This window comes from Peromyscus californicus, unplaced genomic scaffold, assembly GCF_007827085.1.
Source record: "Peromyscus californicus insignis strain IS unplaced genomic scaffold, ASM782708v3 Scaffold_8__1_contigs__length_139910024, whole genome shotgun sequence".
In the NCBI taxonomy this organism is placed as follows: domain Eukaryota; kingdom Metazoa; phylum Chordata; class Mammalia; order Rodentia; family Cricetidae; genus Peromyscus; species Peromyscus californicus.
In genome coordinates, this window is record NW_026294606.1 from 36921498 (window position 1) to 36993586 (window position 72089).

The window sequence follows — 72089 nt, forward strand, 5'->3', positions numbered from 1 at the left end:
AAATTTGATTCTCAGAAATAATGACACCTGGTATGGTAACATGAACTTGAATCCTAGCACTGGTGAGAAAGACACTCAAAGGTCCCTGGATGTCTGTCCATTCAGTTTATCCTAGTTAGTGATGTTTAGTTTAACAAGGCATTTTTTTTTAAATGAGGCTAACTATTTTTGAGAATGATTCCATGGATATTCACAGGCCAGTATAAGTGCATACATTACTAACAAACACACATACATAAAGATATATAAACACCTTATAGCACCACATAACCAAAGGGTGTGTGTGTGTGTGTGTGTGTGTGTGTGTGTGTGTGTGTGTGTATGTGTGTGTACCTAGTCAACAAAAGTTCATGGATGTTAACAGTTACAGCCTTAGTCTTACATTAGAACACCAGAAAAAAACTACTATCCCTAAAGAATTCCCTGAAAATGACCACAGTGATATTTGGTCATTAACTGTCCTCATGGTGAGCAAAGCTGTCTATGTGCAGGGGATCCTTAAACTAAAAATATCAGTTTCTCTAATTTCATCAGAAATTAAGTAAAAAAGAATTAGTAAATGAAAATGACCTTGATTTTCTTCTTTACCTTCTGCCTGAACTGGGAGAAAGTGCAAAAGGTAAATTTCTCCTTCCTCCCATGCCTGGGGAGGTCCTATAAATTCTGAAACTATTTAGGACACAGTTAAGATCATGTCAAAGTCTGACTGTGATGCTGAGAAATTGTGACTACCTTGAAGGTTATGTGACCCCCACATTGTCCCTGCTCTGATGCAGAAAACCATTTGTAGGATATAAGAAATTTAAATACCATTGATCTGCAGAGTTATACTCTGGGTAGACAGAGGATAGGAACTTCTAATCTTTTTGGATGTTGCTACTACTGAGTCAAACTGCTACATAACTAATGGATACATTATAATGTGTCAGTGGAAAAAAAGTGATAGTTTGATAGCCAAAGAGTAGAGCACATTCACAATGGTTAGAATATAATCAGATATCAGAAATTAACCAGAGGATGTTGATTACTATAGAGAGGTTATGGATGATCCAAGTATTTAAGCAATCAAGATGGGCTATAGGGAAAAAAAATCTGTCCTTGGAATCTAAATGGCACAAGAGTGACTTGAGGTCAAGCAGGACTAAGGTATCAAAGTATACTGTGATAATATCTTTCTTGTATAAAGAATATGAAAGGGGCTGGGCAGTGGTGGCACATGCAGAGGCAGGTATGATTTCAAGGCCAGCCTGGGCTACAGAGTGAGTAGCCAGTAGTAGTGAGTAGTGTGTCTACAGGAAAGACACAAAGCTACACAGAGAAACCCTGTTTTTAACGCCCCCCTCCAAAAAAAGAAAACTTGAAAAGTGTATGAAAGGAAATTTCTTGTGTTGATTTATGTTTATATAATATAGAGGTTTACTCCAGGGTGATTTTAGGCAAATGTATGTTATTGTAAGTAAAGGGAGATATTAAGATGGAAATTTTAAAGTCATTCTTGGGCCCTCTAAGTAAAAAGATTTTATCAATAAACAGGTAGTAGTCACCAGACTTCTGTAGTTTATGTCTCAGCCCTTAATGGAGGTTGAGGGTGAAGTGAATGTAGTAGAACCTAGAATGATGTGCTCCTACTTGACCCTGAAATGTACCTAAGTATCCCCTCAAATTCTTTCTTAAATTTTGAGGGACAGTAAAATTCAAAATTCCAAGATGAGGCAAAATGATGGTAGATTATACATAGCTGGAACACTTTCTCCTGTACATTCTCACATAATCAACTTTCTCCATTAATAGTTGATAAACATAGGTGTTTTATCATACTCCAGTAGAACTTGTTATAATTTTATTTGTATTCTTAGAGATTCTCAGTATCAATAACATTTTGCATTAACTCAAAACTGTGCACCATTTCTAACTTCTCCATGAAATAGACCTATGCTCTGAATGACTTTGTAAAACATCTTGAAAAACAATGAACACAGTAGTGAAAGTAAAATTATACAAGGGGCTCATCAGGCCCAGAAAAAGAAATGCCATATATATATATATATGTTTATATATATATATATATATATATATATATATATATATATATATATATATATATATATAAAAATTGAACTTTCAGTGTCAAAGTTGGTTTCTCCTGTAGATATTTTTCCATGAGGTACAAGATATCATAACTTTATCCACGCTGCTGCCTCTACTGTTATTTGCACATCAGAAATAAACAGTTAGTCCAATTGCTAAAGAAATTGAATATTTTGATCAGGAAAAATCAAAATTTTGAGATTCTATGATATAGGATCTATTACAACTTGGAATACCTTTCATGCTGAATCTGGTCACTATGTAGCAATTTCATAATAATTGCCTAAAATTGCTATAATTCCGTGACATGATACAGCCATCAGCAACATTGATAGAGTGTAGTAAGTAGGAAAACCATGGCACAGCACTTGCCATTGCAACCAACAATTATCGGCTATGTTCTATGTCTCAAGACACATAAAGGAAGCGATATATTATATTTCTGACAGAAAAAATAATGTGCCTAAAAATGTCATGATCTGCCTTTATAAGTAGTCTTTTCATCAATGGGTATGAAGTTCTTGTCAAAATGCCTTCTAAACCTTTGTGTTTAGACCTGTTGATTACTGGAACTGTTACTAGTTTATTGAGATAAATATTTTACAGCATTAATGGTAGACTTTTGTGGAGATAGGGTAGATTATGGAAACCATTTATCATCACCAGAAACACTAGGGAACATTGCAGAAGACATGACAGGCATATAAGACATTTAACTAGGGAAAAGAATTGGGGAATAAGTCTTTTCTCCTGCTTACCTGAAAATGAATAATGAGTGAACAGAGATGGCCTTTCCGATTTGGAGAATGACTTGCATTCTATAGATCTTATGGCGGAAAAGCAGTGTGACACATATTGACATATAACTGTGATAAATGTAAAAAGGATGTTAACAAATCCTGAGGGAAGAATGTCACTAATCTATAGATGTTGACTCAATCTGGCCCCCAGCTTGGTCTGGCTTTGGGTACAATCTGGTGGTATATATGGGAGGTGGAAAATTGACTGAAGGCAGCACTCAGGTGAAGCAGCTTTCCCGAGTTGAAGTTCATACTGTGGTGGATCATCTCAAAGATGCCGCTTGCTTTGACTTTACCAAGCTCTGGTAAGTAGCCATTCACTGGGTATTTCTTAGAGTCTAAGTAATCCTTAGTTTTTAGAGTAGTTTTTTGTTATGGTCTGCTCTGAATTTTGGAGGGAACTGATATTTGGTCATGCTTAATCTAGAGAGAAGTCAACACAGAGCTGAAAGAAATCTCTATATTCTAGTTGCTTGATTAAGTTTGAGCTCAGATTTTTCAATCGGAACTTCCTTGTGTTACAGACACAGGAAATTCTCAGAGTTATATTGTGTTGTCTTTATCATCAGGAGGGTAAAATGGAACATCGTTACTGATACTTAAGAGCCATTAGATGTATAACATCTCCATTTTAAAAGTCACAGTCTAGACCAAAAGATAATACAACAGAGCTGGGTGGCTTTGGTGCATGCTTTTAAACCCGGCACTTAGAGGCAGAGTCAGACAGATCTCTGCGAGTTCCAGGCTACACTTGTCTACAGAGCAAGGTCCAAGATAGGCACCAAAACAACTCTAAGAAACCATGTCTTAAAAATCCAATGATAACAATGATCATGATCATAATCTTAGAACTCAAAGTGTTCAATTTGCATTATAGAGAAATTAGGGTGTATTGAAAACGCAATATTAAAGATGTAGTCCAATTATTTCAAGCACAGAAATAGGAAGTTATAATTAATTTGTGTGCCCAGTTTGGATAACTGCTCACATAAATCAATCTGAATAAACTATCAAATCACCCCAGTCTTAAGTGATATGTACAAGGAAAATGAATTAGTTACAATAATAATGTATTTAATAAAATGAAAGACAACATAAATTCTCTAAAATTTCAAATATGTGCAGATAATGACTTGAAGACTGTGGCTCATGGTTAATCAAACTCCATGTGTTTGCAAACTTGAGAAACTCCTTTGGAGCAAATGCAAACTGTGAAAAGTCTCCCACATGTCAAACTTTTACTGGAAAAATGTAGCTATCTCTGTATTTTACCAGTTGAAAAGGTGAATGCTCTAGTAAGGTATATCAATCCAAATCACATAGCAAAGGGCCCTCAGAACATATTCCCAGCTTGTTTAACTGTTGTAACCTGTTTTGTATAGATCACCTCATTGCCATTTCTCTGACAGCAGGGGTATGTATGTTGCTGATGGTGTCAAATCTGCTCCTTTGGGAGCATGTGACCTCCAAACCAACCTACTCTGTGTCCACTGAAGACCTGTATTATCGAGTGGTTGATCAGTCTCATAACACATATTTCCTGGCTGCAGATTTATACCATGAATTTGTAAGTAATGTCCTTGCCTCTGGATTCTTTTCTAAAAGTACCTTCACATAGCTAAACACTGATTAAATTGGAGTGAGTCATGTATCCAATTCCAAATAATTCAATTTATAGGTAATAGAAAGAATCATATAGCAAAATGTATAAAGGGCAAAATATGAAGTTTCATAAAATCTCAAAAAGAATTCAATGATATTTCAAATTTTCCTTTAGTAAATTTAACAATAACTACTTTGAAATTCTTAGTTGGAATTTTGATTTCATGGTCACGTATCCAGGGGTTCTGTATTCCTGCACATTCCTTACTGACTGATTTGAAGATAACTAGTACAGAGGAACTGAAGTTAGTTGGGTGGAGAGTAATAAATTTAAGCAAATTGAAATCATGTCAACAATGAAAAACATAATAAAACAACATAGTTACAGATAAGCTCATAAATGCAAATAATCCAGGGTTATCATTTTTAGCAATGGATGTCTTAGTGAAATTGAAGGGCTACTTTAGACACAAACTATATGCCCTCTCCCCCAGGGATGTAACTCATCTATCAGGGCCTGTCAGTGAGGAAACAGCAAAGCAAATGTCCATTGAATATTGAGCATATGGATTATATATCGCTACATTTATAGGGAATATACATTACCATTGTTGTTTTCCCATACTAGTTTTCTCATACCTCTCATTCTTCCTCTAATCTTCTAGCTGCACAACATTTCTAAGAACACTTTAACTCTTTTAAATTCGTTGATAGTTAGAATTAAGTGATTTGTATTTTCTTTAGAAATATCTCATGCAAGTACATCCTTTGTATCATTAGCACAGAAACTTTGAATATTTATGTGAATTCTTACTTCACTCTGTGCTATTTCCTTAAAATGCAACTATAATTTAATGGTTACTTATTGATTGTAATAATATTTATGAATGCTACATTTATCATGAACATTTTTGTCATGTTGACACTTGTTGATATTTGAGAACCAAGTTATAAATGAACAGTTCTTATATTAAAATAAAGGTTTGTGCCATTGAAAAATAAGTATTTCTATGACACTCATTCTAGAAAAACTGATATTTAAAGGTGTAAGTAATTAGAAATTTGGGTACATCTTAGTGCTTCTTTCCAAACAATAACATTAGCAAGTACAATACGAGGGAGCAGAAAAGAGGGGAAGAGATTGAGAGGACAGTTGAGTAGATTGCATGCAGAAGGGAATGAAGGGTAGGCAGATGGTGTTTCCATCATTCTACTGTTTCAATTTTTGTTCTTAAATATCAAAAATGTAGGGTTTATCAAACATACAATGATAGTTTCTACTCAATTCTGAATCCCCAGTTAACTAAATCATGTAATTTCATCCAGGACATGAAATATTTCAAGAGCAGTTGGTACAAGACCAGAATGCCCAGCCTATGCCACACTGCTTCAATCCACACTCCAGAGTCTCGAGAGGAAGCCCATGAAACAAAAGTAGGTTTCCTCCCTGTTTTTATGAAACAAGTTATGCTATACAAAGGTAACTGTGCTGTGTGTGATTACTAAGCCAACAAGAGGTGTGGAAATTTCTGATCCAATAGATCAAAAAACGATGCGACTCTCAGAGAACAATCACGTCATAGAGCTGATAGCCTTAGCACTAACTAAAATGCCTGCCAAGTCATATTGTCCCAGAATTGTATTTCTCTTCATAGAAAACTGTTTTTACCAACACCTGCTTTTTCCAGGAAAGTTTTGATCTGAACTGGACACTCATTTTTAATATATAAATACACATATAGAGTAAATGCAAACACCTTTGTGTTTGTAATATAACGCTAAAGGATCCTCCTCTGGCATCAAGTTAAAAAAATAAACAGTGTGTCCTTTCTTTTTATTTTTCTAAACTCTCCTGGACCTATTTCTGTTCCATCCTAATTTATACAGTATTCCCTGACTGATCTGCCTTCTCCTACCTACATCTTAACTGTACAAAAGACTCTACTCTAAACTATATCATGTTCCTCTGGGTGACTTCTGTTTTGAAGACATCTACATAACTCTAAAGATCTAATGTATATGTGTTATGATCTCTTCACTCTGGCTACTTGTCATAAACATCAGTTTTATTTATATAAAACTAATACATATAGCAATTTCACAGACATAATCTATTCTCCAGTCATGCTGGTATTACCAACACAAATAACTCATATACAAGATATTCTCATGAATAAAGTGTGGTTATCATAAAGAAAAAAGAAACAGAACCAAGTATTTATGCAGATTACTTTTCTACACAATGGGAATAGCGCACTGTTGACACTGAAATATTTAATTTTGAAAAATAGTCTCTGATAATAGTACTTTTTAGAAGACAATGAACTGTGGTTCCAAACAGTACATAAAAGTCATTTCCCTTGCATATTAAGTAAGAATTTACACTAAACTTCTTTCATGTCATGCAATCATTCTTAATCCTTTTGTCTAAAGCTACTATGAATATGTTGGTTATCACCATTGGTGTCTCCATTTATTCATAAATATTTTATTTTGATTATAGTTGAATTACTCTCTATTCTTTATTTCCATAGACTGTAAGATTCCTCATAAACATCACAGTAAACAGCTAACTAAAGAATTTATTTTGTATGACTCTGGCATTTTACTAACAATTACAGGCCAAAATTCCACTCTGATTTATACCAATTTCTGGAATTAAAGTAATTCTTCATAATAATTTTTCTTGTGTATATGTCAATAATTATGCAACTCCTCTAGAATCAAGGGTAGCAGGAATTATGCAGATAAAAGAAAAAGTAGGATTTTGGAAAGCATTTTGTCTGAAGTCACCTGTTATAATATTCTACCATAATATAAACATCTTAAGTAAGTATATGAGAGACCAATTTGATTCAGTAGTATAGAAATGATTTGAAGCATTAACTCCTGAGATTATTGGCATCAATGTAATAAGAGTCATATTTTGGACAACTCCTGATCCCGATAAACCTAATTTTCTCACAGGCAGGGCAAGCAATCAAAGAGAACAGTTCAAACAAGTAGGACAAAAGGTAGAACGTAAATGAAAAATGAAATATGATCATTTTGAACAGTCAAAATTATTAAGACCCAATTTGTTTGATTTAGTAAAGTAGAATTCAGTAGCTGAAATTTTATTTTCAGGTAATACTTAAATATTTTGAAGTCATTAACATACATTACTACTAATAAAAATACACTGTAGTTTGCCTCCCTTGTGAAAAAAAAAACCACAAGTATCTATCAACACAGCTGTATGTCACTTAGTTTAAGCTGATATCTAATGATGTTTTCCTAGACTGAAGACCTTCTGAAAACATTGATCAATATTTCCCATGCCTGGGAAGAACCGCTGAAACACCTGATTTCTGCAGTGCCCACCCTCCATGGAACTTCTGATATAATGCTGAAAACAGCCAATGCTGTGAAGGACAAAACCCATATGCTTCAGGAAGGAATGAAGACCATACTCAGTAGGGTAAGCTGTTTCAACATGTGTCTTTTGTCAATCCTATGTATAAAGTTTGTGAACTATGTAACTCAACAAGAATTTTGAAATTCTCAAATACAAGGTCAATTAATAAGCCCTTAGAATAGTGATCTCTGTAGAAAATAGTTCTGTGCCTCATAGTCCTTTCAACAGTAGCTTTCCTGGATGGGGTGGACACTACAGCCTAATGTGCAGAAGATCATATAGCAGTCACTACCTGGATTGCCTGCACACAATATGTTAAGTGAAATATACTGCTCATGTTCAAGGATTCAATAGAGTGTATACAATGTAGAATGGATTTATCTGAAATGAAGGAAAGGATCAGGACACTCTACCAGAACTAATATGGTATGAAGGACACATCAGGGAAAGTACTGAGAACATGTAAAACTCCCCAATGTGAAAGTACCGATACTAGCCTTTCATTGTCTTTTAGTTAATTCCATATTTACATTCAAATAGTGCCTCCTTGTTCACTATCTGTCTGCTTGTGTATGGATCTGTCTTATCAGAGATCAGTGGCATGTCAGAAAATACATATGCCTGTCTTCAAATTATGTTTTGGTGTCTAATGCCTTTACTCCAATTTCCAGGACTTCTCATTATAAAATTATAGTCCTCTGTGTTTTACCAAAATTAATTAGCAATTTATACAGAACGTGCACTGGAAGATGTCTCATGTCTGTAAGTGCCTTCCTTCCATGTGTGAGGACCTACGTCCAGCTGCAGGATTTGTGTCAAATGGGTGATGTGGTGTCTTCCCTTTGTAGTCCTTAGACTAGTGGCTCAGACTTAAAGAGATTAGCCATGAGTTGCAGGTAAAAGTAATAGCAGATTTCTCAAAAATCAAAGTAGACTTCACTGCAAAAACTTTACCCAAAATTGACCACTGACATCCAAATCATGTCTATTACACATACACACACACACACACACACACACACACACACACACACACACACACACACACAAACACACACACACACACACACAGAAAGAGAGAGAGAGAGAGAGAGAGAGAGAGAGAGAGAGAGAGAGAGAGAGACCTATGAGGGGATAATGTGACTAACATCTGTCCATTTGATGTTTAGAGCCAGAATGAAGTTGAAAAAGATGCCTATCCTGTCTGGTCTGGACTGACAGACTTGCAATCATCTGATGAAGACACTCACCTTTTTGCCTTTTATACCCTGTTCCGCTGCCTGAGAAGGGATACCCATAAGATTGACGCTTTCCTCAAGCTCCTGAGGTGCCGAGAGGTCTTTAAAAATGAGTGTTTTTAAGAAAGAGTGCGGACTGCACAACCCTGCAATGTCCTGCTGACATGAGCCTTTTTGAACAAGAACTGTAGTGTTTTTATTTCCTCACAGTGCATGCGTGGCTATAATGGATCTCTTTTATACAATAAAATCTATTTCTTTAGAAACAACAGATTTAACATGAAATTCTAAGAGTCTTTTTTTTATTTAATATAATAAGGATCCAGGCTTTTGTGATTTGCATGTAAAAATCTGAACTTTGACAAGTGTGGTTGATATATTGTGCACCCCAATAAAACTTATCTGGGAATCAGAGAGCAGAACAGCAACTAGATTAGACATAGGAGCCACACAGTGGTGGCACAGATGCCTTTAATCCTATCACTTGGGAGGCAGTGATCTGTCTGGATCTCTGTGAGTTCAAGGTCACACTCTGGACAGAAAAAGGCATGGTGGCACACACCTTTAATCCCAACACTTGAGATCTAATGCCTTTGCTACCAAGTATTTGGGAAGCACAAATGCCTTTAATGTCAGCACTAGGAAGGAAGTGATGTCTGAGCAGAGAAAGGTATATTTGCCTTTAATCCCAGGAAGTGATGGCAGGAAGCAGAAAGATATATAAGGCATGAGGACCAGGAACTAGAGGCCTTTTAAGCAGTTCAACTGAGGCCCTCAGGGGTGAGAACTCAGAATCTTTCATTCTAAGGATTTGTGGAAACAAGATCAGCTGAAAAGTTGACGAGGTGAGGTTGGTTGTGGCTTGTTCTGTCTCTTTGATCTTTCAGAATTTACCCCAATTTCTGGCATTGGGATTTTTATTAATAAGACCATTTAGAAATTCATGTTACAAAATTAATTTAAACATTCAAAAATGTAGTAGGAAGGAAGAGTGAAACAGATCTATATTTCTCTAGTGCCCATCTGCCACCTTAGTCACTCTAAGGACGACCTTTAATAGAACCTGAATTTCCCATTTTTGTAGCTCAGAATTTGAGACTATTTTATTACTTTAAAAACGACAATATAAAACAACGAGCGGTGGTGGTGCACGCCTTTAATCCCAGCACTTGGGAGGCAGAGCCAGGTGGATCTCTGTGAGTTCGAGGCCAGCCTGGGCTACAGAGTGAGTTCCAGGATAGGCTCCAAAGCTACACCGAGAAACCCTGTCTCAAAAAACCAATATATAAAACAAACGAGTCTTTCCCACATTTATAGACACAGTGCAACAGGCCAGAATACATGGTGGCATGTTTCTCAGTGGTGATATTCAAATTGGAGTCAGAAGTTTTCAGGCAGGATTAAGAGAAAGCATAAGAAATATGTAGGGATACCAAAGGGAAAGCAGAAAAGATATTTGAGAAGAATTAGCAGTTACTCACTTTCACACCAGGATGGCTGTGTGAAATAAATTTCTAAATAAACAAATGTTACACTAAGATCAATATAAGGACTGATGCACTCAATCAAAATAAATCAGTAGAATTTCAGTGGTAAATGAAGATGAGAGTATGAAAGCAGAGTTTCAAGACGCTGATGGTTTAGAACTGGACACCTGAAAGCATGATGGAACACTGACAAATAGGAAGATTTCACAGTTAACAATTCTTCTTGAGTATTCAATGATATAAGTATTCTGATTATGTACAGAACTCTGAGATAGTCACATATACAGCACTTTAGAGAAGTAGTAATTAATTATAAATCATGTTTCCTATAAATGGGTACTAGCAATCTCCTATGATATTATGATATACACATTATCCCAGGTAATCCCAAGCCTGGTTTTTATAGAGAATTCATAATTTCAGCAGGAAAAATCATTGTTATGTGGTAAAGGACAATGGATGTCAATGAACGTATTGAAGGCAATTTAAAGACCGAAAGAAATACTTTAGATATGGAAAATAAAATAAAATTAATCCAGTTTTGGGGTTTGGGAACCTGTGAAGTTGGTAGACAAGGTATGAGTCCAGGCAAAATTTGAGATATCATGGAGCAGTTATACAAAAAAGTCAATGTAAGAAAGTCAGCTTGGCTAAAAGGAAAGAAACAGGATAGCAGGAACATCACTTGCCACAACTCTAGGATAAAAGAAGCAAAGATTAAAAGAGACCAAGAAACTGAAGATTAGAATAACTGAGTGATGGAAAACCCAGAAGAAGACAGTGAGATAAACAAAGCTTGGTGTAAATATTCATGAACTTTCTTTTCCTGTATTTTATTATTCTATTAGCCAGAATTACTATAAACATTCTTAGGTTAATAAATAATAAACCAACATACTCACAAGGCTTTATTATGGTTCAGTAATACAGCAGAGTCTTCAGTGATAGGTTTTAATTATGTTCTGGAGGGTAACCTAGAGCAATCGCAATGACCTGTATTGTTTGACAGTCTATGAGGCCTCTCATTGGCCAACAATTTTGATAGAAGTGACCCATTCCTAAAAGAGGTCTTTTACTTGTTAGCTTGTGGTGTCTATTATGGATATTGTTGTCCCACTGTAGGATAATTCCATTGAGCTTTTTAAAATGTAAGCATATGCTTATATTTTAGGAAACTACTATAGTAAAAATTTTCACATTACTTTTTCTGAAAGCCTTTAGTATTAAGTTATCTCTACCTATATTTCTTTTTCTGTCCTGCCCTACAATCCCTCACATCATGTAACATATCTTATTCCATTTTTCCTTAACCCTATCATATATATACCTGCATTCTAACTTCTCTCCCTTGAAAGAAACCACTCTCAGCTGTCCATGGACCATTACTAATTTTTGGACATCTCTGAGTATTTGAAATTGTCTTGTAGCAGTTGCTTCTAAGATTAAAAGCTTATATCTTGCCAGGAAGCCCATTGAAACACAGATATTTACAGGGAAGTAAAAGGAAGGCATGTTCAAGGGGAGGTGAACTTTCTGTCTCACAGGGAAGCATATTATTACGGAAGTATACAACTCAATTAGCTTCAGGATTTCCATGAAATTGACCAGATTCACTAAGTACCTCCATCCACAAGAGTATATAAGCTGGAAAGCAAAACTGTCTATGGAAGACAGATTAGTCAAGCTACTTGAAATAAGCAGAGAGGAGCCAGGCTACGTGTAATAGTCACAGACCAGCTGAACTTTGTGAAGAGCTCAGACAAAGTGAGAATTCTGAAGAGGATACACTCCAACCCATTGAGCTACATGAAGGTTGGATAGTATGCTTCATTTTTCCAGCTTTTGTGAAATGCTGTCCATGCCAGGATTGGTTATGGCAGTTCGCTCTTTGATTCATTTCTGCTCCTGTAAGCATCGCTTCATACAAATTCCTATAGTTAGCCACAGTGAAACTCATTCATTCAGCAAGTTGGACTTTGGTGCTATCCCTACTATTATTCATAAGTGGTGAGTAGATGTCTATTCATGTCTCCCTAGGAATAGTGCCACACAATACAAATGAAATACACAAATCTGAAGATTCAAAACTAGTATTCACAAATAAGAGCAATGAAATGTATGCATTTTGGGGTAAGGGTTAACTCATTAAAATTATTGTTTCTTGTTCCATTCATTTACCTGCAAATTTTATTTTTCTAAACTGCTAGATAAGATTACATTGTGCCCCAATTCAGGTCATCTCTCCCCATACTCTCTCTCCCTGTCCCTTCCACCCCAACCTAATTTTGAGGGGGTGATATGGAAACCTAGTGCAGTGCAAAGTTCCTGATATCTATGAGGGCAGTCTTAGCAAGGACTTCTAGCAATGAAGAATATGGAGCCTCAACCTGCCATCTTCTCTAACTAGGCAAGTTTTCCAATGGTGGGACTGAGTTACCAAGCCAGTCATCAAACCTTCAACCTACAACCTGTCCTGCTAGCAAGATGTGCTGGGGCAATGATGGCTCAGAACGTGTTGGAGTGTCAAAGCAATAACTGGTCTAAGTTGAGGCTGACATTGTGAGAGGAAGTGCATGCCCATCACTGTCTGGATGTCCAAGATCCTGAAGATAGATAGCTCAGAGACCTAGAGTAGAACCAAACAGGACTGGCAAAAGTAAATACAATTAAATTTAAAAGTCATGGAGATGTTCCGTAATGATATTGTGCTGTATTCATAGATCTAGGCCTCCCCTAATCATCATCAAAGAAGCTTCCTCAAACAGCTAATAGGAACAGATGCAAGACCCACAGTCAAACATTAGGCAGAGGTCAGGCAATCCATTGGAAGATGGGGAGGAAGGACAGTAGCAGCTAGAGGGGTCAAAGACACCAGGACATGGCCCACAAAGTCAATTAAGAAGGGCCCATAAGGGCACACTGAGCCTGAAGGGAAGATCAAGGTGCCTGCATAGGTCTGCACTCAGTCCTCTGCATTTATGCTTTGATTGCTTAGTTTTAGGTTTTTGTGGAACTCCTGAAAGTGGGTGTGGGGTTTACTCTGACTCATTTGCTTGCTCTTAGGACCCTTTTCCTCTTATTGAGTTGACTCTTCCAGCCTTGATTTGAGTATTTGTGGATAGTCTTACTAAATCTTGTTATGTTTCTTTTTGGCTGAGATCCCTGGGAGGCCTGCTCTTTCCTGAAGGCAACCAGAGGAGCAATGCATCTGGGGACAGTGGAGGTGGCAAGGAGACTGGGAGGAGTGGAGAGAGGGGAAACTGCTGTTGGAATATTATATGAGAAATGAATGAAGAAAAAATTATACTGTCTGAAAATGCCTAATTTTCAATATTCACACACATGTTGATTTACATCTAAGCTGTTTCCATGTCTTGGGTATGGAATAGAGCAGCATTGACATGGATGAGTAGATATCAGTATTATAAGACATACAGACCTTTTGCTATATGCTGTAAGAATTGTACAGTAGCTTCATGTGGGTTTTCATGGGTTTTAATGTTGTGTGTGTGTGTGTGTGTGTGTGTGTGTGTGTGTGTGTGTATGTGTGTGTGTGTGTGTGTGTGTGTGTGTGTGTGTGTGTGTGTGCAGAATGCATTTCAAAGTTTTCATCTGTGTTGTGACTTTTAAATCTACATGCCAGATCTGCATATTCATTTTGAACAGTTTGATGTCAGGTGTCTTGTGAAGTCACACTCAGGTCTCTTCTATGTTGGGGACTAGCTCTGAACTAGAACTATTTGCTTCTGGTGAATTTGAGTGTTACTGGGATCTATGTATTACCTATATCTGTGCTCCGCAAACTCCCTATTTCTTGAAGTCCACCAGTGTTCATGGTGTGAGTTAAGGCTAGATCTGTTGTATCTGACTATGGTATCCAACTAGGAATAATTGTGTCTAGCTCCATCCATCATCTGTAAATTTCATTTTCATTAATTGCTGAAAGTATTCCATTGATTAAATCAGTGATTCATGTGGTGATATATTGTGTATCCTAATATACTTATTTTGGCATAGGAAGACATAGCCAGTTTCTAGATTAGAAATAGAGGCCGACAGTGGTGGCACACACCCTTAATCCTATCACTTGCGAGGCAGAGATCCATCTGGATATCTGTGAGTTAAAGGCCACACTGGGAACCGAGTCAGGCAGTGTTGGCACATACCTTTAATCTCAGCTCTTGAGATCTCATGCCTTTGCATGGAAAGCACACATGCTTTAATCCCAGGATGTGACATGACTGGGTGGTGAATGGTATATAAGGTGTGATGAGACAGGAACTAAGAGAAGTTCAGATGATAGCCATTCGATGAGGACTCAGAAGGTTTCAGTCTGAGGAAACAAGATCAGCTGAGGAGTTGGTGAGGTGAGGTTGGCTGTGGCTTGTTCTGTTTCTCTGATCTTTCAGCATTCACCCCAATATCTGGCTCCAGATATTTTCTTTTATTATAAGACCATTTAGCAATTTGTATTACAGATTCACAACCTGTGGGTAAGGGACCCCTTGTGCATCAAAGACGCTTTCACTGTAGTGGAGTATCAGATATTCTGCATATCATATATTTATATTATAATTTATAACAGTATCAAAATTTTAGTCTTGAAGTACCAGTATAAATAAATATGGTTTGGGTTCACCACAGCATTATGAACTAGATAAAGGTAGCATCATTGGGAAGACTGAGAACCACTGACCTTTTCAATATCCATTTTTCAGCCGATCAATATCTAGGCTGTTTCCATGATATAAGTAGGCCATAGAACATCATAAATTATGGATAAGTAGGTATCACTATAGTCAGGCATAGAGTTCTTTTGCAATATGCCTAAGTGTGTTATAGCTGGATTATGTGGACGAACTATTGCTAGCAAGCATTTTTAGGGACCTCCACTTTGATTTCTACAATGGCTGTACCAAATTGCACCCCTACCAGCTCTGAATTATAGTTACTCTTTCCCCAATAATAAGTGCATGCATTTGTGCTCAGCCTTTTAAATTTTATAGTATTTATTTTTTTTTAATTTTATTTTGTATGGTTGTGTGTTTCCCTGAATTCAGGCATTTGTACCACAGATCTACAAAGACTTAGGATTTAGTAACAGTCAGTGGGATCACCTTGGATGGACATCACAGATCACTGTAGGACACTACGAGAGTTAGCCACTGAGTCTGGGTCTTCTGTAAGAGCAGTAAATCCAGTTAACTTCTTAGCTATCTTTCTAGGTGTAGTCTTTTTTTTTCTTACTCTTGTTATTATTCTGCTGCAACATGAGATCACAAAGTTTAATTTGCTTTTTCCTGGTGTCTAAAGATGCTTAACACTAAAAAAAAAAAAAAAAAAAAAAAAAAGCAGTCTTCCTCAGCTGTTTGTATTTCATCTTTTCAGAATTTTCTGTTTACTTCCATAGCCTCCTATAGTATTGCTTTTTTGTTTACAGTAGATTTAGGATGCTATCTGCTAAACCTCTGTCAGAAGGATACATGATAAAGAGATTTTTCCACATTCTGTAGGTTACATTTTCACCCTAATTGTATTGTTCTTTTCTGTAGAGATTCTTTTTGCTTCATGTGGTACTTACTATTTGTCAATTTTGGGTCTAATACAGGAGGCACCATGATCTATTCAAATGGGGAAGAGGGTGTCTTTTATAGTGCCTGAACCTTCAACACTAATCCTTACTTTCTACTATGTCAGGATCTGATATCATGTTTTGCTGTGGGATGTTCTGTATGGCAAATATATTGCTGATTAGTCAATAAATAAAACACTGATTGGCCATTGGCTAGGCAGGAAATGTAGGCGGGACAAGGAGGAGAATAAAGCTGGGAAGTGGAATGCTGAGTGAGAGAGACACTGCCAGCCACCACGATGAGAAACAGCATGTGAAGATGCCGGTAAGCCACGAGCCATGTGGCAAGGTATAGAATTACAGAAATGGATTAATTTAAGCTGTAAGAACAGTTAGCAAGAAGCCTGCCACGCCCATACAGTTTGTAACCAATATAAGTCTCTGTGTTTACTTGGTCGGGTCTGAGCAGCCTTGGGACTGGCAGGTGAGAGAGATTTGTCCTGACTGTGGGCCAGGCAGGAAAACTCTAGCTAGAATGTTTCATGTCGAATCTTTTGAGGTATTTGGAATTGAGTTGTGTTAAGTTGGACACATGAAGAGATAATCTTATTCTTCTTAATGTAGCTATTAAATTTAACAGGAGTATCAATGGTTCAAGATACTGCCTTTCTCCAACGTGTGCCCTCTTTGTCAGATAGCAGGTGGTTATTGAAGTTTGAGCTTTTAGTTTGCTCCTCAATTCTAATAGATTGCTTTATGAATGTGTTTTTATGTCAGTATTATGCTGATTTCATCATTACATCTCAGCACTGTAACTTGTATTTGGGATGGTGATTCTTTAAGCAGTTTTCATTGTATTGGTTAGTATCTTACCTATCATTGCTTTCTGTATTTGCATATGAAATTTAATACTTTTTTATAAGAAATGTGTTTGTAGTTTGATTGGAATTGTGTTGATTCTTCTGATAATTTGAGTAGGATGGCTGTCTTAAAATATTTATTTTCTGATTCATGACATACTTGAGACAAAACAAATGGACTGACAGGTAATAGTGACTGAAAGCTTCATCACTATTGGCTATCTTGATAGTGCTGGAACTTCATAAACATACCACCAGAGATAAATGTAATCATACACATTGTCAACCTTGGAAGGCTGTGAGGTACAATAATGGCCAGGTTGCTAAGAGAGGCCTACTGGGGCAGTAGTGATATAAATGTCATGGGAGTAATCAACCACTTGCTTTCTGGATTTCATCCTATCTTTACAAGATAAAACCTATACCTGAAACAGTTATCAGGGATACAGACTGTGGCTACTCAATTTGTGGGTCTGTATGGAGAACCTACTACAAATATTCTACTAAAAGCATATTGTATTTAGCCAAGTCCTAATGAGTCGTTTTATACCATCTCTTGATACATATCTCAAATAAAGCATATGATGCTTTATTTTTGATTTGGCTGGTAATTAAAACACAGATGAACAACTGGTTAAGGTATAGAAAATTAATGAGTGCATAGTGGTCTACCCTAAGTGGGACATCTATATCATGCCTCCTTCATCCCAAACCTCAGAGATCATTGAGCATGACCAGTAGTAATGAGTAGAACCTGGGGTCATGGACAACTGCAAGAAAACAGTGTTTGCTGGAATGAATATGAAATTTGCAAATATGAACTATAATGTTTTAACATCATGTGGAAGAATTTTGCAAGTTCAAGCCATGCTAAATTCAATGATGGAAAAAGGAAGTATGCACTAAATCACAGCAATAGCTGAAAAAATGTAGGCAATTGATAGCTAGCTCCTGGGCGAGTTAGTTAGGTATCATCAATATATATAGTTGGTAATAATTGAACTGGTTTCTTTTTAATGAGGACACAAAGCTAGGTGTAGCTGGAGTTTTTCTGGTCCTTCCTGGCTCACAGTCAGGACAAATTTCTCACCCGCCAGTCCCACAGCTGCTCAAACCCAACCAAGTAAACACACAGAGACTTATATTGCTTACAAACTGCATGCCATGACAGGCTTCTTGTTATCTACTTCTATCTTCAATTAACCCATTTCTATTAATCTATACTTTGCCACGTGGCTCGTGACTTACCGGTACCTTACATCTCCCTTGTCATGGCGGCGGCTGGCAGTTTTCTCTCTACCTCAGCCTTCCACTCCCACTCTTCTCCTCTCTGCTAGTCCCACCTATACTTCCTGCCTGGCTTACTGGCCAATCAGTGTTTTATTTATCAATTAATCATCCACAGCAGCTAGGTGTGGCTATGTGTGTATGGGTTGGGTATATGTATCTCTGAGCAGTGACAGGGGCATGAAAATACAATAATTGAAAATTTTGAAAATATATTTTCCTACAATATATTCTAATTTCAGTTTCTCTTTCCCAAAATCCTCCTCTCTTGCTCACCTACCCTAATCCCCACACTTTCTCTCTATCATTATCCCTGAGGGAAAGGATTGATGAAGACAAGCCATTTAGAACTATGTTCCGAGGTCTTTCACACTGTGGACATTGTCCAGTTGTGGGTCTCTGTATTTATTTCCATGTACTGCTGGAGGAAGTTTCTATGATGATGCCTCAGCAAGACAATGATTTAAGAGTATTGAATCAGGTACATTTTGGACTTAGCAAAATAAGATAGATAATGGAATTATTTTCTCTGAATTTGTCAAATACAAATGGACTAGACATTGTTTAGGTATTTATTGCTTATATATATTGTGTATAGTTGTTGTACTTACTGTATATAGTTTTTCTTATATTAGTTATAACTTTTTTCCTTTTTTCTTCTTATTAGAATAGAAGGGGAAATATGGTGATGTTTTATTTGTGCTGAAATGTGATTTCATTTGTATGTTAATAAATAAATTTGCCTGGGGGTCAGAGCTAATAGTAAGTCATGTAGCAGAAGTCGGGCAGTGGTAGCACATACCCTTAATCCATATCACCTGGCAGACAGAGTCTGTGTGTTCAAGGACGTATAGCCAGCTTGGTGACACATGCCTCTAATCCAAGTACCAACCATAGAGACCTGGAGGTCTGCATAGACAGTCAGTGATGATGAAGTCATATAGTTGTGTTTAGAACCAATGAGAAGGTCTCTTTTTCTCAGGGGAAGGACGACAGCAGCAGCAGGTGGTAGGAAGGTGCTCTTAGATGTTGGCTACTGCTCTCTGATCTCTGGGCTTTTAACTCTGCATTTGGCTCTGTGTTTCTTATTTAATAAGACTGTTTAGAATTACATCTACAGGGTATGGCAGAATGTCATTAGAAGTCAATTTATCACGAAGTTCCTGTAGTAGAACACTAGTATTTGGAGTTGCTCTAGGTCCTTGAACTTTCATTCTCAGGTGCTTGGCTACTCAGGAAGTTTTGGGAATACATTCCATTTCAGCGAGTGGACCTTTAGTCCAATCATGTAATGGTTGATTGGTCTCACAAGATTTATGGCCACTATTGTACGAGCACATCTTGCAGGCATGTCATAATTGTAAATATACTGTTTTGTAGCTGGGTTGGGTTTACCTTTTTCCCTTGGCAGCAGGCAGTGCAGTGTTTCTTCCAGTAACATGAATACTAGTCAGTAGGCATAAAGTCTCTAAATATGCACCAGCTCTACTTTTCCATTTTCAATGGGCTGAATAAGTGTTGACTAAACTAAGCAATAGGGACTTACCACTAGTTTGTGAAAAACAACCAAATAGTCTTTCCAATAGCTTTGTTTGTTTTGGGGTTCCCTTGGGGAAAGTTTTTGCCAACAATTCAATTAGATGTAACCTGTCCCTGGAAATGGAGACTTTATTTGTTGACAAGAGATATCCAGTTGAGATTTTGACTTACCATTATTTGGTGATTCCATCCAGAACATCTTCATATATGTATGTATTTTATGAAGCTTCTACTCTGTTAGACTTCTGTACAACCCTTCAAGTGGCAGTTTGGCAGACCCTCCCAGTCTTCTCTCCCTGACTACTCTTTTCCTTCCTTTCCTTGATTGGTACTCCAGGTCCAGAACCATCCTTGCTGCTATACATAACAATTTATTCTATTTTTTTCCTAGTGTGATGCAACTGTTCTCCCTATTCCCTGACTCTATCACTAACCTCTGTGGTTAAATGTAAGGTAGCCTACTTATCAAATACTTAATCACTAACATCAACACAGGCAAAAACGCACACCATATTTGTCTTTTTGCTTCTTGGTTACCTCATTCAGAATGATTTTGTTTTAGCTCCATCTGATTACATGAACACGTCATGATTTTATGTTATAAAAAGTTGAACAATATCCCACTGTGAACAAGTATCACATTTTCTTTATCCTTTCATCTATTGATGGACAACTAATCTGTTTTTAGTTTCTGGTTATTGTGAATAGAGTATCAATGAACATGGTGGAGCAAATGTCTAGCTAGTGGGTTCTAGAGTCCTTTGTGGATATGTCCAAGAGAAGTATAGCTGGATTTAGGTTAATCTAGTCACAACTTGCAGAAGATTTCCCAAGGTGATTTACATAGTAACTGTATTAGCTGACCACTTTTACTATACTACTCCTACCAATCCATGAGCATGGGAGATCATTCTTTCTTCTTCTATCATCTTCAATTCTTTCTTCAACTCCCTAAAGTTTTCATTATGTAAATATACTACATTTTCTTTATCCATTCTACAATTGAGGGACATCTAGGTTGTTTCAAGTTATGGCTGTTACAAATAAAGCTTCATGAACATAAATAACTCAAAAAGCTAGACATCAAAATACCAAACAATCCAATTAAAAAATGGGCTACAGAGCTTAACAGAGAATTCTCTACAGAAGAATCTCAAATGGCCAAAAGACATTTAAGGAATTGCTCAACATCTTTAGTTATCAGGGAAATGCAAATCAAAATAACTCTGAGATACCATCTTATACCTGTCAGAATGGCTATGATCAAAAACACTGAAGACAGCTTATGTTGGAGAGGATGTGGAACAAGGGGAACACTCCTCCACTGTTGGTGGGAATGCAAACTTATACAGCCACTTTGGAAATCAGTCTGGCAGTTTCTCAGAAAATTGGTAATCAATCTATCTCAGGACCCCTCTATACCATTCATGGGCATATACCCAAGGAATGCTCAATCTTACCACAAGGACACATGCTCAACTATGTTCATAGCAGCATTATTCATAATAAACAGAAGCTGGAAACAACCTAGATGCCCCTCAACTGAAGAATGGATAAAGAAAGTGTGGCACATATTCACAATGGAATATTACTCAGCAGTAAAAAAATTATATCATGAAATTTGCAGGCAAATGGATAGAACTAGAAAATATCATCCTGAGTGAGGTAACCCAGACTCAGAAGGGCGAACATGTTATGTACTCACTCACAAGTGGATACTAGATATAAGGCAAAGGATAACCAGACTATAGACCACAGCTCTACAGAAGTTAGCTAACAAGGAGGACCCTAACAGGAACACATAGATAGCTCAGCAAAGGAGAAATAGATGATATCTACATGAGCAAACTGAGAGTGGGGGAGTAATGGAGGGCAAAGAATGAGAGATGAGTACATAAGGAAACGGGAGGTTCAAGCTGGAACAGGGACAGAGTGGGAGGGCAAGGAAAGAGATAACATGATAAATGAAGACATCATGAGAACAGCAAGAGGCAGGGTGCTGAGATAGTTCTCAGGAATCTACAAGAGTGACCCCAACTTGGACTACTGGCAGTGGTCGAGAGCATGCCTGGACTGGTGTACTCTGGTGACCAGACTAGTGAATACCCTAACTGTCATCATAGAGGCTTCATCCAGTGACTGATGGAAGCAGATGCAGAGATCCATGGCCTGGTGCCAGGCTGAGCTCCAGGAATCCAATCAATGAGAGAGAGGAGGGATTCTGTGAGCAAGGGATGTCAAGATCATGATGGGAAAATGTGCATAGATGATCAGCCACACTAGTGAGCAAGTGTTCTTAGGGGATGATGGAGCATCCTTTTAGTATATGCCCAAGGGTGAGTTAGCTAGGTCCTGAGGTAGGTTGATTCCCAATATTTTAAAGAACTGACAATTTGATTCCCATAGTGGCTGTACTAGTATACACTCCTACCAGCAATGGAGGACATTTGCTGTTGCTCCATATCCAAGCCAGCCTCAGCTGTCACTTGCGTTTTGACTTTAGCCATTCTGACAGGTTTAAGATTGAATCCCAAAGGAGGTTTGATTTGCATCATCATGATTTCTAAGGGTGTTAGACATTTCTTTAAGTATTTCTCAGACATTTAAGTTTCCTCTGTTGAAAATTCTCTGTTTAAATGCATACCCCATTTAATATATTTATTTAAAAAATATTTTTTCATTTTATATACCAATCCCAGTTTCTCCTTCCTCCCATTCTCCCACCCTCCTCCACATCCCCACCCCCACCCCCATCCACTCCCCAGAGAGTGTAAGGCCTCCATTGGGGAGTCAGCAAAGTCTGGCATACTAAGTTGAGGCAGAACCAAGATGCTGCTCACTGTGTTAAGGCTGAGCAAGGTATGCCACCCTAGGGACTGTGTTCCAAAAAGTCATTTCATGCACTTAGGGTAAGTCCTGTTCCCATTGCCAGGTTATCCCCCAACAGGTCTAGCCACATAACCGTCATTCACATTCAGAGGCACTAGTTCAGTCCCATGCATGTTCCCCAGATGACAGGCCAGGGTCCATGAGCTCCCATGAGCTTGGGTAAGCTGTCTCTGTGGTTTTTTATGTCTATTCTTGAGTTCTTCATATATTTTGGATATTAGCCCTCTGTCAGATGTGGAGTTGGTGAAAATCCTTTCCCATTCTGTAGGCTGCCATTTTGTCTTATTTATGATTCTCTTTTGCCTTACAAAAGCTTTGAGTTTCATGAGGTCCCATGTATTGATTGTTGTTTTAGTGCCTGACCTATCAGTGTTCTGTGCCAATGAGTTCAAGGCTACTTCCCATTTTCTCTTCTATTAGGTTCAATTTATCTGGTTTTATGTTGAGGTTTTTTTATCCACTTGGACCTGAGTTGTGTGCAGTGTGATAGATAAAGATCAATTTTCATTCATCTACATGCTGATATCCAGTTAGACCTGCTCCATTTGTTGAAGATCTTTTCTTTTTTTTCATTGTGTATTTCGGCCTTCCTTATTTAAAAACAAGTGTCCATAGGTGTGTGGATTTACGTCTGGGTCTTCAATTCAATTCCATTGATTAATCTGTCTGTTTTATGCTAATACAATGCAGATTTATTTCTATAGCCCTGTAGTACAGCTTGCAATCAGGAGTGGTGATACCTCTGGATGTTCCGTTATTGTACAGGATTGTTTTAGCTATCTTGGATTTTTTGTTTTTCCATATGAAGTTGAGTACTGTCTTTTCAGGGTCCATAAGAAATTGTATGAAATTTTGATGGGGATTGTGTTGAATCTGTAGATTTTTTTTGATATGATTGCAATGTTTACTATGTCAATCCTACCAATCCATGAGCATGGGAAAGCTTCCATCTTTTGATATCTTCTTCAGTTTCTTTCTTCAAATCCCACAGTTCTTTCAATCAAGTCTATTGCTTACTTAGTTAGAGTTACTCCAAGACATTATATTATTTGTGGTTGTTTTGAAGGATGTTGTTTGCTTGATTTGTTTCTCAGCTCATTTATTATTTATATATAGGAGGGCTACTCCTTATTTTTTACTTAATCTTTTATCCAGCCAATTCACTAATGGTGTTCATCAGTTGTAGGAGTTCCCTGGTAGATTTTGGGGTCCTCTGGACCATCAGAGTGTCTCTGATAGGCTTCTGGTGGCCTACATGACCTCTGGAGTTCTAAGTGTCAGTGTGGCCTCTGGTAAAGCAGGGGCCTTTAGCTATAGTTGTGGGCCAGGATCAAACAGTATACTTAGATGTCTTAGTAACTCTCTGAACTGAAAGCAATTTCTTTTCTTTGCTCATCTTGATTGCTTTGATGTTAGGATCATCCAAAGTGTCCCTTAGTGTAACCATCACAATGTTGTTTAGCTCTGATTGACATCAGTATAATTTGAACACAGCAAAAGTACTCAATCTTTGACTATCAACCTGTTAACATTTTTTTCACTTACATTTTATACTGTGTCTAACTGTTATGTAGAAGATCAACAGCTATCTCTGAAAAGACAGGAGAAGATTCAGTTCTTTATATACCAAAAAGAAACAAAGAAAGAAACAAAGAAAAAGAAAAAAAATCTCTGCAGAAAAAAAAGAGTGTGTGAAAGTGCTTCTCAATCTGTGGATCATGACTCATTTGGGGGTCATATATCAGATATCCTGGAAATCAGATATTTACATTATAATTCATAACAGTATCAAAATTACAGTTATGAAGTAGCAACAAAATACTTTTATGATGGGGAGTCACCATAACATGAGGAACTGTATTAAAGTGTTACAGCACTAGGAAAGTTGAGAACCACTGGTGTATGGATTTCTTTGCCCTGGAGGAGATGGGAATGGGGGGGGGGAAGGTGAGGAGGACGGGAGGGGGGAGAACAAGGGAATCCGTGGCTGATATGTAGAACTGAATTGGATTGCAAAATAAAAAAAAAAATTCCACAAAAAAGTCAGCAGAAAAGAGCAGTGTCAGTCTCAGGCCCACAGGTCCTAACCCTCAAGAAAATATAGTTTATCAGAATTAAATTTAGTCTTAGGTATGATCTAAACTATGTCCTACAGAATTTCAGACATTTTATGTTGTTCCCACGCCTGTGTGGAAGGAGAAAATTACACATTTTCTCTTGCTACTTTAGTCAGAAGGTACAGAACAAAATCAAGTATGTCTTCCTTCACCAACTTTCCCGCTGCATCCCAGTTGTATCTGTAGTAATTTTCAGGGAAATCATTTAAGTTTGTCAGATTTCCTTGGTGATATGATAGGAGACTAGAGTTGTAACTGTTGCATCAATGCATATTTAAGGAATAGGTAAAAAAAAATACAAGTATGTCCTCTAATTTTGAGGTAGTCTCAGCTTTTCTGCCTTTATGTATGTGTGCTTGTGGGTATGTGTGCGCAGTTATAGAGACTAGACAACAGCCATGATATCATTCTCAGGAATCCTGTTTACCTCATTTTAAAAAGTCTTTGTTGATCTGCACCTCACTAATTAGGATAAATTGGCTAGCCAGACACACAGGGATCTTCCTGTGTCTCTCTGTTCAATTCTAGTATTCCAGTGCATATCACCATGCTAGGCGTCTTTACATTAGTTCTGGGGATCAAACTCTGGTCCTTAAGTTTAACAGGAAAGTGCTTCACAAACAGAGTCCTTCCCCCAGCCTACTGAAGAAAACTGTGATGGTTGGATTTCAAGAGTTATAGAATAATCTCCTGGTCTTGTCCTTGATAGCCCCTGTCTTCTTTTCACAGTGTATAAAGAGTGAATATTTGATAATTGTTTGAGCCGTTTGCTTAATGGATATTTTTCTTATGTCACTGAAAATTTCAGGGTTTTCTGGCATATGAAAAGAGTTGTGATTCAATTTGGTCTTGTATGATATTTTAGTATTTAGATTTTGTTTAAATTTTGACTTCTCAATTTCTTTGTAAAAAATAAAAAAACATGAAATCTCATCTCAGAAATATATACTGTATGGAGGAGTACTATGAAGTCAAACATCTATTATTAAGCCTTTTCTTTTTTTTTTTTTTTAATTTTCCGGAGCTGATCAAATTCTTCCATCTTGGATGGAAGTATACTAAGATGAATGTCAAAGGAAATGTGAAACAAGATTTACTAATGGGAGGTGAAAAACTCTGTTTTTCTAGAAAGCTCTTTAAGGTCAGATAAGACCCTGAAATTTATCACATTTCAGTAGGACTCTCCATGGCTGAATATATATGCTGCAAAACTACAGGGTGGCATTTTCAGACAAGCTAGCTCCCTAAAACTAAATATGAGACTCAGACCCATCAGAATCACTGGAGAGTAGATCACCCAACCTTTTGAACTACTGACAAATTGTACAGTGTGCTCTAGGTTTCTTGATTCCTGAGTTTCACACATGGTGGGTGAGCTTTGTTTGCCAAAATCTCTTTTGTAATTTCTTCTCTGGTATGTAACCCTTCACCCATACTCCTATATTTAACCTCAGTTCAATCATTGGTTCACCAAAACATAATTTTATCATGTCTTTATTTTGTTCTACTATCATTTGTCTAACTTGTGTGAGTAGATGTGTGTTTATGTCCCCAAAGGATTGGTGCCATAAAATAATATCTCATGATGACATGCATAATAGTGTCATGCTGCATTTGCTATATATGCACCTACAAGACACTGTGGAGTATTCACCTCTAAATAAGGTATCTATATCATAACTTTATCCAACAATTCTCAGTGATAGAAGAGGTATTTGAAAAATTGTCAGAGCAAGAGGTAGTGGACATATGTAGTTAAGATATTTGCCAGACAATTTGCTGGACTATTTGCAGGACATGGCAGTCCCATTATACACATTAACTCACATGATTAATCTTGCAGAAAGAAAGAAAGAAAGAAAGAAAGAAAGAAAGAAAGAAAGAAAGAAAGAAAGAAAGAAAGAAAGAAAGAAAGAAAGAAGGAAGGAAGGAAGGAAGGAAGGAAGGAAGGAAGGAAGGAAGGACAAAGAGAGAGAGAGAGAGAGAGAGAGAGAGAGAGAGAGAGAGAGAGAGAGAGAGAGCCATCATTAATGAAAAAAGAGCTAATGAAGTCTTATAACTTGCTGAGCAGTTAGTGGCAGGATGACTTTTGGAGAAAGGAATCTGAATTTTCTATAAAGATGAAGCTCCTGGGATTCTCCCCATGCTCAGGTGGATTATCCTAACTTCATTGTACAAACCCACTGTACTTAGTGGATTCCATATGATTAAATCAGAAGACGTGAAGTTGGAAGAAAAAAGTTAGGGAGCAAACAAAGGAGGATTTAAATAGAGGAACAAGATGTGGATTTGAAGAAAATAATTTAAACGAGGAAAATTGTATATTTTTCATGGCAATCATTTCATCTTTGCTATGAAATTGTAGTAGCAGTCTCTGTACCTGCATTGGAACAACTATAAAATAAATTGATATTCTTTTATCAAAAAGGGGAGGCCATCTTTATACTTTCTAGGTTTAATTAAAAACTACATTTGTAATTAAATTTAGAAACACTGTTTAAAATAAAAGTTTACTAATTAGGAACAACTCATTCTTTTTTCTAATCTAATATCAACTTCTTAAAATTTAGTTTGATGAAGCGAGGAGAGTGATTTTTGAGTTTTCGATTAAGAAAAACCTTTGTAAAAGAATTTTGTTTTATTTATTTGTTTTGTGGACATGTATGTGATGCTCTTGTGGGGATGTGCATATGGGCATAACCCATAGGGAGGTCAGAAGATATTATTCCACAGTGGATTTTCTCCTACATAATGTGGGTCTCCAAATTGCACTTGATTTGTCAAGCTTAGAGGGAAGAGCCTTTATGTGCTGCGGCATCTCCCAACCACACGGAATTATTGTCAGCTGAGTGAACTGAGTATTCACTGCAATTCCCACACAGATGACACTGAAGAAACCACTCCTGACTGGGCTCATATGCCTTCCGTCACTGCAGTACAGCCTGGAAAATGTGATCCTGATTTTATGTATGTGATTTTTCCACTTTCTTTTTTTTCAAAGATAGAGTTTCTTTTTACACTTATTTTGAATTAATTTTAAACTTACAAAAATATTGGAAGAATAATAGATATAATCCACCTACATCTTTCACCTAAATTCCTCAATTAACAGATTACTATGTTATCACTATTACCACCCTCTCTCTCTCTCTCTCTCTCTCTCTCTCTCTCTCTCTCTATATATATATATATATATATATATATATATATATATATATATATGTGTGTGTGTGTGTGTGTGTGTGTGTGTGTGTGTGTGTGTGTGTATCCATATCATATGTATAATGGTTTTCTTTCTTGAATGGTTAAGTAGTTGCAATGCCCTTTACACTTTTTTTAAAATTAAAGAAAATTTTTCATTCATTTTACACACCAATCAAAGGAGGGAAGAGGGGGATCTTGGATTGGTGTGTAAAATGAATGAAAAAAAATTTCTACTGTTTTATGAATCTATTCTCTAAGCTTCTCGCATTGTTTCATTTTGACTTCATTTCCATCCTTTCCAAATCTGCTGTGTCTGTACAAGGTTTTCAGGAGAAAGGGCATATCTTGTTACCAGTAGCCAGCAAAAAGCTGTTGGAGACATCAGTTCTCTAAGATGTTTCATTTCGAAGAGCTTAGAAAGCTTTCAAGTTTCTGCAGTGACTAAGATGGAGTATTATTTTAGAAGAAGATGTCTAAAATTATTAAATCTTTAAAAGTTTTACATATAATAAACAAACAAACCCAACATAGAAATAAACATAGTTCTATACAAAGAAACCAAAGCATTTTTTTTTTAGCAGAGGTATTTGTTTATTTATTGACCTGGGGAGCTGATGGCATAGGTCTGAGGCTGTAGCTCAGACCTATGTTTATGTGTACCTAGAGTACACAGGCCATGGGCTTGATGCCCAGAGCCTGCTCTTCAAATGATGTGTCAACTTGCTAGGGCAGATATAATAAAGCACCACAAATTCACAAGATTGTTTCATTTGAGGCTGGGTCTCACTGTGTAATCCTAGGTGGCCTGGAGCTAACTGTACAGACCAGGCTAGCCTTGAAATCAGAGAGATCAGTCTGCCTCTGCTTCCCAAGGACTGAGATTAAAAGTGTGTACATTCACCAGGCTGAATTCACAGTTTTCAAGGCTAAGATATCCAAGCTCATGGTATCAGAAGAATGAGTTCCATTTGAAGACCATGTGATGGTTGAGCTAAAGGATGCCCAGACAGCTGGTAAAGCATTAGCTCCTGGTGCATCTGTGAGATATTTCCAGAGGCCATTAACACTTGATCTGACAGAATAAAGGTAGCCCTTAGAGTGAGGGTGGCATGACCATCATTCAGGCTGTTGAGGACCTGATGATGATGGTAATGATGGTGATGATGAAGATGATGAAGAGTGAATTTACTCTTCATATGATCTGAGACATCAGTTTTCTGCTGCTTTTAGATATCAGACATTGGGCCTTTCATAATTTTGTGTGTGTATGAAAGGTTATATATAAAAATGTCAGTTATCTCTATCTGGGACAAATGTAGGGTAATTAAAAATAATTTCTGGGGCTGGAGAGTTGGCTCAGTTGTTAAGAGTCTTTCTTGCTCCTGCAGAGGACCTGAACAAGACAAGGATGCCTAATCTCTCCATGTCTGTTTTATTTAATTCTTGAAATCTTAGCTAGAGTAATAAGACTATGTGAAAGGAGATAAAAGGTATAAAAATAAAAACTCAAGACATTAAGGTGCTCATTTTTCTGTTTTCACTGTATTTTATTCTAAGTGCCTTTATTACATCAAAAGGGGTTATTAAATATCTTAATATTCATAATCATGAGATTAAAAGCTGTTGATAAAAAACTACACAATTCCTAACATATAAGACAAATTAGCAGGAATACTTATGTTTTAATATGAAAATACCCTGAATATCAGGAGGAAACTTATACAGCTGATGCATGCATTCAGCAAAGTAGCAGGATACAAAATTAGCACACAAAAATCTGTAGCTTCCCTATATAGATAGCAAATATACACAGAAAAAGATCAAGGAAATTATATCTTTCATAATAATCACAGAATAAAAGGAAAATATCTCAAAATTAGTCTAAGCAGTGAAACATTTTTTCAATAAAATAGTATAATAAATATAATAATATAATATTTTATACATTACTCATAACTATAATTTTTAGTTTGAAAAATATTTTATATTTATTTTTCAATTTCATATTTTATATTATATATAAAAATTATATGTAATTTTTACTTTTCAATTTTATAAATAATATACAATTTTACAATAAAAATAACATAGAAGAAAGAAGTTGAAGACCTCAAAAAATGAAAAACTTCTTATGCTCATTGTTTTATAGAATTAATATTCTATAAATTAGAAAATACAAAATTAACCTGCATATTACATGCAAATCATGAAAATTCCAACACAGTTCTTCACAGAATTTGGAAAAATATTTGTAAACTTAGTATTGAAGCAACAATAATAGTAACAGACAGGATACCTAAGACTAAAATGAATAATGAAAGGATTTCTGGAGACATCTTCCATCCCCGATTTTATGCTGTTATGTAGAGCTACAGAAATAAAAAATCATAGTATTGGCATAAAAGCACATATTTTGATTGATCAATAGAATGGAAGACCCAAACATAAGTCCACACACCCTGATTTCAATAGAGAAGTATACACTGAAGAAAAGACTGTAATTCAAAAAATTCTTCTTGGTCAAATTGGATAGCTATATGTATAAGAATGAATATAGAACCAAAACTCTCACCCTACACAAACTAAACATGAAATCCATCAAGATCTCAACTTAAATCCTGCTATTCTGAATCACATAAAAGATAAAGTAAGGAATAAGCTTGAATTTACAGGCACAGAACTTTGGGAAACAGGCTCTGATAGAGCAAAACTTTTTGTTTGGTTGATTGGTTTTGGTTTTTGTTTTGAGACAGGATTTCTTTGTGTAGCCCTTGCTGTCCTGGAACTCACTTTGTAGAGAAGGCTGATCAAACTCAGAGATAGACCTGTCTTTGCCTCCTGGGTGCTGGGTAAAGGCATGTGCCACCACTGCCTGGTCATACAGCACATCTTAATACTAAAAACTAATAAATGGCACTTCATGAAACTAAAATCTCTCTACATTGATGGCAGAATCATTTGAATGACATGATAGCATACAGAGTGGGAAAATCATCTTTACCAATTACATATGACTGAGGACAAGTACACAGAATATACAAAGTATTAAAAAACAAGCACACAAACAAAAAAAAACACTGAAAAATGGGACATAGAACTGCATAACAATATCTCAAAAATGAACCACAAATGGTTGAGAAATATTCAACATCTTTACCATCAGTAATATGTGAATTGAAACTATATTATTTCACCATTCTACACTTTAAAAAGGTACAATAAATAAAATAAATTACAGCACATGCTGGTGAAAATGTAGGGAGAGGGATTACCAGAGGGAGTGTAAAGCAGTAAGTCCATTGTGGACATCAGTGTGGAGGATCCCCCAAAGTTTCAAAATAGACCTACTACAAATTCATCTCTACAACTATGGGCATAAGCCCAAAGAATTCTACAACTTGTGATTCATATACATCTTTAGACACATTCACTGCTCCTCTATTTTTAGTAGCCCAAACTGGAAATGCCAAAATATTTATCAGCTGAATAATTGACAACCAAAGTGGTCTATCTTTACACAATGTGGGATTATTCAGATGTTATGAAAAATGTAATTCAAAAATAAATGGATGAAGTCAGAAATTGCCATTGTAAGTGTTAGATTTTATTCTGTAGATACGTAAATGTTTTATTTACAAAAGTGTGTTTTAGTGTTTTATGTCAACATGACATGGTCTAGATGTATAGTGGAAGAGGGAACATCATATGAGAAAAATGTCCCAATCAGATTGCCCTGTGAGCTAGACTGTTGTGTATTTTTCTTAATTAATGATTGACTTGGGTAATGCCCCAGCACTGGGGGCATGGGGTGGGTGGGATGGAGGTGCTATAGGAAAGAAAAATGAATAAGCCCTAAACAAGATTTCTCAGCCAATCATTTCTCTTTAGAGGGAATAGTAGAATGTTTGTTTATTTTAGAGCATGGTGTTATCACACAGTGGATTAGTAGGGAGTGTCTATAACTCCCAGATTATTCTTGGGGTTAAAAGTAGGGAAACATGGTTCAAATTTTTTTTCATGAGTGTCTGCTAAGGAAAGTAAAAAAGTAAATGTCTGATATACTCTAGATGTATAAAAACAGCCAGGAAAGAGAGTTGGTAGGGACTACGGATCCACAGGGATCCAGTGTTGTCACTGTTCCCTTGCTGGAGTCAGCCCTGTGCCTGTGACAATGTGTCAGTTAGTGGAGACAATTCTTTGAGCTACTTCTCCAGCGGTGTGCACTCAGGGTGAGAGGGCCATGCACAGAGGCTACAGGCTGACATGAGTAGCAGAGCTCCCCTGCGGACAACAGGACCTAGCCAGGGGACAACTCTTAACAAAAAACACTATCCTTTGATGCTTCCCCACTGGTGTTCTTGGGACACCACTGTGTGCCCAGAGAAAAGTACCTGATCCGCAGAGGGATTTGACTCGAACCCTAGTCAGTAAGGCTCTTCAGTTAGCAAATTTAACATATCAAAATTTTACATTGGTTCTCCCTTCTGAATTTTGATAAAATCACAGGAATCAATGTGCAGAAGAATGAAAAGGCAGAGATATTGGAAGAACATATACTTTCATATTTCACTGCTGTGCAGCCTTAACAACTGGAGGATCGAGGCAGGATGTTAAATACCATGCATGTAAGATGAAATGTTATCAGAACCACAGTAATCCAGACATGTGTGATCTTCCTAAGATGGCCCTAAGAAGGATCATGGTTGGAAATGGGTGCTGGAGGAAAATAGAGCCATTCCCTGCTTCTTTTCTAATACATCTCGGAACATATAAAATTGGTGGTACTCCTAGAAAATGCAATAGCATACAACTTGTATTGTCTTATTACAATGAAAATTTGCTCACTGAATGGCTTGTCTTTGTAAACTATCCCAGATGTCCATTCAAAGGATCTACTTAATAATAGCAATTCCTTTCTTCAGTTTTAATTAATTTGGTCTTTTTTATTTACTTTGATTATAAAGTAAGTTGTCAGTTGTTTTATTGGCTCTGCAAACAGCATACTTGTAAAATTTTTCCAAGAACATCACAAAACTAAAGATTGATTGTATATTAAATGGGCACAGGAAACTAACCAATTTTCACTTCATATTGAGCATTTCTAAAGAATAACTTTTACTTTATGATGTGGGATGGTCTATATGTCAAATGTGTTGCTGATTGGTCAATGAATAAATCACTGATTGGTCAGTGGCCAGGCAGGAAGTGTAGGCGGGACAAGGAGGAGAATAGAGCGGGGAAGTGGAAGGCTGAGGAGGGGACACTGCCAGCCGCCATCAGGATAAGGAAGATGTAAAGTACCGGTAAGCCACAAGCCACGTGGCAAGGTATAGATTAATAGAAATGGATTAATTTAAGCTGTAAGAACAGTTAGCAAGAAGCCTGCCACGGCCATACAGTTTGTAACCAATATAAGTCTCTGTGTTTACTTGATCGGGTTTGAGCGGCTTGGGACTGGCGGGTGAGAGAGATTTGTCCTGACTGTGGGCCAGGCAGGAAAACTTTAAGCAACAAATGGCGTCCAACGTGGTGGCAAGAGTTTCCACCTAAAAACTGAGAAAAAGGATTCTAAAACGGAGCTAAAAACAGTTCCTAATTGTCTCTCTCAAATGAGCAGCAGCTGCCGGTTTGAGCTACTGGCGGGTTGCTGGCGTGCGCGCTCGACCTGCGGTATGGCGGGAATGAGGCCTCTGCAAGTGGCACATTAAGCTACATTGTGGATTTAGCCTTTGCTAGTACAAAACAAAAGAGGTTTCTGGGCTACATGCTGCTTGGATAAAAGCATAGACCCACGATAGCTCCCAGAGCTGGCGGAAAACTACAGTAGCCGCCATGTTGGGAAGCTGAGGTGGGCGGAGCCAGCAGCCACAGCTCCTGCATCTTAAAGCAATAGATTCACAATAAGACAGATTCAGATGTAATAGTTTAAAATGTGTGTAAAATATACGTAGGCTTGAAAGAGACAAAAAAAGGTGATATATACAGTATAGAAACAAATACATGGTTTTAAAAAATAAAGTCTTTAAAGAGACAGTAAAATTAATATAAAAAATAAGCCACGTAGAGATGACTATTACACAGAGAGTCTGGATTGTGTTGTCTTTGGGATTCTTAACTACAGAGAGATATTTGATTGTAAAGGAAGCTGAGTTAAACCAGTATGTATATTTTAAAGATACTTTGACTTCAAAATTTGGATGTAAGGATATGTTGCTTTGGAAAAGAGTCTCTTTTGTTTCCACAGAAAGCAAGAGGCTATGGATTTGTTCCAGATTAAGACACATCAGGTTTGACCAGCCAAGACCACCTGAAAGGTCTCCGATGACACCATGGCCCAGATGATCCAACATCCAGAACCGTTTCAAGGCAACTGGCCCAGACGATACAGCCTCACGGACTACTCCATGATCCTAAAATTTTCTTTGTTTCCCCAGAAGATACAGCGCCCCCCTCCAGCAGGAAGTAGTAAGAGAAACTACGCCCAAATTCCCAAATATACCAAGCTGACTTTGGAGATGTGTAAAGGTTAAAACCTTCCTTTTTAAGAAAAGAAAAGGGGAAGTGATGTGGGATGGTCTATATGTCAAATGTGTTGCTGATTGGTCAATGAATAAATCACTGATTGGTCAGTGGCCAGGCAGGAAGTGTAGGCGGGACAAGGAGGAGAATAGAGCGGGGAAGTGGAAGGCTGAGGAGGGGACACTGCCAGCCGCCATCAGGATAAGGAAGATGTAAAGTACCGGTAAGCCACAAGCCACGTGGCAAGGTATAGATTAATAGAAATGGATTAATTTAAGCTGTAAGAACAGTTAGCAAGAAGCCTGCCACGGCCATACAGTTTGTAACCAATATAAGTCTCTGTGTTTACTTGATCGGGTTTGAGCGGCTTGGGACTGGCGGGTGAGAGAGATTTGTCCTGACTGTGGGCCAGGCAGGAAAACTTTAAGCAACACTTTATAAGAAATTTATTATTACAATGCATGCATCCAAAAATAAAAATTTTGGAAAGAATTGAAGGTCTGGTTCACCAAGGGCCATTTCAGCAGAATGTCACAGGGATGTGCATTTGAGAGTTACTCTTTTTTTCACACTTTTATCCTATTATTTTTTTGCTTAAAAACAGTTTTTAAATTTAAATATATTCTTCCCCTCCTGAAAGTACTTCTAGATCCTCTCCCACTCCCTACTCAACTTTAATTTATTTCTCGAAAAACAAACAAAAACCTAATACAACAAAGTCCCCTCAAACCAAGAAACAAAAAAAATCAACACCTAAGGAAAAAAAAGCACCAAAATGTAACTAAATAAACCAAAATGTAACTAAATAAAAGCACACATTAAAAAAATCTGTGGAGTCAATTATATGTTAGTCAACTACTCCTGAACAAAGACCTGCTCTGAAATGATTGATATATCCAGTGTCACTCCATTGGAGAAAACTGATTTTCCCTCTTCCAGAAGGTAAGTGACAGTTCAGTTATTAACCTTTATTGTAGTCTCAGGCTTCATTTATTTATTCTTTCAGTTTATTAATATAACAAAATAAAGTATGTTAAGACAAAACCAAAACTATCACATTGAGTGAAGTTGGACAAGAAAGACCAATGAAAGGAAAAGAGACCAAGATAAGGCAAAAGAATCAGAGACCCACTTATTCCCATATCCAGGAATCCCATAAAAAACACTAAACTGGAAGCTGTAATATAAATGCAGAGGATTTGGTAAAGACCTGTGCAGGCCTTGTGCATGATACCTCAGTCTCTGTAAGTTCATATGAGCTTTGCTTACGCTGATAAAGAGAGCCTTGTTTTCTTGGTGTTCTTTATCCCCTCTGTCTCTTAAACTGTTTTTGCTTTCTCTGATGTAGGATTCCCTGAGCTCTAAGGGGAGGGATTTGATGGAAACATCCCATTTAGGGCTGATTGCTCCAAGATATCCCAGTCTGTGCATAATGTCTATCTGTAGAACTCTGTATTTTTTAGTCATCTGCTGCAGGAGGAAGCTTCTCTGATTAATAGTTATCCTTAAAGATGACTCGGTCCTTCACGATCTTGAGGTAACTTTCAACCTTTTGTGTGTCCCTTTTCAGGCAGCGGCAAAGGTTATACATAGCAAAAAGGCGAGTGTCTTCATCTGATGACTGAAATTCTCTCTGTCCTGAACAATGAGGATAGTCAACTATAACTCCAGGCTGGGTCTGTGCATAAAATAGATAGATATCATTGACATTATTAGCATTTGTTTTTCCTTTCATTTAATGTGTATATGTGTGTATGAATGTGAATGTGTGTGAATATATATGTGCATGCATTTTCTGGTCAGAAGTCAGTCTTCAGTAAATATCCTCCTGTGACTCATAACTTGTGTTTTGAGTTTACTTCTTTCTATTCTACCCAGAATCCACCTTAGATTTCCATATGTCTTCCGCTCTAATGATGCCCTTATGTGGAGAGGATACTACACCCCCTCTTGACAAGAATAATGAGATTAAATCAGATCCTAATATATACAAGAATGATATTTACAGAAATGAGACATATCCTCAGGCCAGCGGATATTCCTTGTAAAATTTTGAATTGTTCAGTAGAACATAGAGGAGTGAAAAACTAGTTATAAATCATGGATTTTCGGATACTTGGGCCAATACCATAAAGGAATTAGTCATCAAAACCTAGAAGTCTGATGAATTTATGTATTTTGTGTGTGCCATTGATCCCAGATGAAATATATCAATATACAAGTAGACAGAAGGAGAGCCAAAAAGTTGTACTTGACTGAATACATAGATTTGAACCACAGGAAAATGGAGGGGTTAGTGTAATTTCTTTCAATTCAAGGAATTTTGCACATTCTTAGTACTTGCTGTAATGTGCCTTTCATAACTCATGGTTCTAGTAGAGTGTCCTCATCTTCTAACTTTAAATATTCTTTGTTCTATGCATTTTTCTGAATCCTTAGATATGATGAACATATTTTATTTAGAGTTTTATGATACAGGAGAAATAGGAAATTGCTATCATAAGATCTTCTACATTAAGCAGGGCTGTCCACCTCACCCAAAAAAGCCACTTTCCAAATTATTATGAAGAACAGTGTTTTTTTGTTAAAACCACTTGATTATTCAGTTCTCAGTAAGCACCTCAGGTGTTAGATTTGCAAGTGATCCCTTACTTACTAAATTGCCAACAAATGTGAAACAAAAATTTCACTCTTGCAAATGAATTATTTAAAAATTCTTTTTTCATTGTACAAAACACCACTTTCATGTATGAAACGAACAATGAAATGTGAAGAGGCAGCTTACCCTGCTGAGTATGATCTCAAGTCCCTCCAAAAGTCCTATAATTCCATTCTTCACATCATTGATTCTTTGCAGCATATTATTAGATGCAGACGCTGTTGGGAGAATGGTCGTGGCAAGCACCAGGTGTATAAGAGGATAATCCCAGGCACGCAAAATAATAATGACTGCTTTCAGAACGTCTTCTGTCTAAGGAAGAATGATTGAACATCACATTAAACTAAGTGAGATTCAAGAAGGTAGATATTTGCTGATTTTATAAAAGATGGTAAACTACATATGTTTGTTATTAATACATATGTTCATACTATTTACACATCGAAGAAATGTAAAATTTTAGCCAATGTACTATAGTTTGCTCAATAAAACTAGTCAGATATGAACAATTTTTTTCTGCTGACAGGTCAAAGTAATTTTATTTTGCTTTCACTCTACATTCAACCATCTGTCCTTGTGGTAGCTTGAAAGAAAATAGCCCCCAAAGGGAGTAAGTAGCACTATTAAGAGGTATGCTTTGTTGGAGTAGGTGTGGTGTTGTTAGAGGAAGTGTGTCACTATGAAGGTGGGCTTTGAGGTGTCATTCATGCTCAAGCCACACTTTCTTTAGCCTTAGGATCAATATGCAAGAACTCTCAGCTCCAGTACCATGTCTACCTGCATGTTGCCTTGCTTCCCACCATGACTATAATGGACTAGACCTCTGAACTGTAAGCGAGTTACTATAATTAAATGTTTTCCTTCATAAGAGTTTCCCTGGCCATGGTGTTCCTTCATTAATAGAAACCCTAAGACAAATATTCCTTTTTATTCCTAACCCTCTCTGTAAGAATGCTAGGATTACTGGGACTCAGTAAATGTCTTCAGGACCTGGTTTTACATAACATAGATACCAACACTGTCAGGGACAAGTGGTCCACATAATTTCCATACCAATGAATCCAATTGACCTCTCATGTATTCACTTTGGACTTACATATTATGGTAGAGTGTTAAAACAATGACACATCACTGGAAATACAGCTTTCAAAACCATATTTCTTTACATCTACATGACTCCTCATTATATGCATTCACCTAAATTTTTATGGTAAATCAAATCAAACTCTGCTTGACATAGAGAGTCAGAGGAAAGACACGGAACTATGGTCTTGTACAGACCTCATCAAACAGGGGTCATTCTGAGAAACAAGACAGAGTATGAAGAGGAGCTTCTTACATAGCCGATTTTCACTTATGATATAAGAGAAGGCAGAACAGACGGGGAAGGCAGCCCATAATGTAGAAACTGAAGTGGGACAAAGAAAGTCTTAAAAACAGAAACTAAATGACACAATGGTTAGTTAGGTTGCATGCTACTAGAGGAGGAGCCTTTAGTATAATACTATATAACTGCTGTATATGCATTTCTTGCCCATGTTTGTAAATGTATATTCAAGTATAAGTGTCCAATTCATATCAAAGCAGCTTCCCAGAGAGTAATAAGAAAAATCGCACCATGGTGATGCTAAAAATTGTCCTTAGAACTTCTGAATCTGCTGTAATGTAAGTTGGCACTGGCCTAGTGTGTAAGTTATCTTCTGTGAGATGTGGTTGATGATTTGCTGACTGTTGCTTCTTCCTGCATTCTATAGACCAGAGATCACCCCTGTTTGGCTTCTGTAATCACATACAGAACAACTAGGCTGTGTACAGCTTTACTTGTTTCAGGGAAAAACAAGAAGGAAACCTACTTTTGTTTCATGAAGCTGCTTAATGCTCTCTGGAGTCCAGATGGAAGCAGTGTGGCACATGCTGGGCACCCTGTCCTTTAGCCAACTTGCTTTGGCAAACTTTACATTCTGGAAGAAATGATACCATTCAATATATTGGACTTCAGAATTGAATGAAAACATATATGACCATAGCATCAATGTGCTTGATAAAGCTTATTTAAAAAAAAAACACAAGAGCTTCATAAAAATTAAAACACAGGAATAATGAAAATTCATTTGTTCATTATTTCTTCCCTTTAGATATCCAATCTAGCTTACTGAACTCCCAACCTCTAACCCTTCTTTAATATTCTCTTATTTTTTGTCCTTTAAAATGTTATGGTTTGGAATGCAAGCACTAAAAACCACACAACCTCCAAATCAAAAACTTACCTTTTTAAGTATAGCTTTCCCTAGGATTTGAGTTGAGTGTTATAGAATAATGATTATTTTTACAAATTTATGTCTTGTTTTTCCATTGACCCAAATGAATGTATTTCCTTTAGTTAGTAATTATAAATTTATCTTTTCTCTAAAATTCTGCCATGTTTTTGTTTGTGTAACACCATATTCATGGTGACAGTAGAATGTAGTGTTGATAGAGTCAAAATATAAAAACAATCTGGGCTTGGTTTATGGATATACTTAGCAAGGAGTGAAGGAAAATGTACAAAATATTATTTAAGGTTCATATACTAATCAGTTGTGGATTGTATTTCCTCGGGTACTTTTTTAATACAAGTTATTTAATATTAGTAATGAGAACATTGGTAGAAGGCTAATGGGTTTCTGCGAATGCCATGCAGAAAGATTGTAAGAGAACAAAGGATGAAAGAAATACTAATGAGTGAAAAACACAATGGGAATGTGTACTCTTTACAACTCTAAAGACAAATTCTCCTGATTTCTTATCTTGTATTTTCCTCCTTGAGAGAACCCAGAGATCACGTGTCTCCATTAGGAAGGGAGGACAGATTTCCCTTCTATACAAGCTCTCTTTGGGAATGAGATGTTCCCCACTAGAAATGCCAAACAATATTTCTTGGCATTTGCGAGTTTCTGAGCAGCTGGATATCACCTCCCCCATTTACATGTTTCAGATTGTTTTACTTTTATTCTGTGCATACAATTCACTACAGTGTAGTTCTCCTACAGTAAATAGCTTCAGAGGAGTGAGTGAAGAATTTCCACAGAGGCTGGACCTTTCCACAAAAGAACGAGAAATCACAGTTCCTTCCTATGATTCTTTTGGGATCGAATATCAAAAGTGGAAGTTCAAATTATGCTGTTATTTTTAAAGTCTATTAATTGAAAACATTTCATTCTTATAAACATTTGAAATTTTATAAAAACCTCCCAGGTTCTCTGATTCACATTTTAGCCTCTCCTTCTTTCTATTACCTATAGATTTTTATCATGTCACAGTCAGTTAATGGTGATTTCTGGTTTAACTAGTGGCATTTTCTGAAAGCTTCACTAGAGAAAAAGCAAGAAACAACTGAGGAACTTACAAACTCATGGTATATATCTGCAGACATGCCATAGTTGGTATGAGCCTGTTCAACCACATGATACAGGTCTTCAGTGGACAGAAGGAGATTGCTTTTGGAGGACACATGCTCCCAAAGGAGAAGATTTGTCAACAGCAGCAACAGATGCATCACTGCTTTAGGAGAAATGAAATAAGATAATTTATTCAACTGAGTTTTCAACAGTTAAGTTGTCTGAGAGTGTTGTCTGTTCTTTGGGCCCTCTGCTACATGATTTGATCTGATGTAGCAGAAGAGTCAATATGCTTTTTAAACTGGGCAAATACGGGAAAAATAAATACATTTCTCTGGTACACAGCTTGAACCAGAGAAAATTTTCCACAGTTGGGGCTTGCTAAGGTGAGCTTCCTAACTTTGCAAACACATGGAGCTTTAATTAACCCTAAGCCAGGTTCTTCAAGTCATTGTCTGCACATGTCTGAAAGTCTTAGGATTTTTATGCTCATTTTCATAATAATAATAATAATAATGTAAATAATCTTGACAGCTGTAACTAATCCATTTTTTTATAAATACCCCTTAAGTGTTAAGATTATTTGTTAACTCAAGAATGCTTTTCTTTTTTTTTCACGTCATTTGACGTATTCTAAACTGATAAAGACACAAACCTGCTATCGTCATCTACATTAGGTTTCAGAAACGATGCTTATTCAGGCTGATGTATTAAGTAAGCAAATACATATCCAAGTCCTGGTGACCAAACATAATTAAAACTTACTCTTTCTCTAGCTGAATTAGACAACTGAATCTCGTAAATTCAGTTAGACCACGGAATTTTGTGTTCTTTACAAAGAAAAATTTCTCAGTAATTCAAATTGGTCATTTGAGTTGCATTATTTCTTGTTCTAGAAGGATACTATGCAAAGGAAAATGGTTACTAGAAGGTACCCCTTAAACACCTGTCGCACTGTCCCCTTTTACCTGTCTATCAATAAAATGAAAACCACTGATTTCAAAGTTGATTGAGCGATGGCAATCTAAAACATTCTCTAGTCTCTGTTGCCTTGTCGCCAGATGAGGTTCTAAACTGTCTTATTCATAAAAAACCTGGAGCCAGATATTGGGATGAAAACTGAGATCAGAGGAATAGGACAAGCCACAGCCAACCTCTCCTCACTGACACCTCAGCCTCCAGAGAGAGCCACTTCCTGCATACTCAAGTTTACACCATTCTGGTTCTTAGAATATACAGCACTGATCACACCATAGAAAATATGTTCTCCAAGCAAGTCTTCAAGAAATAACACATGATAAAGTTTAGGGGAGCATGATGGAGGGCTACTTACAGGAGCATGGTTGAGTAGAAGTAAGCTGCATCTCTTAGAACTTACACCACAATGTGGTCCCCAACTCAACTGCTGCTTTCATTCAACTTTCTGCCATATGTATATATATATATACAAACAGATGTACTCAAGGCCAAGCAGAGCTGGGGGACAGATTGGATCAATGTCTATAGATCAGTGACACTCTCCCTTCAGGGAGTATTGACACCTTATTTACCTTTAACACAGTCCTATCTCTATGTGCTGCTTTGCTTTTCCCCCATGTTATCTAGAAGTTTCTGGTCATTTTGCAATCTCCAACACCATCTTGGTTTCATAATTACTCATTTCCAGATTGGCAGGAGAATAGACTTACTCCCTCATACCTTGCCTTAGTTCAAAACCTTATGTCTGTCATATTTTCTCCAACTATTCTTGAGTGATTCAAGTGATGATAAATGCTTTCAATGCTTGTATGAGCATGGACCACCCTATCTCAGTAACAGTCAATGATCCTAGACGTTTTAATCAAACACAAATCTCTTTCTTTAACCATCAACACTGGAAATTGTTTCTCTCAAAGGAGTAGGTAACAGTTCTGGCAACCCACAGATCTGAACAGAAAGGTTTAGCAAGCACATTGACAGGCACATCACATCCACTTAACAAAAATCTGATCATATCCTTATTGATGGAGCCCATGACCTCCTCAAGCACTTTTATTTCTTTCTGTTTGTTTCTCTTGCTATCTACAGATATAACCTTGTGGTGATATTTTATTTGTGCTCTAATAAATAAACCTTACCTGGAGATCCAAGGAAAAAGTCAGCCACTATATTAAACATAGAAGTCAGGCAATGGTAGCACATGCCTTTAATCCTAGCATTTGGGAGGCAGAGATTCACCTGGATCTCTGTGAGTTCAAGGCCACACTGGAAACAGAGCCACACATGGTGGCACATGCCTTTAAATTCCAACACTAGTTGACCATAAAGGTCTGGAGGTCTGTACAGACAGGAAGTGACAGAGCTGGGCAGAAAGAGGAAGTGATGAGGCTGGGCAGAGAGAGCAAGTGAGAGGGCAGGGACAGAAAGGATTTAAACTTGAGAATGCAGGAAGTGGCTCTCTCTGGAGGCTGAGGTGTCAGTGAGGAGAGGTTGGCTGTGGCTTGTCCTATTCCTCTGATCTCAGTTTTCATCCCAATATCTGGCTCCAGGTTTTTTATGAATAAGACAGGTTATCAATTCATCTTACATAACCTCTGGATTTTCTTATGTGAGGTGAGCCTCAAATCAAATCAGCTAAGAGTTGATTGCAGTTTATAACTGTTATGTGTCACTGCTTCATTAACAGATAAACTTTTCCAGGATTGCCTTACCATGTTGTTGAGCATAACAGTTGTTGATAATTAGCCTGAACTATTCTACATAATGACTTTTGGTACTATGGAAGCTGTTCCAAGGTTTGGGAAACTTTACATCATTATGAGCTCAATTTTTTTTCATTTAATTTTGCAGCAAAGTTTTCTTCAGCACCTTCAGTAATATGGTCTATGCATTTAGTTCTGCTGTGAAATCAGCAACAGTTATAGAAGCATATGTAGATTAGGAGCATCACGTGCCTCCTTTTCCAAAATCTCCTGTGTAAGAAACTGAGCCTATGCACTAGCCATTTATTTAATTGATTTATAAATATCAGGCATGTCTTCTCCTATGTCTGGTGTATATGTATGTACAAATTTTTAAAGTGTTAGATTTGTTGTTTTTCCAGATGAATTTCTCCACTAATAAGCAATATAGGAGATAGAAATGTCATAGAAACTTATACATGGTGACCAGTTTCAAGAGAGTGAAAAATTGTCATTTGATTTAGATTCTGTAGGAATAATTAGAAAATTTTAAGAAAGTCTCCTACAGTGTGGTTTGTCCTCAAAGCATGTATCAACTCTTTTCCTCCTGAGAGCAAGCTGATTAGCTCAATATGTACGGAAAACATTTCACTACTTAATTTTCTGTAATCTGCTATCATTCTGTCTGAACCTGCTTCTTCACCTTACCATATTGAGTAAAATGACAGCAGAGAAGAATTGCTAAAGCCAATTTTTAGAGATAGCTAGGGATAATACATGGTTGTATCCAAACACTTTCAGATTGCTTAGCTGATAGTGCACTGTCTAGAAGCAACCAGTTTCATTATGCTTGATTTATCCAATCCTACACTAGAAATTTGTCTCATAGAAATGATCTAGCTTTCAACCTTTTGGGAAGACTAGATGGACTTGTTAATAGTGACTTCCTTCTTCAATTCTAAAAATCTTGGCCCATATTAACTTTCTACACTTTTAAGTTACTTTGCCATTTGTATTATTTATAAGCCTTGAACCTGTTATTTGTGACAAAATTTGAAAGCATGATGATGTCAGTGTAATATTTTCTATTAAATTAACAAATGAAATGTTGACAAATTGCTTTTTCAGACTTTGATGTTTTTAAAAAGTTTTATTCTTTAAAGAGACCCATTGCACTCAAGCATGCACTAAAAGCTATAATACTAACAGAAGTTTTGAAGAAACAGACTTTTAAGGACCATCTCAGAAGTAAATGGAATGAATGTGGGCTTAGCAGTTGTTGTTATGGACAAGTCTGCATCTCAGGAGCTTGAGATAATTGTCAACCTTGTGGGAATCCCTGCGCAGGCAGCGAATCTTGTTATAAAGAGCCAAGTCTCTGGATTCTTCATCAACTCCCTGCAGGGATGGAAGTTGTGACCAAACAGAGTAGATCGCGCTTCCTTTGGCTTCAGGATAGGCCTAATTAGAAAACAGATAATTCCAATTCATATATTAGCATTTTTACATCCTTATTTCTTCTAATTGTTGAGTTCATGTTTTGGGGAAGGAACAATGTAAAATTTTAGCCATAATTAAGCAGGCTACAACAAGTCTGTCAGTCATCTAAAAGTTTGAAACAGAGTATACAGATATGTTTTTATTTGGCAAGTGGTCTGAGCTGAAGTTTGTTTTGTCCATGCGGACAAATGACAACCACCAGGTCCTAGGTTTTTACCAAGGTGTGGTGAAAGAGAGTAGTGTCTGCTTTTATCTAAGGTGCTTGTCTGTTTCAGTGACTTAGTACTTTGCTGCTTCTGATAATGCGTTACTTGCCATCTTACTGTTTTGAACTGAATTGCACATATTTGAAACCTTAATGAGGAAAAATATGCTTAGTACCCCATTATGAAATAATCACGAAGTCAGAATGTAGCCTCACAGAAATGAAGATAATAGCTCGAAATCAGAGTGTTTACTACATATGTTGCTGTTTTAATGGTTTTATTTACATTTGCATTTTTGTGTTTATTGATCAGATGTGCATTCTTTCATGGAAATTGCAAAAATATGTCATGTGTTAACATATACACTGAACAGCTAGGAAGAAATATAAAACAATTAGTATGTTTATACTCCTACTTTCTTTCATTGAATGTATTTTATTTATGTGATTTTCAAAAAGCTGAATAGCTATTAATTTCACCAGCACTAATAATTACCTTAACTGGAGAAATTCAAAATACTAAATCAACTTAAATATGTCAAATGATTTTGGTCTATCAAATGCAATGACTTGAGTTTGATATAGGAAACTCAAGTGAAACAACATATAGGATAAACTGCATTTTGTTCTATACATGATAAAATAAGGAACATTTTAGAGAAAATGTGCCCCTTTTGAGAGTTTCTGGAACAGTATTGATGACCCATTCAGATCTTTCCAGTTTGCTATGGATGAGGGCCAAAGTTGGCAGCAGGGTTTCTAATTTGATTTTTATTTTCTGTTTTCTTCCTTCACACTTTAATTCTCTGGTGTAGTTGTAGAAGGGGAATCTAACCAGAATGTTAATACATATATATGGAATTTCTTCAAGAAAGCTTTATCTTGTCAATTCTACAGTCTGTTTTCCTTTCATTGTTGAATGTTTAACTGTCCATGCCCAAGAAAAGGCAAGCCATCTGTGGATTTGTAAAAAGCATAAGGAAGGCCACACCTAACGAATACCATAGTTGAATTCCAAGATGCAAAGACATTAGAATCTACTCTAGCGAGAATTTGGTTCTTACTTCAATAGAACTCTACAATGTAGAATGCCTAAACTTTGTTCTTGCAAAGAAGAGTTTTTCAAAATTTGTTTCTCGTAGACATCAGATTTTGCATGAATAAGAAAAGCAACCAAGTTTCAGGCAAGTGCTCACCTGGCCAAGTATCTTCTCAATTCCTTCTAGAAGACGTTTGTTTTGTGCCTCAATCTCTTTGGCTCTTGATATGAGAGCATCAGGGGCTTCATGAATACCATCTACTTCAGTTATTAGTTGAAACAGAGGGTCATTCCAGGAGTGCACCAAACTGATTATCAGGTTCAGAAGGACTTCCGGCTAAGCAATCATGTTGAACAACAATTAAAGCAAGTGAAATACAGCAGAGTTAGTGACATATGGCTTTTCTTCATAAAAATACAATTAAAATATTTATTTTAATAACTGTGTGTATTAATATGTTTCTAGACCACAAATGTATAGAGAAGTAAAATTTAAGTATTGGCATATACTTTGAAAATTCAAGCAAAAAATGTCTCATTTAAATGACTGCTTTTCGTTATGCATTTGTATATGTGTATGCGTGTCCATTTGTGTCTGTGTGTGTATATGTATGTAGTGTGTGTGTGTGTGTGTGTGTGTGTGTGTGTGTGTGTGTGTGTGTGTGTGGTATGCATGCACAGGCTTTTGGAGGCTTGGAGACTAGAAAACAAAGTTAGGTGTCATTGCTCAGATGTAGTTCATCTTATTTTATGAAACATGGTATCTCCCTAGCATGCAAATTTCCCAGTAGCCTATGCTGACTGGCTAGACTGTCTTCACTTTTCCAGAGCTGAGATTGCAAGCATGCAACCTCAGGTTCTATTCGCTTGTTTGTTGTTGTTGTTGGCAGTGATAGTGGCTGTTGTGGGCCTTTTGTTTTGTTTTGTTTGTTTCTTGGTTGACCTAGACCATAGGTCCACTTGTTTCTGATTACTGAGTGCTGGAATTAAAAGCACGCACCACCCTGTCCAGCTACATTCATGCTTGGCTTTTTAAAGTAAGGTTTAAGGATCAAATTCAGGTCTTCATACTTACATGGAAAGAACTTAATTTAGTTATATCTCCTTATCATTTAAATTACTAGTTTTTCTACTAAGATACAAATTCTCTGTGCTTGATATCCCTCTGAAATTCTACCATCTGCCCTCATGGTCAGGTTTTTTCTATTTCATTACTGTATATGTCCATAACAAACCAAAGCTTTGGTGGCACTCAGTACATACAAGAAGTCAGCAGGTTCTGGGAAGACCTCAGGCAAGATAGATACTACCCCTATCAATGACCAGTGGCCCAAATAATTTTCACACTAATAAAGAAGACTGATTATTATGTGACTATGTTATTTTTATCTTCTTTAGAATGTTGAAAGAAAGACACAATAAGAAGAGCAAGACTCCCTTTCCATCACTTCGAGAAGAATGGCCCATTGGTTGGTTTGTACATGTGAAGAATGATGACAGAGCACTGTATTTAAATAAAAGTATGAATGGAAACCACAATGGAGTTTTGAACACCCAATGTTAGCTCACTCCACAGATAATACATTAAACTCATCCTTAGTTTGAAATACTTACTGTACAGCTGTCTGTTGTGTACTCAAGTGGTAATGGAAATGATGGGTAGAGCGCAATCCAAGAGATGTTACAATAGAAGAGTATAAAGCATGTTAGGGAAAGGAGTAGGACCAATGGTAGTGACAACATAGGCTCCTGGGAGCATGATAGCATGTGAGTAAGAGTGAGAGCTTGAGTAAGATGAAGCCAGCACTCCTTGTCTACTAGTATGGAAACTGCTACAAATGCAGTGTTACCTCTTGGAGCCCAAGTCCCTCATCTCAACAGTGAAATAATACTACATTGCAACATGAAACTTTTGGTAAGGAAGAATTGAAGCAATGTAAATTGTATGCTTTGTGGAGAGTATAGCAATGGAGCATCTTTCACCAAATATTTCCTTTTTGTCCCTCATCCTGTTATTTCAGTTTCTCCTCAATTATCACTATAATATTAATGAGAATAGCAAGAATATAGAACTCAGATGTGACTAGTAAAGAAGAGAAAATATTGTACTTTGGTACATTTATATATATATATATATATATATATATATCACATAAATTTATATAAATGTACTATATATAGAGAGAGAGAATGGTTGACTGATTGATTGGTTGAGAAAAAATAAGTGCCACTACTGTTAACCAAGTAGTCCAAAACATGTTTGAGACAAGGTATCTCTTTGGCTTCTCTCAGGCATAATCATCTTGTGTATATATTTTGATTTCAGCCATGTAGAGATTGGTTAAGACATGGTTTACAAACTTAATGATTAGACCTGCTATAATGTTAAGATGTTATTAATATAAGAGACCCCAGTCACAACTGTGAGAAGCACAATAAAGTATTTTTCAGATACTGCTTGGTGAGGAGACTTTCAATTAAGTCGTAGAAGAAGGCAAAGGAGTCTGTGAAGATTCCAGATGTTGTTACAGAAGTAGAAGTAGAACTGGGAGAATGAAAAGTTAAGAAGTGAAAGTGCGGCAGTCAGTAATGGACGATACCAATGGAGGAGCTCCTGAAACGTAGAGCAAATACATCTGAGTTTGCGTTTCTTACATATGTATGAATGTTAATTTATCCACGACCATGAAAACATTTCAGTTTTCTACAGAATAACATATGCAATGTCATCTTCATGGACAGCTCATGACTCTGTTACAAAGTTATTAAGTGTGACATTTTACTCTTACCCACTCTACAATGTATATTTGTTTTGGTAAACCATTCTTCCTATTTTTTTTAATACATGATTACTATACCTATCTCAGTGCTCTAATAACCTGGAAAACACCAAAACCTCTGTACTACCTCAATTATGTTGGGAATAAAACAGGGTTAGGACTCACAGGGACCTGCTGGGCTTGTTCCTTGTCTTCAGGGGTAGCCAGGGAGGAAGTGGGGCAGTCATTGATGGCCTTGGCAATAAACTCATGGTCATGAGCATACTGTTTATCCTGGAAATGATACAAAAATCACATTAGCAAAGTTTAAGAATTAAAAGATATATAACCAGAATATTAAAGCACTTGTATATTTAAGTTTAAATTAGCATAACACTTGAAATTAAGGAAGGAAGTAACCCTTTTCCTACTTATCTCCCAATTATATCCAATTTTTTTCTTACATTCAGTGTCTAATCTTCCAACCTATTCTATACTGGCTTGTTTCCTTGTCCCAACTTCTTATGAATTACAATTCAGAAAACAAACATTAAAAATACCTAAAATATAAAAATATCTTTTAAGTGTTATTTCTCATATTTGAAATAAATGACATAGCATGTGTTATCTATATTACTTTATTTATTGTTTCCCATGGCTTCAGAATGATATGATTCTTTTTAAGTAGTTATTATAAAACACAGCTTCATTCAAGTGCTTCTGAATCTATATATTTGTACAGTACAAAGTTCTTCATAAATACTGAACATAATTACGTGTATTGTTAAAAAGTAAACTGCAAAACACTAGACATACATCTTTGAAAAATTTTAAGTGCTGGCCAGTGGTGGTGCATGCCTTTAATCTCACCACTCAGGACACAGAGCCAGGTGGATCTCTGTGAGTTCAAGGCCAGCCTGGTCTATAGAGCAAGATCCAGGACATGCACCAAAACTACACAGAGAAACCCTGTCTCAGAAAAAAGAAAAATGTTAAGCAATGAACAATAAAATATGTTATTTAATATATAAATTGCAATTAATATTTAAACATTTGTATAATTTTATTACTAGTTTATTGTATAAAATATTGTCATAAACTAAAAATTAGTAAAACTGAAAATTTAGAAGAATTTCTAGGAGGATTTCAAAAGTAAACTGTGATCAGTCAATAACTGAATAAAATGCTAGTGAGTACAGAGAACATTATGGATTCATATTTATTGCTAATAATGAACCAATTTCTGGATGTCCACTGATGTGCTAAAACTGTCCCTGGTAACAACCCTGTAGATTAACTCAAAGAAATAATGTAAGTCCTCTAAAAGACCCTCATCATCAAGAGAACCATCTGCTTCTGAACCAGCCTTGCCCCTGTAATTGAAACCATGCTCTGAAAGTTTGAACAAATGACTCTTAGCATTTGGGGCTGTCTGAGCAGTGATTATTTTTATTTTCCCTTCTTCATATGGTTTTAGTTTAGGTTAATTCTAGTCCATCCGCAAAGTTTACTCCTTCCATACTGTTCCCCTTCACTGGGCATCTGCAAAGCACTAAGTGAAAAATGCTGCCCCTGGAGCCTGAACCTACACATGCAAGACTGGGAATTTAGAAGTCTTCCCCAACTACACTGAGGGCTCTACTTTACATCTCTAATTTAAGTTTAGAAACATGATTTAAAAAAACTGAAAAGCATTTCACTCTTGTAAATCTTTAAGATTTCATGAAATTGCTTCATTCTTGTTCCAATTTTTATCAGCTAGCATTTCCTTTTCCTGTGAAGATTCGTGTTTGAAGTTTGGATCATTGTTTAAGTTCAACTGCAGCAAAGAGACCCTTTTGAACAGATGCCAGATTTGAGTGAAGAACTTACAATTTCAATGAACATATCTGTAGACAGCTTATAGACGTAGCGAGAAAGCATGATCACCCGGTCAAACAGTTCCTGGAGGGACATCTGGCAATTCTCGTTGGGACAGATTGGCAGAGGGTGCACGTTTTGGCAGAACAGCAGGTTAGACATCAGGAGCAGCAGGAGTGTCCCTGCTAAGTAAACACAGGAACCAGTGTGAGATGATTTTTTTCAACTGAAATAAAACTTTATCTGTCTGTAGCACTTTACATGTATGGTTGCATCTCTGGGGAAGGAAGACTCATCATCTTCCATGTTTTCACAGACATGTAGCTTGAATAGAATGGCTCTTGTCACTTTGTATTTTGCTCAGAAATATTTGAGCACTTTGCAACTACTTTGAGCATAAATAAGCCTAAACTACTGTATTAAGTCAATCTCCTAAAACAATTTCATGTTTTGGTAGTTTCTTCTGGTCTTGAGTAGTCACATTCCTTACGAAAATTACTATATGATATTGCTAAATAACCTATTTGGTGAAAACTTAAAATGCTATTTGGGTATAGTTCTTATAAAATACTTCTAATTTTCCAAAAACATACTCCAAATATATTTATGTAATGCAGAATACATAAATATATTTATATGTGTGTGAGTGAGTGTATGTGGGGTGTGTGTGTGTGTGTGTGTGTGTGTGTGTGTGTGTGTGTGTGTGTGTAGGAGACTTGATAGTTTATATACATGTGTGAGAGAAATATGCTTTGCAGATAATGGTGCTATAGCAATAACTCTTGTAAATTCAGAACTGCATAGATATTCTCTAACTCTGAATACACTTTTTTGAATATTTATCATGTGAGGGGTTTTCAGCTTAAGAAGAAATAAAGTAGAAATATGGGTTGTTATACATGTTACAAAACAAATTTTATGGTGCTATTAATTTTTTTTCTTTAAATGACACAAAGAAAGTAAAGGTAATTAGTTAGTACTAGAGTCCTAATTCTTTTTTTCTCTTCTATTGAAATGCCGTTCAGCTTCAACCAGATTGTTAGAGCAGTGTAAAACAGATACCTATTATCATTATATGCATTATGCCTACATCACTGAAAGTTTCAATATGTTTATTTAAATTGGCCAACTTATATAGATATTTGGCAACAAGAAAATATTTCTTGCTTCTTTCTAGGGTCTGACAGGTGAACCCAATGTTCTTATGGTTTGTGTCAAGTTCTCAGTCTCAGCAACACCAACTTTGTGAGTTGGACAAGTTCTCAGTCTCAGCAACACCAACTTTATGAGTTGAATTGCTCTGCAGTGAAGGATATTTCAGAGCATCCACTGTTTTTGCCCATGAGCTACCAGTAGCACCCTCCTTTTCCCTTTCTCACTTCAATGATGTTAGCACGAATTATCCCTAGATATCCCAGGAAGAAGCACATCTCTCCCATTAGAAAGCCACTGACATAATAGTCTGTTATACTTAGGTATGAATACTTTCTAAATCAATAAATAGGATTGTCTTCTAAACTCCATTGTTAACGAAAAGACAACTGCATCTCTGAGAAACTGACATCAGAATAGGTGGTGACGCGTAGCTGGAGTACAAGGTGAGTGTCCCATGATGCTCCCAACTCCTTCTGTGGAAAATTAACAACCCACCGCCCTTGCTCTAAACCTAATTACCTCTGTATTTTTGTTATCTGCTGCCATAAATAAGGGATCAAATTATTTTGTACAGCACCACAGTTGTCTTGGGTCCATGTTGATTCTAGTTATGCCATGTCCGGAGAAAAGCAGTTATTCCCCACCCCTCTCTAAAGGTGAAACCTGAATTAGGTAAGTTTTTACATTAGACACCCCCATACTTCCCCAGAATACTGAGAAAGCGAATTATTCACGTAGCTGAAGCACATACCTTTCCGGGCTGGCCCCTGGCTGTTCATGGTGGTGATTATTTCTGGGAACCCACTTCACCAAAGAAGGTCTGAGAGAACCACAGCTTTCTCATCTGCAGATATTGGCTTTATAAACCTTTGACATCTTCATGAATATATATAATCAGGCATCCTCTTACCCTCCCTGTCATCTATTTCCGTCATTAAGATTGCCCCCGTAATTTTAAACATCAAATGGTATTTTATTTCTTATTCATATTCAGGAAGACATATTGGCCAGAAATGAAGGATTTTGATTAATTACCAGAAAAGGAAATGAGAGTGTAGTTTGAGGTAGAGAATCTATAAAACTTATAGAAGGTGATTCCTTCAAAATTTACCCTTATTTCTTTTCAGAGTCTGCACCATGTATTCTGACTTTTAATTTAGGAAATAGCTTGAAACTACACTGATTATAAAATGTCTCCTTCAAGATTATTGGGTGAATTAAAAGCTTCAAAATGTATGCACTAAACACCAGGGAATGTGGATATAAGCTTGAAAGGGCATGATATTATGTTCCCTCTAACACTCCGAACCCTTTTAAGTGATTTTTACTATCTCACAAACTATTTTTTTTTTGCTTTTAAAAGTGACATGTACATGTATGATGGTTATAACTTTTGGTTATAACACATAGTTTCATATGTTTATCTCTTGATTTTAGTATGTGAAGTTGTATTTTCACCCTTTATGTGTATAGTAAAAAACAATCTTAGAGAGACTAAATGCCAAGATAGTAGACAGTCTTTTAAAATGAGGTTAGATTTGGGAAGGATTGTTGCTTGAATAATGGGAAGACTTGTGAAGACAGAAAAATGCTAGTGACAATGTGTCTATGTGTACTCATATCTAAGGAGAACCAGGTATTACCCATTCTTACGTGGTTTATTTAGGGAAGGAGCACAGTCATTTTTAGGGCAAAAATATGTATACACACACACACACACACACACACACACACACACACACACACACATTTTCACATAGATGCAAGTACACAATGCAATCCACAACAATTCTAGCCTCCACCCACAGGGAGGATATAGATAAACTGTTATGAACTCATGGTCTATCTGCCTCTCCTGACCCCAAACCACACTAGGGCAAGGTGACAAAAATGCATTTGTCCATGCACTCAAAAGTTCCATTCATCTTTTAGAGATTACCTAAGTAATATTATTTTAGTGAATAATAATGTAGTTGCTGATGACTTTCTTTAATTTGGGGGTTTAATGCATCTGAAGCAGTTTGTGACCTTTAGTTTTGGCTTTACTGAATATGGACTGACAGATGCAATATTTTTTTTTTTTTACCAAATCATATCTTCTTGTGGTGTTTTTCTTTTTCCTCTTTTAAAGAAAAATTTAAATATTTTGCTACACACACACACACGTGTGTGTGTGTGTGTGTGTGTGTGTGTGTGTGTGTGTGTGTGTGTGCGCACATGTGTGTGTCTGTCTGTGTATAGGTGTGAATATGACTACAAATACCACAGATGCCAGAAGAGGGTGTTACATGACCTAGAGCTAGAGTTACAGGTGGGAGTAAGCCTTCATAGTAGGTTCTGGGAACTAACCTTGGGTCCTCTGAGAAGCCAGTACATGTGCTGTTGACCTATGAGTTAACTCTCCAGCCTTTTTTATTTCCGTTGCACATTTATGTGACTTAGTGATCATCCATCCATGGTTGTGCTCTTATGGGAACTTAGAAATCTTTACTAAAGAATACCATCCTTAGATGCTTTCTTGGTACATACCTTAGTTTTTTTTTTTTCCTAATTGCTTTGAGATAATGTCAGGTTTCAACCCAGAAGACTCAAACTCAAGTGTGGCATTTTGCAGATATATCTATCTAAATGTAGATTTGGGGTCATTCATGTTTGCATGCTTAGTATCCATTTATCCTCTTGGACAAAATTCTGGATTGTCACAGAAATAAATATATATAATCCTGTGCAATTCTCTCCTTCTTTTCCATAAACTTTAGCATAAGGAAATCTGCTATAAAATGGACACTGACAACATAATATTGAATTTTATATGTGTCTGCATTTTGACCACTTGAGCAGTTGTAACTTCCTGTTAGACTCTTTATAAACTGCAACAGGAACCTTCTTTATTTAAAGGTGAGAGCTGCACTCTTCCGTAGGTATGAGGATAAGTATGCAGTAACTAGTTTAATAAGGAAAGTAGCAGTGGTGGCTTGTCATCTATCGTCCATGGCCTCACCAGTTTTTTTTTTAATCTGATGCTATCACCACCATTGAAACACACTTTCCTAGTGTAATATATAATTTCATAGTCATATAGTAACTAAAGAGATAATTATCTAGCTAAACTCCTTGTCCTTTGAAATTAACATGGGATGAAATGCAAATATAGATATGAATCAACTCCTTGATAATGAGCTCTATTTACTAAGAGCAAGTAAAAGATATAATCAGCATCTTTTCAATGACAGGGGACAAGTAAAGTTTCAAAGTCATGAGGAAGACAGCTGAGGGGAGGAAGACTACAGAATCGTGCCTGTGGCTGAATCTGATGAAATGAATGGATATTATGCTTTAAAGAGCTAATAAATATGTCTGTGATCAAATATAGAGAGAAGTATGGTTGTATTGATTTTGAGGTTTATAAACAGAAATCAAATGATATGGTCAAAATGATTATGGAAAAAGAAAGATTTCACAAGATAATGAGAAATGATGGTTACAGCTTGAGAAATTTCAAAGAGATTGTAAACTTCTACTTGTAAAATTATTAAACTTTCCATTTGACAAAAGATAAAGAATAAAATAGAAGGAAAAGGCACAAAATCAGAACAAGCTCAAATATATGAGGTATCTTTATTAAGAGAGATAATGAGGCACTCTCTTTAAAACATGTCAAAATCCAAATTCATGCTTGCATTCAAGTAATAAAACTTTAGGGAAAGAAAGATTTCTTCCCTTGTCTACTCTAGCTTTATGGCCAAGACTCTGAAAGTGTAAACACACGAAAATATACAACTTCACAAAATGTAAATGTTAAATGTCATACAGCCTTAGGAAATGGATAGGCAAAGGAACCTAGAAATGTCTGTTTTTATGCTTAAATAGGAGGATGGGGGGACAGCTGTGTAGAAGGATAACTGGAGAAAAAGTAGTCTGAGCTAGTGATAGTACATGTAAGTGAACTTAGGAAGGTCTGCTTGTTCAGCTCTTAATCGTATCTCTGTCATTAGAGGACAAAGGAGGTCATGTACTTTGAGTGCAGGGAATTCATTTCTGGAACAGAGGGTCTTGTGATCTACTTTACACAAAGGTCTGTGAATTCTTTCATGGGCTGCTTAGGGGGATAAGGTTGAGACTTCTCCCAGAATGGCCTCTCTGTTTGTAGGTTCTCTTAAGTAGAAGGCTGCTGTAAGTAGGAGTAGGACATCCTGATACTTCAGATGGAAACTGATTTTCCAAGGACAAGGAGTTAGTGGGTGATTTCTGTTTCAGTTGGGACACATATGGATGGCTAAGAATATTTTTGATCATACTGCTGCCTTTTGATAATTAAATGCCAACTGTCATCCTAATCATCTGACCCACACAGGGACAACCTCAGAGCAACATTATGCTATCAAATGCTAGTCAGAATTTACTAAGAAGGCCTGATTTATAATGAGATGCCTAAGAAATGTTAAGGTTTATTCTGCTAAAGGAACTTAACAATAAAATGACTCCTGATGAAATACTGTTATCCCCAGAGATCAGAGCATCTCTCAGTCCCTCATCAGAGAAGCTGCTTCTTGCAGTAGATAATAATTAGCAGCAAGATGCACAACTGGACAATGTACAGAGACTGTAAGACTTTGGAGCACTTGTCCCTAAATGTGACGTATTTATCAAACCTCTACTCTCAAGACTCAAGGATCTAGGTGGAAGATAAGATGGAAAGATTTTTAAGAGCCAGAGAAAGTGGATAACTCCAAGGAAATAGTGTCTTCTTGACACAGTGGGACTGATATACATATGAACTCATGGAGACTGTGACAACACACACAAGATCAGTACAAAATGTACTACTTGTGTTTTTGTAAACTTTTTGTTTTGTTGCTTTTTTGCCTTATTGATTCTCCTTAAGATTGTTTTTCTTTTCATTTTTTGTTTTATCATGTTTTTTTTTATTTTGAGAGAGAAAGAATATGACGCTGAATTGGTAAGAAGGTAGGGAGAGTCTGGGAGATGTTGAGGGAAAAGAAATAATAAGAACAAATTATATTCTGTGAAAAAAATTAATACACTTTTAATAAAAGATATAAACCAAAAGGAAAAAAGAAATATCAAGATATAAAAATAGCAAATGAAAAACTACATTTAAAATTACTGGAGTCACACAATTATTAATAGATAAATGTGTTAGGTTACAATAATTTGTGATATTTCATACATAAAGCAGTGATGCTCAGGCTGTCAATACTCCTTTTGTGTTCAATAACAGGATATAAAGCACAGAGCGTAGATTTTTAGATGCCAAAGAAATTATCCAAGACACAAGAGTAGGAGACAACATGTAAATATGTATTTCAAACACCTATAATATTTTTTTATTTGTCCTTAAAAAAATGTTATAGCTTCCTAAAAAAAAGTAGTGCTCCTGGCAACAATAATATTAAGAATATTAGAGATAGTAGTTGAGTGTGTTTTGACTTATTTCTCTTAATGGTGGGCAATGGTCATTCCATTGCTGGCAGATAAACAACACTAGTAAAGTCACTTCACGTAAAGCCTGAGGCCATGAGACAAAAATCCCCAGGCCCCACATGGTAAAAAGGAAAAACCAAAGTCCTATAAATTGTCCTCTGACCTTTAGACATGCATTGTTTCTTGTTTGTACCACCCCCCCAACACACACACACACACACACACACACACACACACACACACACACACACACACACACATGAAAAGGAAGGAAGGGAAGAAGAAAGGGAGGGAGAGAGACAGAGACAGGGAATATCAACAACTTGGGTCATTATCTTTGTTAACTTTCTGGTCAACCCTACACTCCTGGGTTTGGCCAACTGTTTGGTGTTAGAATCACTGTATCTGGGAACATGCCCCCAAATCTGTTTACATCACATTCATCCTGGTGACACATTGATATTATTTTGCCCTGAAACTTCCATGAAATTCTCATTATTCCTCTCTCTGGTTTAGCCTGGCCTAATTCACAATTGACTTTCTTTCTTTTCTCCTTCATTTAAACAATACAGTTTTATTCTCTTCATTTCTCATGAAGATTAATCATTCCAGAAGAACAACTTCTGAGCAATCCTATTTGGTTTAGAGTATGGAATTCAATGAAGAACAGTAGAATAAACCTGATCAGTTGCAACATTTTACAGATGGGAAAATGAGACAAACTTACTCAGTTACTTGTAAATTGACATTGTAACCACATGTTCAGCAGTGATACTTCTTGCCTTCTATCTTCTTGCTCATCAGCATTATACATGACTGTCACAACATTGTATATGGAAGTCTTTGTGAGGAGACGAAGATATGACCTTGAAAATATATCAAAAATCACATTATTATCTCAAGAAACAAAAAAGTCAAGGTAATTGGATTAGCAACAAGTAACAAGAGAGAAGTGGGGCCTTCAAGGAAGCATTGCCCTTGTCAAAGGGAATTTGAGTCCAATTCTAAACCATGCTATAAAAACAATTCATTTGCTAGACAGTTTGTAATATGCTGTTTAGATAAGTGATGCAAAGCTCTTAAATGTTTTTCTTATTTAAATTGGTGCTGGATTTATCTTCCATTTTGGTCTCCAGGAGTTATTTTACTAATATGAATCTTGCATATGTCATAAAATCTTCATTTAACTTTTCTTCTTGTCACTTCTATATCATTAGTAGAATGAAAGTCACAGATTTTTGCAGATTAAAAAGAAGATAAAAGGTTACCTGTCAACTACTTGAGAGAGGCAGTATTATTAACACCATTATGGGTGACTTGGCATTTGGAATTTCCCTCTTCTAAGGGCCATTTTGTACTCATGTCTTAGAAGTCAATGGAATAGATAAGAAATGGGTGTTTCTTCCTGAAAAGGGCATTGGTTTCATGCAGAGAAGAAGAGAATGGATACAAGCTCCAGTTTCTGGCACCTTCCAGTAACACTTACTAACAAAACATCCATCGTAATAATGAAGGTCATAGATTATTTTTACGGAAGCAGAAATGGGGTTGTATGTTTTCATATTTGGCTTCTAGGAAACCTCTTAATTAAGGTTGCATTAAATACTCAGGAAAGCCTATTTGATCATTTAAAAATGAGAAAAGATAGTAGGGACAGTCAAAGGATATGATATACAAGATTGCCAAAATGAATTTCATTGTTTTTGCACAATACATTAATGACATGATATAGATAACAGATTTTATGCTACATTTTAGAGCAATAAACTGTAAAATGAAAATATATTTTGAAGCATGCAGGACCACTATCTTATGAGCTATTCTCTTCATAAATGGATTTTACTAGTGATGCGATTACTCATATGAGTCAATGTGAACAGATTTTCAATCCCAGTCCTCAACAGAGAGGCTTGGTTGGGTGTTTCTTTTGTTTTTCATTTTTCAGGAATTTTCAAGAAATGTCATTACACTTTTTTTTCTGTACATTTTCCCTGTTGCCAGCTTTCTTTCATTATAATAACTACCAAGATAGTCCACTTAACATTAGGAAAGGTTGACAGTAGCTCAGAATTCTGGGGGCTCCCATCTCTGCCCCTGCTTTTGTTGGAGCCTGTGGGAGAGGTAGCAGCATTGCCCAGTGAAGTTACATGGCAGAACAGACCCCTCAGTTGGTGGTTAGAAGCAAAACAAAACAAAACAAAATTAAAAAAAAAAAGATGAAAGGCTAGACTCTGCTATCCACCTCAAGGGTAGGTTCTCCACTGGACACATTTGATAGTAGTGTCACCTGACCATGGTACCACCTGACGCTGTAACACTTAAGCCTTTTTGGAGACCTTGAAGAACCCTGTCAACTCAACTTCTAATTTTTTTGTTTTGTTTTGTTTTGTTTTTTTTTGTTGTTGTTTTTTTTTTTTTTTTTTTTTTTTTTTTTTTTTTTTTTTTTTTCTTAAAATGTATTTATTTTTTTTTCCCCTTTTCTATTTTAATAAAAAGGAAAAAAAAGAAAAAGGTTATAACTAACAAAAGAAAAATTATATACAAAAGTACAATGACTATATACAATATATACAAGTAATAAATGTCTAAACAATGTCTAGTCCATTTGTATTTGACAAATTCAGAGAAAATAATTTCATTATCTATCCTATTTTGTTAAGTCCAAAATGTATCTAATTCACTTTCTATCCTAATTAATCTTCAACTATAACTAACTAACCTTCAACTATAACTAACTAATCTTCAACTCCCTCAGAGACCCAAGAAGGAAATAATATTAGCTAACAAAAATAAAAACAGAAAGTGCATGCAAGCAACTTCCAAAAAATTTGTGAGTTGACAGAAACAGCCAGCTGCCTGGACAGTCACCTGAGGTTTCTCCACAGTGTTGGGGCATCATCTTCAGCCTATAGGCTTAGCATATCTGACAGACTCATTTGTGAGGTAGGATGTACACAAGGTCGACAGTTCAACCTCACATTGGGTGAGAGCAGTCCATGTACCAGAAACACCTGAATTCCACTAGTGTCATGTCATGACTCAGGATTTTAAATTCTGGAAATTGTTGTTGATTTTTTAATTCAGCTGTCCATTCTTGGCTGTGTATATATGGCTTCATCTTAACATCCCGTTCTTCTCCACATCCCTCTGTCAAATGCCAGTTTACTATTGCGAGGCGTGAGCTTAGTTACTCTTCAAGAATAACTGTTTCAGCTGCTGTTCCATTGCACATCAGAAGCCATCGGCCCACTGCCTATTCAGCTGCCTTCGAAGAAAAGGGCACTGTACCTTTTCCAAATTGCGAAGGCCACTTCAGGGATGGTGCCATATTGTCCTGGCCTCAGAAGATGCCTTTTGATAAAGCCATTACAATAGAAGTTGTAGTCATATTAGATATGTTTTAAAAATTGAGCAGATATATTTTAGACAGGTCATCTTCAAACCCTTCAGAGATCTACAGAATATGGCATTTAAAATGTTTTAATAACTTAGAAAATTTTTCTTTTTTGTTATGATTATGAGACATGTCGGCTCCTGGCAGTACCAATCTACTTCAGAGAAAATATGGGCATTGAAGAAACTGCATATGGAGTTAACTTTCATTGTGGCAAAAGTTAGCCACTGGACAACAAAGTATCCTTGAATCAACTGCTGACAAAATGGACAGACAGGACATGAAACAAAGGACTACTGATTCTTGCCAAAACGAGTGTGGTTATGGCTTTATCAAAAGGCATCTTTTTTTTTTTTTTGAGACAGGGTTTCTCTGTGTAGCTTTGCGCCTTTCCTGGAACTCACTTGGTAGCCCAGGCTGGCCTCGAACTCACAGAGATCCACCTGGCTCTGCCTCCCGAGTGCTGGGATTAAAGGCGTGCGCCACCACCGCCCGGCTCAACTTCTAATTTTTGTTTAAAATGTTTAAAACTTTTTCATGTCAACAAATAAGAAAATGAAAAACAGTCTTATAGCTTGTTAAGTGTAGAAGGTCCAAACACATTTTAGTGAATCTTTGAGTACTTTTTACTTTCTAAATTCCTTGAGGTCCAAACCTTTCATTCTAGATGGCAGTTCAGAATCCTGTTATAATATGAACACTGACGTGCTGTTATCAATGATGCTTGAGAGCTTTAACTGTAAGTACCATAGTAGTTTTCTCCCCTATGTGTATATTGGGACAGCCCCCCCACACACACACATGAATATGAATGTATATGAATGTGTGCGTGCACTGAATCATGTAGATAAATGTAATAGTCTCACTTTGTACTACATACATTCACTTTGTTTAAAATTCATTAAATTAGTCATCAGTGGTTTAAGATTTTTAGCTGTTTTAAAGAGTTATTCATAGTACATCCAGAATACAAGGCTGTTTCTAGCAATGCAACTAAACATAAAAATCCCATGAAAATGATTCTGGTTGATCCTTAAGTTGTTCTGCAGGAAGGCTGAAGACATAAAAGTGGGAAAAAGCAGCTTTTTATGGACCTAAAATGTGCATGTCACATGCATGTTTTTTAAAAAACAATAAAACAAGAAAGGTGAAGATAAGACCTTTCATCCATCCCATTTTCACTCAATCATCCTTGCTTCAAAGGTTGAATTCAAATGCATACTTTCTGATTATTTGTGTGTTAAAAAAATTCATTAAAAGTAGAGTATACCTTCTATTCAGTCACTTCCTTAATGAATATATTTGCATTCAATAATAGCAAAGCACCTTTGGAGATTTCCTGCTCATTTTCTCTGCCTTTGTCCTGAGCATCTGGATTTCCAAGGTTAAGACCAAAGGCTTTGTGAAAATGTCATGGCTGTGACCTTGTGAAAAATAAATCAAGCCTTGTAGTTTATTTCAGTGGCATTTCAAGCACAGAAATTTGATCCTCTTAAACTGCAGCCAAAAGTGTTGTCCTGTGGTGTTATGGAAGGCTTTGTTACATGTATTTGTGTTTGTAATAGATACATCTAAACACAGTTCATGAGAATGACATTAAGATTGTTTTACTTTCATTACAATCCAAAATTATAAGGTAATATCTTAAGTCTTATCTTTGTAGAAAGGTTTTTTTGAGTGAAAGACAAGATTGTGAATAAAGAAGTATATAATTTTTCAGAACAAATTGTAATTCACTGTTTGGGGTGTGTGTGTGTGTGTGCGTGTGTATGTATATATATACAAGTTACTGTATAAGGAAAGGCGGTTTAGAAAATACAGCTTATTATTTTCTCTTTTCCTTGTCTCTTTTGAATGTAGTTTAGGTAATAAAGAGATCTGGGAATAGTGTTACTAACTCTTAGTATTTCAAAAAAGTATATTGACATATTTTCTAAATGTGCCTTCTCTCATGTTTAAAATATAGTCAGTTATTTATCTCTCTATCCACTGTCTGTTTATCTATTCATATATATTTATTCCTTTTACTTTTATATGTTTTATTGTTTAATTTAAATGAATATATTATATATTTATTTTTATAAATATATGTAACATTTATATTTAATATAGTAAATACAACTGTTTTATTATATATGTATTTCTGTCATTCATCTATCTACAACTCTCTATAAGTCTATCTATCTATCAATCTATCTTTAAACTATCCATCTGACTATCATCTATTTAACCAGGCATTTATTGCACATCATGTAGATATCATATGTTTATATCTTTCATCTTCTTATCTACTATCTATCATATATCTTCTTTTAATCTTCCTTCCTTCACTTTCTTCCTCACCATATATGATTCTAATATAATTACAAGAATCTTCGTGTCACTGTATGCTGTATCTTGTATGCCTTCATCTACTCTTTCTTTGTGTACAGATGTGCTCACATTGCCCTAGTCTGCTATTCCCACCTTCTACTTCCCACTCTACCTATCCAGTCTTCCAGACAGTGTTTTCTAACAACATGAATGCAAAAAAAACACTTTTAAGAAATACTTTTGCCTGTGTTTCTATGTAAAAGGGTGACAATAATTTCTTATGAACAGAATTAAAATTAAAGGTCTAGTAACTGCTGTGACTGAGTCTGTGCTTCACAACTTCCTGGAACTACTACAGATTCTGTCATGCATTGACAATGCACGCTGCTTATATTGTTAACAGCTCCAGGTTGGATTTTTTTCTTTTATTTATTACAAAAGAGTTTTTTTGTTCATTTTACATACCAATCCGGGTTCCCTCTCCCTCCCCTTCTCCCGGCCCCCTAGCTCCCCCTATCCCACTCCCCATCCACTGTTCAGGGAGGGTAAAGCCTCCCTTGGGGAGTCAGCAAAGTCTGGCACACTAAGTTGAGGCGAGACCAAGCCCTTCCTTGCTGTGTCAAGACTGAGCAAGGTATCCATGTGTTCCAAAAAGCCATTTCATGCACCCAGGATAAGCCCTGGGTCCACTGCCATGGGCTCCCCAAACAGATCCAGCCACAAAATTGTCACCCACATTCAAAGGGTCTAGTTTGGTTCCATGCATGTCTAGCCTCCTCCCCCTCTCCCGCCCTCAAGCCACTCATAGGTCAGAGTTCATGAGATCCCACCAGCTTGGGTCAGCTGGGGTGTGTGATAGAAGGGAAAGGATGGGAGATGGGAATAGGAGGGACTGAGATGGCAGAGTAGATGGAGGGACGGAGAGGGAGAGCAATGAAAGAGATATCTTTGTGGAGGGAACAATTAAGGGTTTAGGGAGAAACCTGGTCCTAGGGAAATTCCCAACAAGCCACAAGGATGACACCAGCTAAGACTCTCAGAAATAATGGAAAGGGTGCCTGAATCTACCTTCCCCTATAATTAGATTAGTGAGTACCCTAATTGTCATCATACAACCTACATCCAGCAACTGATGGAAGCAGATGTAATGATTTACAACCAAGCACTGGACTGAGCTCCTAGACTTCAGTTGAAGAGAGGGAGGGGGGAATCACAGGAGCAAGTGAGGTCAAGATCATGATGGGAAAAACCAAGGAGACAGCTGACCCAGGTTAGATATTATTGAGAGTGCACTGTTGTAGCTTGAGTTTTCTTGCCTGGCCCACAGTCAGGACAAATCTCTCTCACCTGTCAGTCCCTCACCTGCCAGTCCCACAGACGCTTAGACCCAACCAAGTAAACACAGAGACTTATATTGTTTACAAACTGTATGGCTGTGGCAGGCTTCTTGCTAACTGTTTTTACAGCTTAAATTAATCCATTTTCATTAATCTACACCTTGTCACATGGCTTGTGGCTTACCGGCATCTTCACATGCTGTTTGTCATCATGGCAGCTGGCAGTGTCTCTCTGACTCAGCCTTTCACTTCTCAGCTTTTTTTTCCTCTTTGTCCCGCCTACACTTCCTGCCTAGCCAATGGCCAATCAGTGTTTTATTTATTGATTAATCAGCAACATATTTGACATACAGACCATCCCACAGCACTTCTCCCTTTTTTTTTCGAAAAGGAAGGTTTTAACCTTAACAAAGTAAAATTACATATAATTTGGGAATTTGGTGTAGCTTCTCTTGATACTTACTGCTGGAGAGGGGTGCTGTATCTTATGGGGACACAAAGAAAATTTTAGGATTATGGAATAGTCCATGAGGCTGTATTGTCTGAGCCAGTTGTCTTCAAACCATTCTGGATGTTGGATCATCTGGGCTATGGTGTCACCTGAGACCTTTCAGGGGGTCTTGGCTGGTCAAACCTGATGTATCTTAATCTGGAACAAATCTATAGCCTCTTGCTTTCTGTGGAAGCAAAATCAGAGACTCCTTTTCAAAGCAACACATCCTTATATCCAAATTCTGAAGTCAAGATACCTTTAAAATATGCATTTTGGCATAACTCAACAGCTTTTACAATCAAATGTTTTTCTTTAGTTATGAATATCAAAGAGAACATAATCCAGATTTTCTGTGTGGTAGTCATCTTTACGTGGTTTATTCCTTTATATTAGCTTGAGCCTATTGCTTTAAACTGTAGTCTTCTAAGCCTGAAAGGGCACTGGCGCTGCTGGCTCTGCCCACTTCAGCTTCCCAACATGGCGGTGATACATTTTCCGCCAGCTCTGGGAGCCATCAACTCTCAGAAATAGTGGGTCTATGCTTCTATCAAAGCAGCATGTAGCCCAGAAACCTCTTTTTTTTTTTTGTACTAGCAAAGGCTAAATACACCACACAGCTTAATGTGCCACTTGCAGAGGCCTCATTCCTGCCATACTGCAGGTCGAGCATGCACGCATGCTAGGAACCCACCAGTAGCTCAAACCCGCAGCTGCCGCTCATTTGAGAGAGACAATTAGGAACTGTTTTTATCTCCGTTTTAGAATCTTTTTTCAGGTTTTAGGTGGAAACTCTTGCCCCACATTGGGCGCCATTTGTAGCTTGAGTTTTCCTGCCTGGCCCCCAGTCAGGACAAATCTCTCTCACCTGTCAGTCCCTCACCTGCCAGTCCCTCACCTGCCAGTCCCACAGATGCTCAGACCCAACCAAGTAAACACAGAGACTTATATTGCTTACAAACTGTATGGCTGTGGCAGGCTTCTTGCTAACTGTTTTTACAGCTTAAATTAATCCATTTTCATTAATCTACACCTTGTCACATGGCTTGTGGCTTATCGGCATCTTCACATGCTGTTTGTCATCATGGCGGCTGGCAGTGTCTCTCTGACTCAGCCTTTCACTTCTCAGCTTTTTTTTCCTCTTTGTCCCGCCTACACTTCCTGCCTAGCCAATGACCAATCAGTGTTTTATTTATTGACTAATCAACAACACATTTGACATACAGACCATCCCACAACACACTGTGGATGCTTATTCCATGGGAACTAAATGCGTTATTTTATATGTCTTAATTGAAACAATGGCCCCTGTTTTGGAATGTTTATTATATCATTTTGAGCCCTTGTGATTTTAGTAGTTGCTGTGCAGTTTGAAACATATAGCCGTAGCTCCTCCCAGCCTAGTTAACATTAATAATGTTATATTCTATCTAAAATACTGAAACTTTAGAACCATAATTATCTATTGACTTCCTTTGCCTTTTGTACTGTTACTGTCATGCTTTCTATGAACAGAAATTTTGAAAATCACAAAAGAATGCTATGTTAACTTTAAACAGCTATGTCTACTTTCTTTTTTTAGAATGTGAGGAGGAAAATAGTATTCGGTATTTCTGGTATCTTCCTCTTCTTTTTGGGGATCCAAGTTTATTTGTGATGTCATTTTTCATAAAGAATTTCCTTTAGTGTGATCCATGTTCCTTTTTTCATAATTCCTCATTTCATAAGATTTATGAAAATGCTTTCATTTTTAAATTCTAACATGTTTTCAATTCATATTTACATATTTTCCTTCCTCCCTTCCCTTCTTCCTTCCTTCCTTATTTCTTGTCTCTTTTATTCTTTTTCTCTCTTTTCACTTAAGATAGACTTTCTCTAAATAAATCCAGGCTAATTTTGAACTCATGGTCTTTCTTTTACAGCCTTTAAATCCTAGAACTACAGGGTATACCACCATGCCCAGTTTTGCTTTTATTTCTGAGGAACAGTATTGCTGGTATAAAAATATCATATTTTAATTTTCAGTGTTTAGAAATTTCATGGGTTTGCTATTTTCCATGTCTCCCCTTTTCTCTTGTTTTTTAGATTAATCTTCAGCTAACTGTGGTTGTCCTGAGTGAAATGTATTAATTTCTTCTTGATGTTTTCAGGTTTCCTATTCTGAGCGTTAGTTCTACACTTTTTCTTGTACATGATCTTCTTTGAATTCACTTGCTTTTGTTTCATTAACAGAATTGCATCTATGCATTTATTATATTCACTAACTTCCTTACTGTTGTTTATTATTTATTTGAAACTTTTTGTCTCACTTTCTATTCATCCAAAATTGAATTTTATTGACACATAGTTTCTGGGGGCCATTTTGGTTTTCTTCAAAATCTTGCTCTACTCCTCAATAATACTTTCTATTATTCTATCTTCAAATTCACTAGCTCTTTACATCATATTTCCCTTTTTGCTAAACACCTATGATTAATAAAAATAGATACTACACTTTTCTAGAAATTTCACTTGTAGTTTTACCTAATTTTTTTTTGCTGAGATTTCTGTTTTTTATGTTTCCATGAGCATTTTCTCTTCATATCATTTGATCATAAAAGTCTTGTGTATTCATGCTGACACCTGCATCATCTCAAGACTGACTTCTGCTAATTGAGTTTTTTCCAATAATTTATTGAAGTCTTCATGTTTCCACATGGATTGCTCTCTTCACATTATAAATGATATGCTGTATTTGGGGTTTATTATAGTACATGAAGAATGCTGTTTGTTTGCCTCTCCAATTACTGATTAAAGAAGATAAGAGTCTACCATTTAAACCACGTCCCTCATCAGCCTCTCAAATCAAATATATGTTTATGGCCCTTAGTCCTGTTGCTTCACATCTCTCTAACACACACAATTCAGTCAAGCATATGCACCTAATTCATGGTAACTCCTTTCAGTCAATTTTCTTTCTTGACTTTGTGTTTTATGTTCAATAGCTAATGACTCTGAGTTTTCTAGCAGAGATTTAGCCACTCTGAATGGCACTATTACCATTTCACCCAGGCAAAAACTATGGAATAAAGGCAAAAGTCCTTTGCTCTTACCTGCAGACCATCATCTCTAAGTCTCTGTTCAGTGTGTCATTCTCTATACTGCTCAAGTAGAGTTCATGAAGTTTAAGTTACATTATTGCTGTTTTTTATATTCTGCCTCTTCCTTTTGTCTTTGCTCTTTTTTATCCCTCTCCTCATTCCTTTTCTCTCATTCTTTTCTTCTACTTCCTTGTGTTTTCTTCATACCTGATCCTTTCATTCTCTGACTCTTTCCTCTTCTTCTTCTTCCACTTCCCTGTCTAGTGTTTCTTTTCTACAATATTCATAGTAGGAGATTCTATTTCATGAGAATATAATAAATCTTCCTTTAAAAATCTAACAAAACACATATTTTTGATGTCCTGGATTGAAAAACATAAATATCCCCATTGCTTTAATGTAAACCACTAACTCTTTTAAGCATCAAAAGACAGCTGCAGTTAAATAAACATAGATTCTACTAGTGTTTACAAAGCTGTATACTCGTTTTACTTTTTCTAAAAGGAATACAAGTAGATAATCAAAAGTTTGTTTCTATCTGAAATATCAAGTCTCTTATTTGTTTTTAATGCTCCTAAGTTCAATATTTGATTCCAAAGTTATCTCTGAGAAAGAAAGGAAGAAAATATGTCCACAGATATTGTGATAGTCAGGTCACCTTAACTTGTCATGCTGTTGCCAAGTTCTAAATATTGAAACATTTTTAATGTTAAAATTTAAAAAAAATACTGAGTGCCTTACCTAAGAGTGAAAGGATACTGTAGCCAATGAATTCTAAAACCAATCAGAACCCAAGGCTACACGGGCAAGAATTTAGTCAGTCTTAACAAAGGCTGATGGATGAGAGTTTCTCTTCTTCAGTGAGAGTGAAACAGGCTTATTTTTCAACTTAACTACTGTAAGAGAAGGGTGACAATTAGATAAGCCAGATTTTACTAGTCTTAGTCTAGTGGAGAATGGGTATACTATTCAAGACAATATGTTCCCTACAATTAGACAATGGAAACAGAGAGGTGGCTCTCAGAAATAATAAGTAAATTTAATAAATTATTTCTTAATCTGACTTTATTGTAGCAAACAAAGCATATAACAGCTTTTGTAATATACCTGTGTATGTATATCTTTTCCATGTATGTATATAATGTGTTTTATAAAGTCACATTTCTATTCATACATAACACTTAAAGCCTTATTTAAATTAGATTATGTTTATGGATAAGGAGAGCATTCCTAAGCTCTTGGTGATGGATGGTCAATTATTTACTGGCATATGAGAAAATGTTTGATTTCCTTCCTTGCGAACATTATCTAATATATTACCAATATGGATATGAATGGGTCCTTCTGACCACCAACTGGGGCCTCAGTGATGGCTTAAATGTGCATGATTTTCACAATTCAACAGGAACTGTGAACTAGCAAGTACCATTTGTCTTTGATTCAGTTTCAGCACACCTTGTCATTACGGCCTTCTGACATCCCAGATGGATACTACATTTTCCACACATTCCAAGAAATGTAGATTTTGGAATTGTGCAGATGTGAACCAAATATTTACCTTTGCTCTGGGCTCATAGGACACCCAGTTTCTGCTCCCAAGCCTGGACTATTGACTCCTGAACATCCCATGGTCCTGCTCCCAAGCCTGGACCATTGACTTCGGAACATCCCGTGGTTCTGCTTCCAAGCCTGGATGGTTGATCGACTTCTGAACATCCCCATGGTTCAACTGCCAACAACCTTCTTCCTATTTCACTTGTGTTTTTTTTTTCTTGTCATAAGACTCCTGGAGCTCTTGATGTTTAGATTTTCAGGAGTGTTTGTATTTCATGTTCCTGATATTCATTCATGCACTTTGCTTCTCAATTTCAGTATCTATCAACATGCTAATTTGTCTCTCTCTCCCTCATTTACAATTTGGTTTTTTGCTTTATTATACTTTTTAATGTATGAAGCTTTTCTTTCACTGCCAGTCACAAGTTAACCTGATTTCTCACTTGTGTTTTGAGCTCAGATTTGCCTGTAATTATGGGGACCCAGCTTCACTATTGTGCTATTCCAGTCCTCCTTAAATCCACTGCTAATTTCTAACCTTATTCCCTACCCCTCCTCCACTTTGGTCTTTCTCTAGTCACTACAATTTCAGCACTTTGATCCTTTACTTTGATATTAATTGTGATACACTATAAACCTAATGTACCAGAGATTAAAAATATAACAGGGCTAATAAATATTTTACTCCAAAAATAAAATCAGTTTACTGTCAATTTCTTTCTACATACATAGGTAAATATATATCCATAACAGCATTAAAGACATCTAGCTCACTATCCCTGGTTCAGTTTTTTTTTTTTAAATCTTTTAAAGATTTATTTATTTATTATGTATACAGTGCTGTTTGTGTGTATCCCTGCAGGCCAGAAGAGGGAGCCAGATCTTATTACAGATGGTTGTGAGCCACCATGTGGGTGCTGGGAATTGAACTCAGGACCTGTGGAAAAACAGCCAGTGCTCTTAACCTCTGAGCCATCTCTCCAGCCCCCTGGTTCAGTTTTTAAATAGAATTTAGAGAATCATGAAGATTTCATTGCTTTGCCCATGTCTCATGAGTGTGAGTACTGATTATTGCTCAATTTGGGGCAATTTTGGAGGTCCAAAGGATGATTACCATTGAATGAAAGATATATAGTCTGAGCTGTGACATTCTAAACAATAGACTGAGATGAAGGAAATTAGATCGATAAGATAGATAGTCAAGTCTTTCACTGCTCTAGAGGGAAAAGCCAAATATATTTGGTTTATAAACCCATCAGAACTGTTTCTCTTCCTCTTACTGTTTATAACATTGAGTGTTAGTGTCTATGTGGGAATGGAGAACTTGCCCATGACAGTGTATCTGAGAAAAAACAAAGGCAAGAAGTTATGAAGTTGTCTAAGTGCCATTTAGCAGAAGGTTAGTGGTTTGTGTAGCTAGCAGTGGATAGAAATGATGAAAAGTCCGTCCCTGGCACCCCTGTTTTGGATCTTCCTAATACTTTGCAGTGCTTTCTTTTTAGTGGCTATTGACAGGCCAGGCTCCAGGAATATAGTTATTAGTGTGCTTGGCAGATGGTTCTCACAATTGCCAGATTCACTTATCACTTGAAACAGACTGCTAAGAATAGAAGCTGCCCGTCCTCTCCTTTCGAGAAGATCCTAAAAGCTGAGTTAGGACAGAAGGGCTGTTAGCTTGTCCAAGCTCAGGGATCCATTTGTCTAGCCAATACTAGATAATTGGGAGATTCTTTGAGCTGCTTGAGCATAGGAAAAGTTGTTGCATATGTATGCTATTTTAACCTAGCCATATGCATGCTTGTATACACACAATCCCCCACTCCCACATACACTACTAAAATGGAGGTATAAATTAAGACTCTCTCTTTGTATTTTACAAAGAGCTAAAGGTCTACTCACCTATGTTGTCAATTACATTCCTAACAGAGTAAATTTGAAAGGAGAGCAATTTAAGGACCATACAAAAATGCTTTGAAATCATGAGAAAAACTTAACTTTTCCTGGATTCTCTGAAAAATAAATTAAAAACTATATATATTTTACAACACATACATGCATGCACAGAGAGTATCTTAACAAAGGTGTCATTAACTTTTTTTCTCTAAGATAATTGCAACATTTGTAACAATATATCACTGAAATCATTCATTTTATGTTTGTGTGTACCTGAGCCCACTTGTGTTCATGTACACTGCATGCATATATAGAGGCCAGAAGTTAACACCGAATGGCTTCCTCAATCACTCTACCTTATATTCTGAGAGAGGTTCTGCCACTGGCCCTGGTAATTATTGACTCAGAAAGTCTAGCTGGCAAGTGTTACTTGGGGATGTGACTGCATGTACTCCCCAGCTATGGGATACAGGTGTGCATCACCATGTTGGGCCTTTATGCAAGGTAAGGCAATTGAAATCAGGTCCTCATGCTGTGCAGCAAGCACTTTATAGTGTAAGTCATCTCTCCAGCCTAAGGATTAATATTTTTGTTTGGACAAAACTTTTCACTACCTGAGCACTTCACAGCCTATAAACTTTCTGGAACCACAGTTAAAAAATGGACAAACTGGGACTGGAGAGATGGCTCAGAGGGTAAGAGCACCGGTTCCTCTTCCAGAGGACCCAAGTTCAATTCTCAGCACCCACATGGCAGCTCACAACTGTCTA

General features: G+C 36.7%; 3 protein-coding genes across 3 annotated transcripts; 1 reads left to right on the forward strand and 2 right to left on the reverse strand.

Moving 5' to 3' along the window:
• The first annotated feature begins 3162 nt into the window (after positions 1–3162).
• On the forward strand, positions 3163–9248 carry LOC128102936 (prolactin-3D4-like). The gene is made up of 5 exons (XM_052726868.1): positions 3163–3193; positions 4298–4455; positions 5817–5924; positions 7771–7950; positions 9057–9248. Exons 1-5 carry the CDS (start codon positions 3163–3165, stop codon positions 9246–9248), a joined length of 669 nt encoding a protein of 222 aa, XP_052582828.1.
• Positions 9249–36091: 26843 nt separating this feature from the next.
• LOC128103868 (prolactin-3D4-like) lies at positions 36092–40793 on the reverse strand. Its single transcript, XM_052728511.1, has 3 exons — positions 40644–40793; positions 37385–37570; positions 36092–36277 (listed from the first exon to the last, which is right to left on the reverse strand). Exons 1-3 carry the CDS (start codon positions 40791–40793, stop codon positions 36092–36094), a joined length of 522 nt encoding a protein of 173 aa, XP_052584471.1.
• A 3749-nt stretch (positions 40794–44542) lies between these two features.
• On the reverse strand, positions 44543–52592 carry LOC128102915 (prolactin). The gene is made up of 5 exons (XM_052726830.1): positions 52565–52592; positions 50671–50843; positions 48985–49092; positions 46197–46376; positions 44543–44756 (listed from the first exon to the last, which is right to left on the reverse strand). The coding sequence occupies exons 1-5, from the start codon at positions 52590–52592 to the stop codon at positions 44565–44567; spliced, it is 681 nt and encodes a 226-aa protein (XP_052582790.1). The 3' UTR covers positions 44543–44564.
• Positions 52593–72089: the final 19497 nt, after the last annotated feature.

Bases quoted from the DNA above. Each gene is read 5' to 3' on its own strand.
- LOC128102915 (XM_052726830.1), bottom strand. From the start codon at position 52,592: ATGAACAGCCAGGGGCCAGCCCGGAAAG. The intron at 50,844-52,564 runs GTATGTGCTTCA...GTGTTTACTTAG, and splicing joins CCAGGGGCCAGCCCGGAAAG to CAGGGACACTCCTGCTGCTC. The intron at 49,093-50,670 runs GTAAGTTCTTCA...TATCATTTCCAG, and splicing joins CAGATATGTTCATTGAAATT to GATAAACAGTATGCTCATGA.
- LOC128103868 (XM_052728511.1), bottom strand. From the start codon at position 40,793: ATGCATCTGTTGCTGCTGTTGACAAATCTTCTCCTTTGGGAGCATGTG. The intron at 37,571-40,643 runs GTAAGTTCCTCA...ATTCTTCCTTAG, and splicing joins CAGATATATACCATGAGTTT to ACAGAAGACGTTCTGAAAGC. The intron at 36,278-37,384 runs GTAAGCTGCCTC...TTTTATGCACAG, and splicing joins TTGAGATCATACTCAGCAGG to ACCCAGCCTGGAGTTATAGT.
- LOC128102936 (XM_052726868.1), top strand. From the start codon at position 3,163: ATGCCGCTTGCTTTGACTTTACCAAGCTCTG. The intron at 3,194-4,297 runs GTAAGTAGCCAT...TTTCTCTGACAG, and splicing joins TTTGACTTTACCAAGCTCTG to CAGGGGTATGTATGTTGCTG. The intron at 7,951-9,056 runs GTAAGCTGTTTC...TTTGATGTTTAG, and splicing joins TGAAGACCATACTCAGTAGG to AGCCAGAATGAAGTTGAAAA.